Below are 71,887 nucleotides of genomic sequence, written 5' to 3'. Positions count from 1 at the left end.
GATTAAAAGGCAGTGTTCATTTTCTATGGGAAGCAAATCATTTTATCAACCTATTAGCAAGCTTGCTAATTAATAACAAACACAAAGTACAGTCCAGACTGCTGGTAATGTCATTGCTGTTGCTGGCTATCGGCGATCGGTTTTACTCGAAGAATACAGAGTATTGACTCGTTCTTTCCTCTGTGTGTTCAAGAGCAACTTTAACAGAAGACGTGAGGCATCAGGGGGAAACGCATTTAATAGGTCAACCTTTGTTGTGTTGGTTCTTTGAGCTTGGCTTGTCTGTCAGGTTTAAAGTGAAATTCAACCCCAAGGTGTCATCGGTTCAGCAAGGCCTAGTGTCTTTGACTTGCATTGAATACCTCTTTCAGTTCTTTCACAAAGGTTGTGAAGCCATTTGACGTCTACAGGACAGGTTGGAGATCACTGAAGTAGATCGGTAATTGAAACCGCGTACATTGATTGTGTGGTTTAATGCTATTTTTTGTATTTTTCTAACTTCCAGAACTATCACCTCTGGAATTCAATCACAGTCTTCCCCACCTGTTTTCATTTTCTCTTCATCGTGCACACACACACACACACGCACACACACACACACACACACACACACACACACACACACACACACACACACACACACGCACACTCACACTCACACTAAGACAGTGGCGTTGTTGTTCGAGGCTGCAGGTGTGTTTGCAACTTGGAGTTCCTTCAAGCAAATTACAGACTCTTCGCTGACATCTCTATTGACACTGAATTCCGCCCCTCGTCAAACACTCCCTCCGATTCTTTGTGATGTTGTTTTTCTTTTTTGACCTCACGTTCAGGTCAGGAGCTGCTAAGACTCAGCGATTACAACTCAGCGCTGCAGAAGCCTGAGAAGGAAATGAGTATGGTAAAGCAGGCAGCCGCACTGTGACCGACCACAACATCCTCCTGCTTCTGTTCTCATTAACAGCACTCTTTCCTCTCCGGTCTCTTCCGACCTACGTCCATCCCAGTGGGGTATCGCCTCGCCCCCTCGTCCAATATCAGAGGCCCCACATCAAAGAGAGTTACGGCCGGCCTGGAAGTGACATCACCACTCTGCAAATCGTAGTTTGAGGAGCTTGGTTCACCGTGGACTCACTTAATTCCCTGCTGGGCCCCGGGTCTGAACAGTGGTTGTGGCCGAGTGAGTAGGTACTGGCTACTGTCCAGGACTGACATTTCTGTGAGTCCTGTGTGTAAGTGTATGTGTAGTGTCTCATTATAGCACCTTATATAGAGAAAAAAGGGAGGGTAAACCAGCGGGAGAGCATCCAGTGAACAATAATGGTGGAAGTTGTTTTTTCCTCTAATGTGACCACTGAATCGGACACCATCCTCTCCAGTCAGCGCCAGCCTTTGCCATCCATCTCTATAGTTACTGCAAGCAATGCAACGCAGGGAAAACAACACCGTAAAATGAAATTGCTGTTGCGTTTCTCAGTCATTATTGGATTCTATAGTTGGGTGGGTGGGAGTAATTGATGGCAGATGTTTCTCTCTTTGAGAGACTGAAAGAAATGTTTTGTGTGCTTGTGTGTCACAGTAGGCTTACAGTAGACAGCAGGAGGTTAGCGTTTTCCTGGTTAAGGTTAGTCAGTCATCTTAAGGAGTCCACACACCCTTTCCAATAGCAGCTGTCTCTTATCATTTGCTGTTTGTGAACGCTGGGAGATAATATTTCCTTTGTACTGCTTTTCCTTTTTTCCTTTTTGTTATGTTCCTCCGTGATCATCACCGTGTGTGAGTCAATGTAGGAGTCTACATTTCCTGAAAGACAATATTTCCCAACATATAAAACACTGCAGAGCAGACTGTAGAGACATATTATCAAATTGAATTTAATAATTCAGTTTAAAGTTTAGAGAAATATTCAGATTCTGCATCTATAGTTATATATATATTATTCATGTAGATTACCTCAACTATATCCGCAGTTGAAAGCTTTGATCGAATCTTCACAGTGAACATCTCACGACTCATTGTACAACTTGGCATTAAGTTTTTTGCTGAACTGACTTTTATCTCACCCCTCCCCTATCACTCGCCCTGCACATGTCTCAGATTTGTCCTCTCTGACACACTTTTCCATTCTCTTATCTCGATATCAAGGTTCCTTCACTGTTGGTAAAAATAACCCTTCTGTCAAGATCATTGTGTCTTTTTACGCCATAGTAAACAGTGCTGCACTGTTGTCCCACTTGCTCATGCCATTTGGTGAACATTTTCCATTGCTTCTTCCTGGTCTTTTTTATGCCTTTGTAATCTAAACAGTACACGTTGTTGTCTAAAGTCTGTAAAAGGAGACTGTGCCCACATGTGTGTGTATATTGTGTGAGAAAACAGGTGGATCCACGGGCCAGGGGGAGATACGCTGTCTGCACTTGGACAGGCTCTTCCTCCTGGCTGATTACTGCACAGTCATAAGCACCACAAACAGACAGACAGGCGCACATCCACCAAACACACACACACACACACACTGACGACCCACTGCTGACCCTACACACCCAAGAAAAGGCCTGTCTTGCATAAACACAAAGATTGCTCTTTGTTTTCCTTTTCCCCCCTCTGTTCACTGTCGCTTACCAACATAGCTGCGCTTTATTCCGTCTGTATGTCTGTCAGTGGTGCTATTTAAAGAGGCTTTATTTGGAAGTGGGTGTAAGTAGCCTAAAGTAACAGCGAACACACTAAAAATACAGAATTGAAAATGACCTAAATATAAAACAAAAGAGGGAACCGGGGGTAGAAGAGGATGTGAAGGGATAGAAAATAATGTCTGAACATTTAGTTTGTTTATGTGCACAGCTGTCATCTGGTTTTATATGTACATAAACACTGACACAAATAGACACACACAGCATACTAAATGTAGAATACATGTTGCATACAAGTTAGTTAGTTAGCAGTTGGTTGTTTATTAAAAAGCTAGCAGTCTTTCAGATGTTCTACACTGGGATGGCTGACCAGTGACCAGTATTGCTGTGGTAATAGCAAGGATCTTTCTTCACTGTTGTTCAACATTCCCACTGTTCATCAGAACTCAATGTCAAGAAATACATACTTCAAAACGATGACTTGTAGATCATTTGCATGTGACTACACAGCATCTGTCAAATGATTCTGTTGCCATCGGTTTTTGTTTGTAGAGGAATGAGACGATTCCAGTGTCTCTTTCTTGCATTTAGCTGATTCATCTGCATTGGCGTCTTAGTGTTGTTCTCGTTACTGCCACTTGGTATTTATAAGAGTGAGGGGCCGGCTTTCTTTTTTCTCTACTCTGCCTTTCTGAGTGTTTCCTGCAGATGTGTCCACAGCACTGAGGACTCGCTGGACTATGTCTGTGGGGGAAAAGTCATAATTGCTTGTTGCTGGTTAATCAGTTGCTATAGCTCTAACACTAGAGGGCTTGGTTTGTTGCAATTTGTGGACTTTACTAGTTTTACCAGTGTCCTCTACATATACCACTTTGTTTTTACTTTTCCCCTCAGGATCATGAGATCACAATGTGACCCTGCTGTGATGAGATGCTGAACTGAAAGACATGTGGTCAGTACATTCTCACCACATGACACACCCGTTACTGTATCACACATGCATGGGACGTCCTTGCTTCTGAGAACATGCTGTGATGTTGAAGACGGTGCCGGAGACAGATAGGAGCTAAATCAAAGCACTTTTGATTTTGCAGGGAAACTAATCTCACAAAAGTGATTTCTCAGTGTGGTCCTTCGTCAGCCCTCGAACCAGAAGTGGGACCCTGAGTCACTGTGAAGTTAGAAAACAACAGAACAAGCACGCGCTCGCACACTTGCACTGTAATAGTACATGCAGACAATGAAGTCGTCACAGTTTACTGATCGAATGTGTCACAGTCTGACGATTTATTCCCTAGAAAAATAACAGATGGGATGAGGCAACACACAAACCGCTTCCTTGTTTTATTTGAACCCTTGTGGTTGAATTAGCATCTTCACGTCCTTCACTCAACCCACTGAAAATGCGGTTCTCTCTTTAAAACGGTTCCCAGCACCGCTTTGACACCTCATTGTGCGGCACCCCCCCCCCCCCCACCCAAGACACCTTTTTCTTGCTTTTTCCACCTCCTTCTGTTGTGTCCGTGTGGGTGCTTGGTCTGTGTCACACTGCTGTACCACCACATTCCTCCCTGACCAGTTCCTGTGCCGTCTCAAAACAGTACGGACAAGGGAGAGGGAAAGGCCGAGGCTGGCAGCAGTGACAAACGGAGAGACGTCAAGAGAGGGTGGCCCAGTGAGATCACTGCATGCTGTGATGCCATGGAAATGCTGGTGGCCTCAACGCATAATAATTTTGAGCTAAAAACGTATAAACAGAAGGTGGCTGATGTTTATAGATTGTTTGAGCTAATAGTAGAGTACAAGTTAAGAGGATACGGGCTCACTAACTCCCCGTGCAGCAGTGGGTCCTCAGTCTGTCCTCCATAAACACAAAGAAGCTGAAATAACAGCTTTGAAGTGAGGAAGTGGGATTGTTGTGAGGATAAAAGGGGAGAGGGTGCTGGTTTTCAACCAGCTATTTGTCTGCTCCAAGAAATCTTTGTGTGTTTTACAGCAGAACTCTTGACCTTCAAACGAGTAAATGGAACAGAACTAAGCCCTGCTTGGGCATTTGAAGACAGGCACAATATACACAGACACACACACAATGCTACAATGGGGAGCCATTGGCATGGTGGCAGCACTTTCCCATTATCCCCTTGCGTATCGGCACAAGCGGTGGGAAGCTGCTATTTCAGGTTTTTTGGCAGTATTTTTATAAAGTAGTCAGAAACGGACTTCCTGAATGTTTTATGGCATTCTCAGTCTCCAAAGCAAAGGGCTGCTCTTGTCTAAAGGTTTAAGAGCTGAGCTTCCCGTTAAGGAGAGTTTGCTTTATGAGCTTTTTCTTTGTTTCTATGGAATGCGTGTAAAATCCTGTGAGAGCCTTCCTATATTCTAAAGTATGCTCCTACCTCAGCCGACGCACTGCTGGAATGCCAAGCATTACTAAGCAACATTACTATGTAACATTGTTATGCTGGGAGACGGCCGGGCACCAAGGCTTTTAAGCCTGGATATATAATGCAGTAATGGTAAATGTGTTGTGCATTTGCACTCTGAGATAAGATCATTTCAGAGACTCGCCTATGGAAAAAGTGAGCTCTTATGAAAGCTATTAAGCATTGTCAGTCTGAAATTGATGTGTTTCATGACTTAATTGTATTGTTTCATTTTGATATTCATCATCATTTATTCAAATATTCATTATTTAACAGTGTATAAGTGGGGATATACACTGTCAACAAGCTTGCATTTCACTGACCAAACTTTCTGTAATTCATGTCATCTACTTTAAATTGACTTGCTACAATTAAAATGAGTAGACTGGTGGTTACGCTGCCCAATTTACAGTCAAGGTTAGATTTAAGGACAAAGTTAAATGAATGCAGTTAACCGCTATATGAAAGTTGTTGTTAGTTATGAAGGAAAGCATGGTTTAAACTCGTACAATTGTTACAACTGGCAACGCAAACTTATGGTTTGATGATCAGACAGGTTCTAAACAAGCCAAAAGTTTAGCCAGATTGAGGATGGATGTTAACAACACACAGTTTGGGAGATGATTTTACGGTTGGCCTTAGTGCCGTAGTGGCTGCTCGGCCAAGTTCACACAGTGCCTACGCGCCGCACACCATGTGATGACAAAGTGTAAGACACAAGGGCTTTCTTGTAGTTGCTGATGCGGTAAGTATAACTTCTGCTTTAGTTTTGTCTTCCAAATAACTGACCAACTAACGATGCCGTAATCTGAGTTCTCTGTAATTCAATTGGTGAATACACCGTTATAACAAAGGATTGGGGTGAGCGACAAAAATGAAATAGAAGTTATGAATAAACAGTAGTTTTTCTTTAATTTTGGCCACTGTTTAGAGCCAACAGTGGATCATGATGACAACATGTTTCTGATTTCAAACAGCCCTCATACGATTTAGGATTTCTCCTCCTTGACATACATACAGCGCACACATGCACTCTGACAAACAGTGTTTTAGTTCAAATGCAGGTTGTGACTGGAAAACACAGCAAGGTGATAAATGAGGTGTGGAGGGAACAGGATGGGGAAGGTGGCTTAGTGTAGCCTGGGGCCCCCTTCTTGTAAAGGTAAGACCTTGAATGAAACATCATTTACACAAGACGGATTGACTCACAGAGACAACACTGTTACACGCAGCAGTTTTGCTGTCCTCTCTCCCTCTCTCTCTGTGTGTCTATGGCCCAGTACATGCGGGCCTTCGGCGCCAGCTGTAGTAACCTGAGTAAACGTATGACGAGGCAGCAGCACCTCGGGTAACTTCAAAGCTCCGTTTCCAACGAATGTCGAACATTTCTCTCCTGGAATGTTTCCCTGCCACAGAAACGCTTTCAGCAGCCTTCAGTCGGAGGCCGAGTTTAATCAAGTGTGTTTGACATGAAAGAGAATGAGCAGCGAATCCTTTGATCGCTGTTAACACACCTCCGTGAGCTCTGGCTCTCCAGGGAGAAAAGGACCAGGTGAAGAGCCTGTTGCGGTCATGTAGGGCTTTATTGACGTTTGATCTCGCACTGACGCAGCTGGTCATTATAGAGGAAGAACAATGTGGCACAAACAAGATGTTTGCATGCTTTTACCGTGACAAGAGCAGAGCTCTCATGAATGTCTTGAATGAGAATGGAATACTTTTGAGGTTTACAGCATTCCTCTAAATACTTAGCAGAACAATCCTCGGATCATTGAAATAGTTTCCATAACAAGTGTTTGTCTCAGGCCTGGAAAATGCATGTCAGGTATGTTAGACATCTGCCACAAGCACATCACTGAAACGAACATGGGGCACCTGATAAACCTGAACCGGGGCTCCTGGTGGCGCTGACAAACAGCTGGTGACTCACTGTCCTTGCATCAGATCAGGAGAAGGATGTGATGCAACGCAGTGACAGTTGAGAAAGTAACATGTGGCACAATTCAGGAAGATATTACATTGGTAGGATACAGTCAGAGACAGACAAGCTATAGTTTGGCAGAGATACATATTATTTATTCAAAAGTTACAGAGAAAAGTTACTTTTGACACCCTGGATAATCCTGGATTTCCCCTTCCATCTGTTTTTGCCTTTCACCCACTTCTAAGTGGCACGATGAGGAGATGACCAATAAATGCCAGACTGAAGCTTGAAAGGTTGATCTTATTATGTGTAGAATAACCAGTAAAGGCTGCTGGTCTTAGGAGAATTGTTTCCTAAATTCCCATTTGAACATTTTGTTATAATTACATTGTCAATGTTCCTCAAGCAAAGTGAAGCAAATTGAGAAGACTTCATTGTTGTCATCTAACATTGGCCCATAATAAAAGATATGAACTGCTAAATTATCTTGTAAAAAGCCTAATCTACATCTGACACTTGTTGATTATAAAATGGAAGTGATTGGATGATTTTTGAAAATTAATTTGAGAAAGAAAGTCGTACATTTATATATACATGCGTTTGTACCTTGTGTTACCAAACCAGACATTTTGTAATGCAGTTCCTCATATTTTGTAATGAGCCAGGAGAGTTTCATACCCATCCAAGCTCTTGAAGTGCTCCAACAACCTGACAAACCTGTCACCTGACACAGTCTCTGCTGAAAGAATGAGCCACACTGTAACTGTGAAACTATGCTGAGTATTAAGAAACTGTAAATTCCCAGGAACATAATCTGGAACATGTGTATGTGATACCTTTAGTCAAAGTTGTGAATGGGGTATATTCATATAGAACACTGGTCTGGGCTCTAATGATTGACAGCTATAAAACAATCCTCACTCCATACACTGTCAGTTTACAGTTTAGGGTTGGGTTACGCTGAGCAGGACGACCCAGTGATTCAGCTAGGATGAATGGATTCAGACACAACTACGGGAAGCACTGCTGGCCCTGTCTGTATTGCCACCAGTATTCCTGGGTTGAACAACTTCGTCATGTTACAAGAACAATAGTTATAATTACCATCAAAACTGAAACAGCAGAAATGGCAGTTGGCAGCCATACAAAGGCCTTTGTGAAGATAAACAATGTTACGGTGGTGATATCAGATCTCAGCAGTCAGAAAAGGAAAGCGTAACCGAAGCTGAGTGCAGCTCAGTGACAGAGATCGATACTGGTCTCTTGCCAGTCCTCAGTTGCTCATGCCATTCCTGTAACTTATTCCTGAGGAAGTCCTCCGCAAATATTTACAGTTGACCTGCTGCCAACCTGGAAATATACAGAGGTTCATAGAAAATACAGGTTAAGGATGGATCTGGAAAGGAAAGGAGTAGAGCAGGGGTGTCAAACTCATTTTCACTCTGGGCCACATCAGCATCATGGTCGCCCTCAAAGGGCCGGTTGTAAATGTAAGACTGTATAACTAACTTCTCCCTAACATATTGGTAAATAACTCTCTCTGCATTTGATTATTGTTTATTCAAGTGTACAAATATTGTAGCTTTTGTAAATATATTCTGCTGTGATTGCAGTCTGCCTTTTAATTCTTGGACAGTTTGATGTTTTTCTTGGAGGCTAAATTTAGCTCCGTGTTTGGTGTCAAAATGCCGACGTGAATTGTATCCTTCATCACCGACACGCCTCATAACACAGAAGACCCGTTGTTCTCCTTGAAGCACAAACATGTGTTCGCTTTCCCATCTTTCATTACATTTTCTTCCCTCTGCATCAATTTTTCTCTTCGTGGCCATTTTGGGATTATTTGTCGATCTTTTTCAATCGTTGGAAAACCTCTTTTCGGGCTGTTGCCTCTCCTGTCCACCTGTTGTGATAGTTGTAATGTCAGTACACAGACAACATGCTATCTCATAATTTCAACTTTCTATTTCATAATTTCGACCATGGGGATACTTTTATTTTCAAGTCAAACTTTGAATAATTTTTCTAAATTATTATTATTTTTTTCTTTCTTTTTTTTTTTTTTTTGCTGGCGGATTCGCGGCCCACATAAAATGACGTGGCGGGCCGGAATCGGCCCGCGGGCCTTGAGTTTGACACATGTGGAGTAGAGGGACAAAGAGCAAATAAAAGAGGAAGATAGAGAGGTAATGAAAGTGAAAAAGTGGTTCCCCTTTCGAATTGCTCTCGAACATATCTGTCCATGTGGTTTCATCATCATCTTTCTTGCGCCCCAAAAAATGAAGGTTATGGTTATTGTTGTTTACCAAAATTACATATTTTCTAACTTTCCTAGTCTTGCCATGCACATACTTTTATGTCGAGGTCTTGACACGTCCTTTGTAAAACGTTTGTCTTCGACGATGCTCAAAGTCCACCCGTTATGAACTAAACCCAATAACCACCAGCATATCTCAAACCCTGACCTGTGTAACACTGTCCCGTGGCAGCGGTCTTCATGCTTGCTGGACTTTGCAGCGTTCTGATGTCATGTTGTATAAATTCAGTTACAAGCTGGGGAAACCATAACCTACCCCACTTTCCGTTAATAGATAATAGAACCAGTATCGGGATCTCAGGTTTGTGTTCAGGGAGTATGTGTGGCCCTGGCTGTGAAACCTCCTTTGAAGAAAGAAATCACTGTCATCCCTTTGTCTTACTCATCTCTGGTCTGTCTGAGAGGCAGACAGTCATAATAAGATCAGCATCTCAGTAGTCACCGTCTCTCTAATGCTCTCTGGTTTTGGCACGCACACACACACGCACACACACGCACACACACACACACACACACACACACACACACACACACAAACATGCAACAATACACTCTTTTCCTTTTATCCAGCTCTCCTCTGGTGCTTGTGTAACGGGAGCTGGTTGTCCAGCCTTTCTCAAAGAATGGAGAATGTCACAACGATAGATCTCCATTCCCCAGACTCTCCTGACCTTCACACAATGCTGCTTTTGAAAAGACGAAATGCCTCTGCACACGAGCCAGGCAGTTACTTGCGAGTGTGTGTGCGAAGTATGAGACGGGGAATCCCTGAGATAAATCGTGTTTTTTACAGGCCTAGTAATTAAATGGTGCATTTTGCCAACATAAGCGTGCTCTTTAGGCTCTGCAGACTCTTTTTTTTTTGGACAGTGCGGTTTCTATTACTCTTTCACAAGCCAGCATAAAATGGATATATGGAACAGAAGTGCGTCGATTTGGAGGAAAAAGGGAGAGAAAAAGCATTTGTAAGACAAGTCTGTCTGCCTGGGTTCCCCTGACAGTGTGATGTCTCCCATGATGAAAAGCCTGGTTTGTTTTTCTATCATGGACCACACTCACATCCTGCAGGGTGGGAATATGGCGGCGGTCTCAGCTGCGCCTCACGGATTATGTGAAATATGTTGAGGATGTGTGGGAGACAGACATATTCTGTTTGACGTGAGCGATACTGGAAATAAAACCAAACCAAGCAGCCAGACAGTCTGATGACTTCGCTGACAAACAGGAGCAGACCCCTGTGATGAAGCAGCACAGATAATATCAGCGCTGGTTTGTCACTCCAGACATGAGAGGAAATGTTGTGGCTTTGACATTTTAGACATTGGGACAACAGTTTGGTTCAAACACCAATATTAATGGTTATACTTGTCACAGTGTCAATGCTATTAAAGCCCCCCCCCCTCTTACATGATTGATCATTATGAACACTTGCAGCAACTCTATATAGACGTGCAGCTCTCCAACCAAGTTTTGACAATAGTCTACAGCCGTGCGGGGCTGTGAGGTGCAGCTGTGGTGCTAAATACAAACGTCCCCATGCTAACATGCTTCCAATGAAAATGCAATCATGCTGATGTTTAGCAGGTACCTTCGTCACCATCACAGCATTCCTTTAAGCTAAATATTTATGTCACAAGCACAAGGCAACAACCTCCGGGTATGAAAAGCGAAGCCAATGCGAAGTGCCTTAAACTGGTTCTGATTGTGTTGAAGTCTATGAGACTTCTCACTTCATGTTTTACCTCTTGTACCATTTTGTACACATTCATAATATGAAAAGTTTAGGGCGTGATTGACAGGTCGCTTCTGCGGCATTGTCCGGTCTGGGAGTTCTCCGTGGTTTTGTCTTCAACTTTAACCCTTTAACAGTGTGTTTTTATTTCATGAAAGTTAATTGTAACATTTGGTCGCCTGAAAATGTCTTCTTCAGCGTTCACTTGTACTTAGCTTGACCCTCTCATGTCACTTTTAGTTGCCAAGATGGCGATGACCAAAATGGAGAACTCAAGGCTTCAGAATCGTAGTTCACAAACCAATCGGGGACGCCACGTGGCTACGTTCACTTCTTATATACAGTGTGGTCAGGACGCTAACATGCTCACAATGACAATGCTAACATGTTCCCCACATTTGCTAAGTAGCACTGAAGTACCACTGAGGGTGGGAATCTCAGGTATTTAGCAATAATCCATGGTATTTGAGAAATGTAACGTTTTACCTGATGATGATGCCAGAGGAAAAATCAAGTGATGACCAAAGTTATTACAACATAAATATCTGTAGGCTGCCAAATTCCAATAGTTGGTGAAATATTCCACTCAAAACCACAAATGTCAACCACATAGCGGTGCAAGAGGAAAAGTCAAGGGATCTTCAAAGTCATTAGGAGTCACCTTTTGAGGACCCTAAACCTCATGGTCAATTCATGTAAAATCGTTTTAAAGACAGAAAGCGTCAGTTACACTGCTGATTTATTGTGTCTTAATCAATCTGCTGCTGTAGTGTATCTTGAGAAACAATATTCTGACCACTGACAGAGTCTAGAGGAAATTAAAATGGTCCTGTCTTCTGAAGGTGTGTGTCGAAGGTGTGTTGACATCGGTGGTCTGTCTGAACATGTATGTGAGCACAACCTATCAACCTGTCATGACATCAGAATGAGTGATTACGCCTCTATGACTGGCTTCCCCTGTCTTCTGCAGTACTTTTCCAAAGTTGCTGGACCAGAGGAGTAGTTTTCCGAAGTAACACGAGAGGCAACAACAGATTGAACAATAAAACTTTTTAGAACTACATCCACTTTTACTCTTCGCCTCCTGTGTTTCCTTTTCCCTGTAGTTTTGTTTCTCGAGCCTGTGACACCAGTAATACCACACAAACGCACACGTCACAGATTACAGCCATCAACACATGCATGATTTATGGCACCCATGTATCTGAGCCACTGTGTGAAACACTCTCTGTACAACAGTGCTCACCGACTGGAGCAGCTGCGGCTCAAGTTTATTGCTCAGACAATCTTGGCTTTTTACATTACATTCAGAATTTTTACCCCACTGCATCTAAAAGATACACAACATGCAGTGCAGTTTAGCAACCAACACCGTGTATAAATAATGCACACAGTAGTTGTTGTAAGAGTAAAAAGGTGACAGTGGGGTAACCAAACATAGTATACAGTATACTGAGTGAGCATAGCCAGCGTTCCCCCCGTCCTTATCGGGGGGAATGCCTCTGTATATAGCTGCCGACACCCCCCCCCCCAAGTGACCAGGATCCACAGACCATCATGACCTCATCATCCAGGAGGCTCGTGCATTCACATGGTCAGGGGACGGCGGGCAGCAGGGGTGTTAATCTACATGATGTCATTAAACTGCACACATACACACACTCTTATCACAGACCAGACTTGACCCCAACATTAACATGAACCCCGTGAACTGTGTTCAAAGTGTGTACAGTATATGCACTCTGGAGGGAAAGGGTGAAAAGGAACTTTTTCATCTGACCAAGGATTCGGCATGCAATGACAATTTTTAATCAGCACTCATCAGAATAAAACCTTTGCTTGGGGTTACATTGTTTACCAGTAGTTAAACGAGGGTGTGTTGATGTGTGTGTGTGTGTGTGTGTGTGTGTGTTATTAATACCCCAGAGGCGGTCAGTTCGGAGGATTTGAGAGGCTTCTTTGGTTTCAGTGTTTCTGAGCTCACAGACAAATCTCCATACATGGCAGGTTTCTGCTCCACTCCAATGTGCTAACGACTTTGGCTCCACGCTGAAAATGTCAACCCATCGGACCCCATGCTGCAGGGCATTAGTGCAAACTGTACGATCTGCTGCCTGAGCAAGCACACATCCGCGTCCACACGGAGGGCGGCAGAGTCTCAGACTATAGGAGCTGGATGCAAACTGGGCAACTTGTGACTGGAGGGTCACAGGTTTGTTTTGAAAGTGATTCAGATCCCCTGAGGGCCGGGGACAATCTGTGCTGGATGGATGACAGCCACTGCTCTGTCTCGAGCAGTGACACAGCATGTCTGTCTGTCAGTCATCCTCTGACCTTGTGCCTGTCCATCCGTCCGTCTGCTTTCATACTATCTGTCATTGCAGGCTGTCTGTCTAGCCATCTATTTGCAGTCAGACAGTCTCTCCCATTTGGATTTGACAGTTGATGTGTTATTCTGTAAGTGATGTCATTCAGGTGCAGTGTGCCAGGGCAGAAAGCCCAGGTCTCAGCATCAGCTTTTGGGTTACAGAATCCCCCCCCCCCCGACCTTTCTTTTGGCATTGGACACCTTCCAGTTTTGTTTTTTCTGGGGATGCATGCATGTGCATGCAAAACAACAAACATGCAATATGAGCATGATTACCTGTATGCACGTTAGATGGCATGGTGTAAGGATGCAGATGTTGAGTGCAGTGCTGTAGGTCAGGCAGTACAGCGTGAACTGTGGCACTGTTGTGGTCAAATTGTGAGGTGTTTTAAATAGGCAAGCCCTGCGATTGGACTGTGGTGACTGATGGGCCACACTTTCCTTTCCTCGCTCTCTGCCTGTCTGTGCTTTTGCATCGTGATGATGGATGCCCAGCCCTCTGTAAATATAGCTCTGCCCCAGCTAGTTAGCATGGTTGGCATGATCCAGGCCGGTGGTCACAAGCTAAATATATATCCAAAATAAATACTTACAGATTCATTTCTCAAATGTTGTTTAGACAGGCTGTAGGATATATCTCACGTAGAAAAAGCGTTCAAAAACAATTTTGTAATGACACAAAGGCCATGTTCGAAACATTGCAGAATAAAAAAAGCCTAGAAACCACAAGAGTGAAACATTCCAGTGGAGGAAAACACTGTGGTTCTGCAACTGTCTACAGAAGCTTTGCCCAGTGCTGTGGTGGCGAGTCACTGCTGTGGTAACAAGTCATTGCTATGGTTTCCATCCAAACTCTGATTCTGTGTTCAAATGCACTGATACTGTGGAATGGATGCTGTGGGTGGAGAAATGGAGACAACCAGCCAGCCAGCGGTGACCTCAGTAAGTGACGCAAGTGGAGAGGCTGTGATGTTAGTGTGGGCACTCAAGAGTTCATTCAGGTGTGATTGTTCTAAACAGTGGTGCACAACAACACCTTCTTCATGCAGTCAAGACACACAGAGGAACAATGGCACTTCCCACAGGTGATCTGTCAATACAGATGCTTTGTCGGATCAAACAGGCGTGAATGTACGCATTCGCAAGCCTGTGACACTGTGCCAACCTAAAATCTGTGAGCTGTTGTCAAAGAATAGGCCACAGAGGTATTCAAAAGGTTTAATTCATTTTTGATTCGGCAGAACAAGACAAAAGAGTCTTTGAGAAGAGTTCAGAAGAAGCTTATCGGAGTGCTTCCACCGTGACCAAGCTGGTAGGATGGAATCTGGCTCTGTGAGAGCTTCCATTCTGTCCACAACAATAGAAGGCCTTCTCCGCCTGCTCTCACCATGCTGACTCGCAGCGCTACACCCAAACATGTCTCCGGTTTCCCCCCCCCCCCGCTGCTGGTTTGACCTATATCCTAAATCATCACCTATGAAGCCAAATGCATGAGAAACTATGGACATGCCAACATTTGAATAAACTCTCATAAAGTTATCCTCAGCATTGACGGGAAAATTGACATTTTAAAAGTAATGCTTTTTAAGAATGCTACATTGTTTACATCCGTGTTTAAGTCTCCTTGTTCCCTTCCTTTCTTCGCACACCGATACTCTTCTTTATGCGTTACCGCTGCCAACTGTCAATCAACGGAATAGCATGAAACAGGCGTCAGGAATGTGTTTGATGCTGGCCCTTCCTCGCAAGTGCGTCCATGTAAGCGCGCATGATACAAGCAAAACGTTGACCTGCTCATAAAAGCATTGCTCCATAGCACTACTAGTGGTCAAACTCTCCACAGGGTACCTTCAATTAAATATTCGTAATATTCGACAACTGTCACCAAACGTTTTGGTGTGATGCTGATGGTTCATAATGGGAAACAAATACGGAGGAGCTCTACACATATTAGATACAAAATTGGTCTAGTTTTCATGATGACAATGAATAGTCACGGCGCAAAACAACCACAAAAAAAGATGCCTGGATTTATAGTTGTATTGACGACCATTGATTTAGAAAAATGTAAACTCAACAAAGACTGTGTCAGGAACTTAACTTGGATGATGCTGGCCGGATCCATTTTATTCAAGTGCCTTCTATTCAAATGCCTTCTATTCAAATTACTTTTAAAAAGTACTCAGCCATCATTAATGTCATTGTCTAAACCTGTGTTTCTCCTTCTGGAAGAAGGGCCTTTTGATTATCGCTGTATTGTGTTGTGCACTGATTACATATCAACCTGCATAACATTTCCCCCCAAAAAATACTTTTTTGACTGATGTTTATCTTTCCTTGGTTGGCACTGCATGTCCTGTCAATGTCATATTACAACAAAGCTAAGCCTTAGCAGTGCCGCTTAGTGCTGAAGGGAAGGTATGACACAGAGTTCATTAATCTGTCATCACACTGTATCTCCACCCTTTCACCCAACAAAAAATTTGACACACGGCTGACTTCAAACCCTGATAACAGATGTTCTGCGTTCTCACTTGTGGTTTCTGGGGAGAATCACAGTCAGCTGTCTCAAATGGGAGATTACGGATGACTTCTTCAGAATAAAAACATGAGCAAATGTTGTGTTTGTTTTCCTAAACACTTTTCTATGCTGCCTGAAACATTAATCTGCCTCAGGGATGGAAAACACATGACACCTATCCGATACTTACCACAAACAATCCGGGGGCAAAGATGTGAACGACAAATGATCCAGTCAACAAAACTATTAAATTGAGTTTCATGTATTGTTTGTCTGCCCCTCTTGCTGCTTCTCTTGTTAATGCCATGGTTACTCTGACCGCCAGGATGAAAGCGGTTATTAGATCTAATCTAAGGGGCTCACTCCGATAATTTAAGTGCAGTAGTCACTTAAAGTTGGAATGTGTCAGTGTGTCAGTCTGGTGTCAGAGCTTTCTTCGTGTCCAGCTCTTTTTGGGGGGGTTTTACCACACACAAGGTTCAGTCTCACTGCTGTCTACCCAAGATTTCCCCAGAGAGATCATTATTCCTGTTAATATCGTAAAACTGTGGGATCATAAATTAGTTCCCGACTTCTTCTGTGCTGCCCCGTTTATGTTTGGAACTGAGATATTTCACAAAATGGAATTCATGAAGAAGTGCTACTTGTCAACTTTGACCCAGTACATCAAAGAATATCAAACTTGATACACTGTACAAAGTACACGCGTGACGTCAACCTCTTCGCCGGTGTCACCTTATATCCATGCTTGCAACCACCTCTCTGCTAACTGTTTGGCACCTTGGTGTTGACCTGTGCAGCACACTTTCACGCATACTGTTGTGCTGCAGGATATTGAGTCCTTTGAAGCATTCTATGGAGATTCTTGAGTGAGAGAAGGGAAACATACATATTACAGTCTCCTCTGACTGATACTTTACTGTTATTGGTTTCTGCTCTAATAGTTGCATTATTAAATGGCTACGGTCTGTGAAGCCGGGGCCACCCTTGTATGACTCATTACTTTTACCTCATGCTCGAGGAATCCAGTGACCCACACACCAGCCGATAATGGACCTGACCTCTGACGGAGAGCAAAGGCTGATTCCCAGGAGATTCCCTCACGTTAATATTTGCCAGATCTCTCTGCAGTTGGCTGAGGCCCATGTGGGCTAACATCGCTGTCCGACTCAATATGATGAGTTTTTAAGAAACGGTGTAGCGAATAGCTGACATGGCATGGTGTCAATAAGAGTTTCGACATGTCATCAGCTCTGACTGATTCAGGACGAAGGCAGCAGACAGCTTGTTCCTGTCAATAACTCACCTCTCTCTCGCTCACCAGCCGTTTACACATTCATGCACGCTCAGTCTCTCCCTTCTCATTCCTTCCATTCCTCATTGATCGGCCATCCAGGTCATGGGAGGAAGAGGAGGAGGAGGAGGACGGGTAAAGTGATCAGGCTATGACATCATTTTTTTGGCGACCTCATCCTCAGCGAGTGTGCTCATGTGTATGGTGTGTGCATGTGCGAGAGTGTGCCCCAGTCTGGGAGACAATGGTAGACTCATAGGCCTACTATAAGTAACAATTTCCTTCCTAGACATGAGGGGTCCTGGGACACCAAAGGAACGAGACTAGTCTAGACTAATGGATTCCACTATGAATGAAACCATCTCCTTGCAGAGCCCTTTTTAGTCTGTTATAATTTAGCCGTTGAAGCTCATATAACACAAGGCAGTGTAAGGCAAAAGCTCCTCTGTGTAATTTAGCACTTGGCCAAAATAAATAATTTGAAATAAAAATAGAAAACCATGAATGTCCAGCTTACATTATATGTGGATGGCATTCTGAAAAGCATCCAAATCACTCTGATTGTAACTTTAAAACCCTTTATTGATACATGGATAACCAACAAAGGTGGAAAGAACACCAGAATATTGTACTCAAGTAAAAGTATTGTTTCTGCGAGGCGAGCTGATATGATACTAATGTTAAATAAAGAGTAGGCTGGAAAAAAGACTGCATTAAATGTCAACTTACAAACAAGTGGAACAACATCAGCAACAACACACCAACAGACGGGCACTGTGCACTCAACTGATTATCAATTATAAATATGCATCTACTTTCCTCTGCGTAACCTCACGCGAATGAACCAGAAAGGATACAAAACTCACACCATGTTGTTGAAAACTGAACTGAAACATATTTTAGAATTAACAGAATAAAACGTCATCAAAGCACACAACATGGACACGTAAACAATATAATCTCTGCAGCGGCCACTAACACACATATTACAGCAAAGGAGAAACTGAACAGTGTTTACACACTGCCTAGCGCGCACACACACACACGCACACACACAACTACTTTACCAGACAACAAAGTGGTTGCTGACGAGCAGCAGAGTGTTGTTGTACTCACCTGTCCTCCACAATCTGATCTAGGTTCAACATCCTCAAAGCTTCATAGAACCAGTCCCCTCGGCCTCTGCTCCAGTAAAACCAGTCAAAGCTTCATAGAACCAGTACACTCGGCCTCTTTGCCCCAGTATAACCAGTCAAAGGAGAACCCTCAAATTCAAAACGTTTTGAGCTGAGTGAGTCTCTACGGTCACATCAAGGATGAATGGTGTCAAACAGCAGAGAGTCCTCTCACGTAGCACTCAAGGTATAGAGGCCGGAGGCTCCAACAAGAACATGTTAGCATTTAGCATGTTGGCCAGACCCAGAGTGCAGCCGCTGTACAGGTCACGAACATCTTCGGTGTGTCACTTGATTTATTAAATCAGTCATTGATTAAGATGAATCCCTATGCAGAGGCACACAAATGCTAATTATACCCATACTCCATATGTGATCCTTAATTTGATTGTGTTTGAAGTGGCCCCGGCCTGTGAACTTGGCGAGACTACGCCGAAACATTTATAAGGTATCATTTCACCATATCATGTCACCTCTCTGGACATGGAGCTCTGCTCCTGCTGCTGCAGAAACACCTGCAGCTTCTTCTCTGCTGCAGCTGCTGATTTATCTCATTTCTTCTTTTTAATTCTCACACATTTCATCGGGAATTTCCGTGTGACTTTTGTTTTTACTCTGTAGCAGATGCGACTTGAAATGTAGCGAAGCACAAAACTAATGATGAATAGTAGCCTAAGAGTAAAAATTACCAATAAAAAAAAGAAGAAAGAAAAGAAAACGTACTCCACTACTTGCACTCCCTCCCCTTTTTTCTTCAATTTAGAACAAACGCTCTCGTTACCTCACAGGTGAGTCATGTTAAGCTACGTCTGGCTGATGATATCACTACCGGAGTTTGGGCAATCACAGGAGATGACAAGTGAATTCTGCAGTCAGACAGGTGTACACCCCACCTACTGGAGAGAGGATGTGTGTATGACACACACGCAACACGGAGTATTATGCTCTGTGGTTGCCTGGCAACAAGGTGAATGCCAGAAGGCACGGTTTCAGGTGTTCACCGGCGTCTACCGTGAACCCTCCTTTCTCTTATCTTCGCTCCTCTTGCTTCACTCACCGGCTGTCACAGTCAGCACACGCACACACACGCCGCCCGTAAACCCCACCCACTTCCTTCCTGGAAAAAAATGCCTTATATGGGCATTGATCTGAGCGCGCAGGTAAAGTGATCATAAAGAGGAGTGAGTTTTGTTTGCTCTCTCTTGTTAAACTACTATTTCTCGAAGTGTCTTCTCCTCACATGTCGTCTGTCATGATCAACAAAGTGTGCCTGGGTGACATGGCTGAATGCATGTTGCTGCTAGACATCAAATACGGAGTGGAAACACTCATAGCACATGTGCAATCTTTGTATGGGATGAACATGTAGGCTCCTTCAGGATATAAGTTAATATCCATTAGGTATGTAGCATATGGTTACTAACCTAGGGGCGGGGACCCTCTTCTGAAGAGTTACTTGATTATATAATTATTTCTGACCTCTCCTCACTTTTTTTCACTTTTTTTGTGAAATACTGGATTAGTTTGACCTTTTCTGGTAGCTTACAATTATTCCAATTAAACAGTTTGAGATGCTGAGAGGGGGACATTGCTCTCAAGTGGAACTCACAACAAACCAGGACAGGTACGCGTGTTTCAAATCAGGTGGGTTTTTAAAACGTTGGTGACCTTTCTCAGCTTAAACTGGCCTCTCTATGTTCACAGTAAAGGTTTCCAGCCAGCCAGAGGTTGCTCATATCAATGTCAGACATTCACCTCATGATCTGGTTTCCTCCCTTTTTATTGATACATCACACATACTGATGGTCATGGACAGACGGACTGACACACACACAGCATTCCTTTATTTCTCTCTGAGTCTGCGATACAGTCGCCATTAGTTAGAATCCCACTTCTATAAACTATTGATATCTAATCTCTGGCCGTACAAGCAGAGGGCACACGCTGGAAAATGTCAGGAAGCACATTGCACATTTTATTCCAAACAACTTACTTATCATCACTTAAAACTCTGCTTGTTATCTAGCTGCCTGGCCCATGCCACCCACTCTTTTCTACATTCCTGATACCAGAAAGACAATGTAGAGAGGACTTTTCCGTTGGCCAATCAGTCCCCCCGGTGGGTCCACATCAAACGCGGCATCCCACTCACTCCTGGGTGCGGCATGGATGACAGGACTCCTACAGCGTGTGTCCTCACTTTGTGGGTGGTAGAAAAGTGGTCACAGAACCATAACAATAATAGATGCACTGGAAAGAGTCCTAATGGTGTAATGGTGTCTGTTCAATGTGTATGTATGACTGGAATTCACCATCGTCACGCATGATGGGGAGGATGTGTCTGGAAAATGTTGATTCATTGTAATGATTAGTGGCTACATTATTATAGCTATTTAATATTTGTGTATTGTGTTATAGCACCTGTAAGTTATAGCAATCACCATTTTCCTGAAGGTGTGTCTTTGTAGACAGAGACTGCCTTCACAATAAACACGATAAAGCCACAATGTGCTATGAGCTGTTTCAAGGTTTGATGGATTATCTTTAAAACATTGCAGAACAGATCCTTTTACATTCGATTTGAGTGGGTTCTGGTTTTCACTCAGAAAAGATGGACTTAAAGCTGCATCTTGGAACAGGCCCAAGGTGTGTGGAAGTGTGTGTGTGTGTGTGTGTGTGTGTGTCTGGAAGTGATTTAGTATTAGGTGTGCCGGTGTGTTTATAGATTAGACTGTGTTCCTAAGGTGTGTCTGTCTCTAATTGGTATCCAGGTTGTGACAAAACAGGATCAAGGCAATAAACTTGATAGCCAAACATTGCATTCCATTGACCAGGAGGAAGTTGTAAAGAGGTGGATTGAGTACAAGTTTATTTTCGGTACACTATCAACTCACATCTTGAATTTAAGATTATTTTTTTAACCTGTGTGCTATCGCTAGTGTTTTGTTGTCACACGCTGTTGCTGTGCCACGATTACCTTTTTACTGATAAACATGGGGGCCGCCTTTCTTCTCACTTATATAACTTGCCCTAATAACGCATGGTTCAGTAACACGTTGGCTGTTGTGGGAACTAAGTCAGTCTCTTTCTAATCAGTAGGACATCACAGCATCTCTCTTCTGATTCAGTTGGCATTACTAACAACACACAGCTGTGGATAGGTCTCCAAGACCCACATACAGACGCCACACAATTTGCCAGGTGCTGTGAGTGTTATATCCCCTCCAGATGTGTGCCTGTGGGCCTTTGAGTTACTTCTGTCAGATGAAACAGGGTTTTGTTCAGTCAGACACAACCATACACACTCAAGCCCCTCTCAGCTACTGGTCAGAGCTCTCATTAATTTTCCTGCCATCCACATCAAAGAAAGGGGAGACCAATTGTGTCCCTCTGGACTAACACATTGGGCCCTGGTTTCTGTTAACGGGCTCAGGTTTTGATTAGGAAATCATTAAACTGTGTTTTAGAGTGACTGGTCCTTCTCACGAGAGGTTAGCAGATTGAGACAAACCTTCAGGATGGGGCTACCTGTGCTGCTCTGGTGGTCTGTGGCACCCTCCAGTGGTCACAGCTGTACAATGTGCTGATACAAATGCACAGCAGCATCAGAGAACACCTCTTTCATACTGAATATTAACGGTTTCTCTGTCTTGCAAAAGCAATGGCTGGTTAATAGCCATTTTAAATAACTTCCATGGCAATTCAGAATCCAACCAAAGATTGATAAATGATTATGATTAATCATTTGTGCTGTTGTAATAGTGACAGTGCCCTCTCAAGGCAAAGAAAAAAAAATGTCAGGGGTGCATAAATTGCTTCTTTTCAAAACTGGTCACAAAGCAGCAGCTGTCGAACATTTGATGCATTATAGTGGAAATATATAAATATATTAATGCGTTGTCTAAACTCATAAATGTTTTAAGATAGCCTCATTTATATGGTATACATGTGTACATTTGGTGTAGTGGTGCAGTGATGTGTGCCAGCACTATTGGCTGTGCACGGCCCACACCCTAAAACCTGTTACACTAACTCTTTATTATCCATTCTAGACAGATCTCTCACTGCTTTGTTTACCATTTGATTATGAAAACCACTGACTTTATAATATTTGTTAATGCATTACAATATTTTCCTTAAAATAATGCATTGCATTTTTCGATTCTGAAATGAATACAATGTTTAATGCAGTTACTGATTCAAATACCACAACATATGATGTTTTTGCAAGACTATATTTGCATGACAGTTTTACACTGTAGGCCTAATTACATGACCTGGTTCGTAAATAAATGCAGAGATAGGGAACCACAGAAATAATCTGTTGAAGATTGATGAAGATAGAATGTGAAGATAATAGAATATGAAGATAGATGAAGGCATTGGAGAGCAGAGCATTTCATACGTAACATGTTTTATTGGCATTGTTGTTGCAGACATCATGTGCACAAACTCACTCATCCAATATTAGAGTAACACAATAATAAAATAAACATGAGGTTCTTTTAAAACAGTGTTTTCACGTTTTTAGGAGATATTTGTTGTTAAAGTATGCACGTCAGTAAAACCTAATCATTTGTCGTGGCTGAGCAATACTGGTGAACGAACAGTATGATGTTTTTACCCTGTATCAAAAGTGACAAAAATAGAAATCGATCATTTTTAGATTTAAGAACACCTCATCAAAAACAAATCTCTTCCTCTCTTTTGTTTTCAAAACTATTAACTCAAGAATCAGATATCTTGCGCTATTAAATCAGTCCAGCACAGAACAAGCAGCAGCAAATAAACAACAACCAAAGAATTGCTTCAGTTGCAATGTGAAAACTCAAATAACATTACAGGCCAACATTAGACACCTCCTTTATACACTGTGTATTTAAAACCCAACAGGCTCCAGGAAGGCGGCCTCTGTCCTCTATTTCAGGACCTTTTCCCCCCTGTTGGGGGAAGGTTGGCGGGATGTTTGTGGTAATAGTCTGGTGGGGTGGGATTTGGGCTCGCATTCATCCCTGTAGGGACATAATACATGCTCTCCAGGTAGCTCTGGTCGAGCGGTGGATGGCTCTGAGGCTCTGGCTTGGACTGACCGGAGAGATTCCTGTAGCTGACCCCAGGCCCACCTGGGTGCATTGCTGCAGCGGTAGAGGCCTCAGGATATCGGGGTGGCTGAGGCTGGGCCTGGGGGTGGGCTTGGGGAGGAGGAGCTGCATAGGGCATGTACTGTGGAGCAGGAGCGTACATGTTTGGGTTGTGGACAGATGTGTAGGGGGTTGCTGCGGGAGGATACAGGCCTGAATGTGACATTGCTTGCTGCGGGATGAGCACCTCCACATATTGGCCTGTCTCTGGGTCAAACAACATTTTTCTCAGTGGCTGCACAGGCACCTCGATGTAAAAATACTTCCCTGTCTCAGGATCCAGGAGCACTCTGCGAGGTGTCTGTCCATAGCTGCTCTCTGAGTACAAACTGGAGCTGTCACCCCCATATTCAGAGCCATAGGACAGCCCCAGGCTTTGAGGGCCACACATGTACTGCGGATCCATTGGAGGTAGGCCAGGAGAAAGGCTGTGGCCCGGATCACTGTAAGCAGCCATGCCTGGAGGCTGTTGATGGGGGGATCTGTGGACAGGGGGTCGTCGAAGGTCAATATGCTGGGGTGGCTGCAGCGGGCGCTCAGCAGGGCAGGTCTGCATGAGTGAGGGGTGGGGAGGGCAGGGAGGAGGCTGGTGGAGAGGCTGGTACATGGCCGGTGGCTGGCTTGGACCAAGAGGACTTGATTTGGGAGAGCCGGGCTGGTAGCTCATCAGCTGAGCGTCAGATCTGCACTGGTAGAGACGGAGAGGAGGCTGAGCCACCGGGTAAGGCAACGCCTGGCCTGGAGAGTGTGGAGGGGCAGGAGGGGTGAGGTTATGGGGGCTGTGGTGATGGTGAGGAGGGGTGAGACCAGGGTGGGAAGGGCAGCCAGCTGTGCAGGAGCAGGGAGGAGGGCGGGACGAGGGTTGATAGCGATTTGACCTCCTGGAGGTCAGATCTGGGAGCATGAGGGGACTAAAGCTCTCTCTTTCATCGTAGCTCGGAGGGTCGTCTGAGGTATAAAACAGATGGTCATCTGTCCTTTGGGAGCGCTCGCTGGAGAGGGATCTGCGGCATCGCTGGGGTGTGTATCCTGGCACTTGTGTTGTGGAAACAGCTGCAGGTTGTTTTGTACTGTTTGAAGTTGCCGGCATAGCTTGTTCATGAGGGTATGCCGACCTGGTATACTGGGGTTGGCTGTCTAGATCCATAGCAGCTGGCTGGTTGGCTCCAGCTGATTCAGATCCAGGGACAGGGTTTGATTTGGGGTCAGAGACTGGACCCTGAGCTGAGGTGAAACCTGGCCCAGTGGATGATATTGGAGCTGTAGCTAAGGTTGTGGGTCTCTGTGTATATCTAGAACTCTGAAACGAGGCCCCTGGCCTTTGCTGCTGACCTCTGTTATTAGATGCCTCTGTCTCTGATGCTGTTGACTGGTTTGAGAGATTGGAGATGGTGGTTGATGTTGCTTTGCAAGATGGAGGTTTGAGGCTGGATACTGCAGACACAGCCAGTTTTCTTGTATAGTTTGACGTTGATGTGGACTCATTAGAGATCTTTCTATAGATTGTCGGTGACGACACAACAATTGTTTGAGGCCTCTCCTCACCTTGTGGTTTTACAGATGTTGCTGATGGTCTCTGCGCTTCACTTGGCATTGCTCCTAAATCTGCTGGTATGAATTTGCAGCTTGGTTTTGGAGGCACTGCTGGCTTTTGAGAAGTTTTAGCGATAGATTTAACCTCAATGGTTTGAGGCCTGCTGTTTCCTGTAACATTTGTGGGTGTCTCTTGTTTCTGTGTTTCTTTAGACAGCGACTTAACCTCAATTGCCTGTGGTTTGAATTTCCTTACTGCAGGGGACCTTGGGGGGAAAGTTGGATCTAGTCTTTTCACTGCTTCAAAATCTCCAAGTTCCTTGTGTCTGGCGGTAGGTGGTGTTTGCTCCTGCGTATTCCTTAGCGGAGAAGCACTTTTTTGCTTTGCTGTGTCTGTTACTGTAGGCGTACTGCTAACGCCCTCGTCTTCACTTGCCTTTGTGAGGGTGTCTGTGTTGTCAGATGCTGCTGAGGGGCCAGACGTGGTGGATGAGGAGGAGAATGTCCTCTCTCTATGAGACTCCAGCCGACCTCCATGTGAAGGACTCGGGGTCTGAAGGGGGATCTCCAGGCAGTTCACATGTTTACGTGGAACCCCTTTACCCCCAAGTCCATTCATATCACCCACCACTGCTCCAATGTCAGCTTGGTAGCCTTTCTCTTTCAATAGCATTGAAACTGAGTGGCCACCGCTAGCATGGTTACTGCCGGGGGTAGTGGGTCCAGGTGAGTGTGAAGCAGCTGGGGCTTGGATTAGGGTGGGAATCTCTTCCTGGGATGGAGATGCAGAAGTCTTGGTCTTACTGGATCCATCTCTTATTAACACTACAGCAGTGGACACCTCTCTTTCCTTACTGGGCAGTTTGTGGAGGCTGCCAAGCATGGGAGGCTTTCTCTCGGTCTTAAGCAGCACAGGTTTATCCTCATTGTCTGACACTTTATGTACATCCGTCGTAGTTTGTTGTGTTTCCGATGCCATGTTTACACCATGTTGACATGACTTTGCAATTGCTGCGTCTCCGGTTGTGTAACTCAGTGTGTTGTGTGATTCTCTGCTTACCTCTGTGACAAGCTTTTGAGCAGCCTGGGGTTTGTCACCTGGGTTCTCTGGGTCTTTCTTGCTGCGTGACGTTTTATTTTTGTCTTCTTTCCAGCAAACAGCCTTGTATTGTATTTGCATCGGCTGTGGATGAGACAGAGGACTTCCTTTGCTCTGAAGAGGTGGAGATAAGGTCAGCAGCTTTGAGTCTTTTACCTCCTCTTTCTGTTCTTCTCTCCTCTCCGCCCTGAATTCCTCCCTCCTTATCTCCTGCCTTACCTCCCTCTCCTCCCGTGCTGTGACCGCTTCCCTCCTTTCATCTTTGACTTCTTCCCTCCTATCCTCATTTAAAGTTTTCATCCTTTCTTCGTCCACATTTGATGGCATTACAGCACTAGTCGCCTTGAAGGACAGGTTATATGTATTTTTTACAAGCCGCCTCACATCTCTAACTTTGTGAATGGGGACCTTCACTTTATTATTCCCATTTCCTTCTTCTTCCTCTGTTTTCTCATCCACACTGGTATTTAGCCGTTCCTCCTTCAAATCTGGTGAAGAAGCCCAAGGTTTGCTCTGTGCCTCAGGTGTGAGACAGACATTTAGGGAGGCTCTCTTTTTCTCCACGGCTCTGAGCTTAATCTCCTGTGTTTGTGACATGTAAGCGCCCTTGGCATCTGGTTGCAGTTGTTTATGGTCCGCTGTGTTTTCACATTCCTGGTCTCCGTTTGTCACCCTGACTTGCATGCTGCTGGCTCCTGTGGCAGAAGCAGCTCCTGAGTTCCCGGCAGTGGCATTTGCTGAGTCACCACCCTCTCTTCCGTCCCATGTCTCACTGTCATCAGCTGGTTGTACTCCGGTTGTTGACTGTTTACTATCAAACGGCACTTTCAATTCTGATCTCATTTCGGAGCTTAATGAGGCTGCATTCGTGCTTTGAGAATCAGCCTCCTCACTCTCGGTCAGTGAAAAGTTAACACTTCGGCTGCTGCTGGATGAACTTGGCCTGTTACTGGATCTCGCTCCAAAGCTTTTTGGTGGTTTGGCTTCATCCCTTGTGCTTGGCTCTGCTCTCGCTGGGAGACCCTCAGATGAAAGACTGTGATCTGACTGAAAACTGGAACTAAGTTTGTGTGAGTCAGGTAGTGGGGACTCTTTGAGCGGTGCCGCTGCGCTTTCTGTTGGTCGTCTGTTTTCCTCAAAAGCGGGGCTCACTTCTTCTACTGCCTGCTCATCAGGTTGAGTGTCAACACTTTCCATCTTCTTGGACAACACACTCTTAATGAGACAAGTGGCCATCTTGGTTTTAGGGCATGTTTCATCCAGAGAAGCAGATTTCTGGAGTTTGGATATTCTTTCATTTTGTTGATTGCGCTCACGGCTGCGTTCAGAAGTGTAGCATTCTTGCATTGCTGCTGGTGTACTGTGTTGTCTCATGAACGTCTCACTGCAATGATTCTCTAGAGAGGGGCTTTCCACCATCACTGGTAACCCAGGACTACTATTTTCACTGCTCTCATCCTGCCTCCCTTCAGCATTACTCATTCTCTTCAGCTGGATCTGTCTCTTTGGCACTCCTCTTCTCACCCTCCTGGAGTCCTCTCTTTCCACGGCCACATCCACGCACTCAAAGCTGCCCATCTCATAGCGCCTTGATGGATCTTTGCCGTCTGAGTAGTATGCAAGTGGTTGCTGGAAGAAGAGTTCATCATTGTCCAGCCTGGGAGCAGAACCCCTGAAGTCAGCATAGGCCGGCCAGGCGGCACTAACCCCGGCTGGGCTCTCCTGTGTAGATGGTTGAGAAATGTTGGTAGATGAATGTTGGCTGGAGTTGTACATGTCAAGGTAATCTACCTCAGGGCTTGACAGGCTGCTGAAAGACAAGTCTGTGAACCATTTCACGTCATCGTCATCGTCTGCCTCATCAAGCTCACTTCCCATGCTGGAGCTGGAACTCCGGCAGGGCCTGTTTACGGCCACGCGTCCCAGAACACTCCTCTTGTTGTGTGGTGAAGGAGGTTGACGCCGTCTGCTAGGACCACCACCCCTGCTGTCTTGTTGGGAAGCAACTCTAAGCAGACTCTGTTGTTGCTGTAGCTGTCTGGTGGCAAGCAAGCTCTCTGAGTAGGAATGCACTCTTGGCAGTCCCTGGCGGGTCTCTCTGGTTGTGGGAGCTGTACTGCGCCTCGCAGGCCCTTTTCTATTCCTGGCATTGAATGACAGCTCAACCTGTTCCCCTCTGTAACTGGCGTCCCACTGCCCACCCTTCCCCTTTTCAGGAACCCGCTCCTCCCTCTTCTTTCTCTCTCTCTCAATCTCCCTATCCATTTTCCTCTGCCTACCTACCTCCCTTTCCTCCTCCAGCTCCATCTCCAATTGCCTGCCTTGCCTGACCCAATGGGCCTGGCTATTATTGTCCACATAGGCAACATTGGGGCTTTCCCTGTTTGTCATCACATTCTTTAAATTACCATTGGGTGAGGATGCTACAACCTGAGAGGGGCTACTGCTTCTGTTCTGCCACTGTCTGTATGGTTTCTCAGGGGCTATGATGTGGACAGGTGTAAACCTGGTGAGTGGCGGAGAGGGAGTCCGCCTTACATGGTGGGCCATGTCCTCTGTTAAACTCTCTCTGGTTTCTTGTCTAACTTTGGGAAACAGCTGTCGTCTTGCAAGCTCAGGTGTACAGGCAGATTTCAATGAGCTTCTGCTTTCAGAAGTTAGGGTGTACGTAGTGAATTGAGGTTGTGCGGTTTCCAGTCTCTGCACAGGTGAGGTGGTTGCAGCCCTGTGGACAGGTAAAATACCTGGACTCCTGTCTTTGGAGACCAGACGATTAGGAGAAGCAGACTTTATTTCAATGGGGAGATTATTATAAGTGTCTTCTTTCTCACCAAAGGTGGGGCCAAGGGTTTGTTTTTCCTCTCGGAAACTTGAGTTATCCTGAAGGTTTGCCTCCTTTGGTGTTGCTTCTCCTTTCTCTCTTCTTTGTTGTTTAAATGCGGGTGACACACTCTCTTTTGCCAAATGTGTTGGGTACTGTTTTTCTGTAATATCAACTGAAGAGGAATCCCCCTCAACCTCAGGTGTATTTCTTAGAGGAGGAGTAGGCCGGGTACAATCAGGGTTGTGCTCAGTAGAGAGGGTCACTTGTGAATGCTGATGATACCTCTGCTCAGGAGATGGGGCAACAGGTGATGGATCTCTACTTCTGTGCTGAGGCGAGGGACTTTGATACGTGTCAGATGAAGGGGTTTGATATCTTGGCTCAGGTGAGGGAGTGTGATGCTCTGGCTGAGGTGAAGGTGTTTGATACCTGGGTTGGTGCGACAGAGTTATTTCAGGCTGCAGGACAGAGCTTGTGAAGCCCGGTGTATGAGGTGAATCTCTTGGTGAACTGGTGGACTCTGCTACACTGCTCTGTATACTGTCTCTGCTTGGGGTAGGGCTCCTTGCTTCAGGGGACACAAGTGTCCTATCAGGCTCTGGGGTGGAGAGACGAGAGAGCTCGGGAAATGGGGGACTGTCCCTGTCCTCGGGCTGAACAACAGAGTAAGAAATCCCTGTTATGTGTGGGGACGAAGTGAGGCTTCTTGATGAGGCACCGTCAAAGTGAGGATCTAGGAAAGGAGATGCAGCTGTTGTTTCCACTTCAGAAGATGACTCTCTCCTACTGACCTCAGGGGAGGAAGCTGTAATCCTAATTTCAGGTGAGGGAGCAGTATATCTGTGCTCTGTGGGAGAGCAGCTGCTCGTAACTTCAGGTGATGGAGATAAGCTATAATTTACCACAGGTGAAAAAACCTGGGTCCTGCTCTCAGGAGGTGTTAAAATGTGTCTAATTTTATGCCAGGGGTCGGGAGACGGAGTTCTTGTCCCAGTCTTAGCTGGAGAAGCAGCACAGAGCAGGCCAGGTGAGGGAGCTTTGTGTGTCAACTCAGGTGAGACACTACTCTGCACAAGTTCAGGAGATGTTGTTGAAATAACAGGTGTGGGAGGTGTATGTCGTGGGGCAGGTGTAGATACAGCACTGACTCCTGTATCCTGGCTCTCAGGAGTCGTCGTAGCGTCTCCTTCCGCAGTTGAATAATCTGAAATCAGCTCAGGGGTGTGGATAGAATCTTCGTTCTCAGGTGTTGAGCCTCTGCTGAGGAGATCAGGCAGGGAGACCCTCCCTCTCAGCTCAGAAAAAGGAGATGATGCTTGCGTATCCGGGGAGTAGGGCCTATTGTTCAGCTCAGGAGAGGCCAGTGTTTCTCTCGACTGGGATGATAACTCTGTAATACTGGATGAAGGTAAAGGAGATAAAAGTGTGACTCCAGAATCAAACGCTGACTCTGTAAAATCCAGAAAAAAATCTTTGGATATGGTCTCAGGTGAGGGACTGCTTTTTTGATTAGAGCAGCTGCTCCTTGGCTCGGGGGAGCCTTGTTCGTCCCTGAACTCAGGTAATAACTGGGTGTTCACCGATTCACAGGAAGATGAGCTGACACAGTTCCTAGGCTCAGGGGAGGGACTTGGAGATAGAGACTGAAGTATATCTTTGAAAGTGGGAGTGGTTATTCTTGGATCCGTTTCTGAGTGAGCTTGTCTAGGACTAGGTGATGATGGCGAACACCTTTTTTCAACTGAGGAAGAAGACAAGGATGACGCTCTTCCCTCTGTACTGAGGGTAAAGGGGCTATTATGTCCAGGAGAGGGGGTGCTTTCACCAGTATTGAGGACTGATGACGATGGGCTCGCTGTACTAAACTGAGGTACTGGTGATTTCCTTTCTGGTTCTAAATTTGGGCTTCTGTCCTCAGAAACGTCTGAAAGCGCTGAGGTCAGTCCCTCACCCACCAGCTGCCTCCTCTTTGAAGACTCGTTCTGCAACAGGGGGCTGTAAACCCTTTCTCTTGAATCTTCAAAGCCCTCCTCTCCTTCACTGGAGCCCGGTGCAGTGTGGTAAGAGCCCGAGGAGTTGTTCAGATCATCCACCAGAGGTGATGCAGCAGATATGCCGTCCACCTCCCTCTGAGGAGGGACAAAGGCTCCTACAGCAGGGCTGCTTGAGAGGGAGGGTGACTCACAGTCGTCTCCAAAAATGTCACACAGGCAGGTGGTCTCGGAAATGGCACTGCGCTGACTGGGGACGTTGATGATGTCGAAGAGTTCAACGTGGTTGGGGGTGCCGTCACGATGGCACAGGGAATAGGTGTGGTGGGGTACACTGCGCAGGAAGGAGTAGCTGTCCCCCTGGAGAGTCCAGCTGTCCATCGCTCGTCCACAAGCTCCAAATTCTCACTGTGGCCAGTCCAGTCTGCTCCTCTGGTCTGCTTTGGGCTCTGTTCCTGGACTGGAAGCAAGATATGGTCACCTGAAGGGTGTGCAGCTCATTCATTTAAATCACCAACACTGATGAATACTATTATGATGTAAAAGCTTATTCAAAGAAAATATAGAGGCTATTAACTCTGCATTGTTCTTGTTTTGTTAGCTTGCCAACAACAAATATAGCTTTCAACCCTCAACTGTCCAGAGTATAACCGCCATATATGGAGATATTGCCAACCTCAAAAGGGGTTCAGAACAGAAATGTAACTGTGGGTATGTCCTAAAAAGCAATAGCAAGCAACTTGAAATTAAAACAATACAAACATACAAAAGATTTCATCATGATTTGCAACTTATTTTGAATGAGATTTATTCGTCTTCGATTGAAACTGACAATGGTTAGATTAGCTCCGCCAAATACATGGCCTTTATCTTAACTTTCCACTTTGCCTTGGTGCACGATGACAAGAGAGAGAGAGAGAACCTGCTCCCCATGCAGCAGAGAAAAACAGAATGATTGGTACTGTACCTTCGACCAATGATGAGGCTTTACCGAGGGCATGGAGTTCCTCTGTGTTGCAATATCTGCCCCACATCCACCAAACTGTCTCTCAAAATCCACAGCACATTGCTCGTTTGCAAGACCCGATCCAGGACTGAGAAGCTCTGTACAGCCCAGACTGGCAGAGCCACACTGGCTAGACAACTTCAGAATGTAAATGCACTGCCATGTATCAGACTTGAATAGAAAAAGCAAAGAGAGGCATCTCACTCAGACCCATTGCATCCTCCAATCTCCAATCCTCCATCTCTATTTCGGCCACTCCCCTCTGAGCTGGCCTCAGAGAAATTGCTTACAGAGTAACCTGGATCTTTTTTTCTCTCTCCGGGCTGAGGTTTGGTTGGACATTGGCTTTCCTGTGTGAGCTGGACTAAGGGGGGGGGGGGGGGGGGGGGGGCGGCACTGGGGGGTGGGGGGTTTATAGTTAGAAGCAGGTGCTGATCCGGCCAGGATAGATGAGTGTGCCTGGAATCTGACACTTACAGCTAGATCAGTCACAGGCTCGTCTATATATAGACCCATACTATCAGGGCCAGATAGCCATAGCTTCAGCTTCTCGCCTGGGAACGCTGGTGGGGAAAGAAAGGGGAAATACAAAGCTTGAAGTACAGCCCACACATTGTCCACTTAACCTCACATGTGAGGTTACTTAACATTGAGGGTGTGGGGAATGTATGTATGATTGGGTTTGTATGTGTGTGTGAATGCTACTTTAAAGTGTAACTGGGGTACAACAGGTCAAAGTTGAACATAGACCACCCAACTTTGGCAGCTCACATGCTGAACTCCTGTGCATGGTAGCTGACAACATTCTTTAAAGTGCTTTCACATGTTTTAAGTCACATTTTTCCTTTTTCATGTCTGGATATTTTAAGATCACTACCGCCATTGGACATTTTTTTGCTTCAAATTCACTTTTAAGCTTTCTTGTCATTCAACAACATATGCTAACACGTTTGATTAAAAGCAATCATGCTATTTCACTGTGCTTATTATTGTTGCTACAATAGCAGGAGCCTCTAAGCCACGTTGTGGCTGTCTGGGCATGTTTGATGGTAAACCCTCTGTCCCAAACCTAATACCTCATGAGATTACCATTCATTCTCAGTCATTAAGTCTCTCAGGGAAAGCCAATGGAAAATCTTTGATTGCAGCCCGACTAAATAGCTAGTGCTATGACTGAGGGTATATGTGTTGAATCAAGCAGTTGATGCAACACTAAAAAGTCAACTATCTATTAAATGTATGGCATTATACATATGCAATTTGTCCCTTTTACTGTCTGAAGTGTCACACATGGCCACAAGTGCACATATTATTAGTGTGGCTGGCCAAAATAGGAACTCAGTCCATAACCTTGGCGGAGTTGTCTCTTTCACAGAGCGATACTATTATTTTTTTTACATCATTAATGCTGTATAAACTCATTCATTTACAAACCACTTTCAGCGATATCATGTAAATGATTTAATATTTCATTAGAGGCTCTAATGACATGGCAAACATAAATCATCATCCCTTTAAACTCTAGGCACTAAGGAGAGGTGGATGACTATATCCAGTAAGCACTATCGCATTATGTTATAAATAAACACTGATATTACTTGAAAAACGCAGAGTGAAAGTGTAAAACATGATCATTCAGAACTGTAAAGTTTCAAAAGGTTGGAGAGGCCAACATGCATGTGTGCTGGGTAAGAGATAGTGGGAACTAAAGTGCAACGATGTGCTGATATATTTGAACCGCTGTGGTTAATGGCAGCGCAGTAGGCTGGTGGAGGACTCAGAGGGAAAGAATGATGAGCACCTCAGCAATGAGAAGCTTTCGTGTAGATCACTGATTCGTCACACCAGCCTGCACAAGTCCAAAGACCTCACCCACCATCAGCAATGCAACACACCATAAAGTTGTGCATGAAGAATACACTGCGGGGGCCATCTATAAGCAGACAAAAGTATAACAGCACTTTCATAAGAAGACAAATAAACATGCTTCATACTTTTTCTGCTTGTGTTCTATTTGTGGGATATGATGCTAAGCAAGGGTTCAGTCTCATGATGGCTATTTAAATGCCAGTATTTTATGACAAAGAATATAAACATAAGATCACATGTCAAATCTACCTTTTTTTTAAACTGACCTAGTTCCTCTTTTAGCCAGGCTCTATACAAGCCACATTTATAATACTCAGTGGTGAATGTAACTATGTACATTTAGTATTCATTTTGCTTCTTGTCTTAAATTACGTTGCACTGAATAACTTTGAGGTTTAAACAAAAGTTGAACAAAATTGAATACTTTTTCTGGGAGTACTTTTCTCAATGCATGCTTTTTTACTTGTAATTAAGTACTTTTACAGTGCGGTATTGGTACTTTTATTTAAGTAAAGGATCTGAGTACTTCGCAATATTTTAATTTCAGTGTTGGACAACTTTGAGGTATTGTACTCCACATGAATATTTCTATTTATGCTACTTTATACTTTAACTCCACTCCCTCAAATATTGTATTTGTTTACTTCACTGTATAGATATGCATGCTATACTAACATTAATTATTTTGCGGTTCAAGACTTTACATACATAACACATGATTGATGAAACTACCCGAGTAAGTAGTTAAAATGAGCTCTACATTGACCAGCTGTAACATTAAAATGTTGTTTACATGCTGATACATATAGTATCCTTACTGTGCCAACCTTTAAATGATAAGTTGTGACAGCTCCAAGACGCCCGTGTGCAAAAGGGAGAACGTTAAAATCATATTGTACGCGGACAGCTGGTGTTTGATGTCGCAGAGAGAATAACTTTTATTGTGAAATGTCCAGTCTAGGCTGAATGCGACACAGGAAGATCCGCATTACGACTGCTGGTGAAGTGTTGCCATAACAGGCAAGTGGCTAACGCTAATGTTTGCTAACTAATTAGCAGGATAGGTGAGTGGTGCTTATTTCAACGTATCTTATAATTCGGTTAAAGGCGATAGATGTTTCAGGTGTTGGGATGATGCAAACCAATGAAGACAAGCGGGTTGTCATTCTCTCCTGAAATAATTTGGGCCTTGTCAGTCAGCAGCTGGCTAACATCAACTAACAGCTAGCCTAGTAGCTGCTAGCAATGGCGAGCTTTTGCAGCTAGCCAGACACTGACACCGTTTGTTTATGTTAGCTGTGCGGCTCCTTCATGTTATAACTTACGGCATCGAATCAAAACACATAGTTAGTAGTTTGTGGCATTTAGTATTTATCGTTGTTAGTGAGTAATACAAATTAGAAAGGTGGCATTTTCAATATTAAAAGAGAAACACAGCTCGCGTTTATGTTGGTTAGCTCTATTACGGTTACTGCTAGGTGGACATTTTCTGTATTCGGCTTATAATGGGTGAGTTACAGTAAAGCTATACCTACCAATGACTTTGTGCTTTTTATAACAAGAAAGAAATACTACCCGAAGTCAGACCAGATGCTCTAACAAAATCACTGACATGTTCTTTCGTTGTCAGACAATTCATTTGTACTTGTCTGGTTGATAGCTAGTGGTGACTTACGTTAGTAAACACCAGGCCGCAGAGTGCCTGCGTTTAACGGTTTAAAGGCCTTGCTGGTTGCTAGCAAACTTTTAATCAGGGCAGTACTTCAGGGTCGGTTTGCGTCTTTATTCTCTGGATAAAAAGATGAATGTCTACCAGCTGTCAAATGTGTTTTTAAAACGTGGTAGCACAGCGTAGACCGCTGTGTGACTATCATGGGATTGTCAGCATGATCAGATTTGTCAAATACTGCAGACAACTGGTTAAAGACAACATTAAAGAAATGGCATCAGATCCTACAGCTTTTTTTTACAGGTCCACAATCTAAATTTGTAGGAGTTTATTTTGTGTTGTATCCTCTGCAGCAAACTACAGAGAGCTGCAAACTAACGAGAGAAAACGAAAACCTACATTATTCCAGCCTGATCTATGCATTAGCTGGCCAACATATCACTAGTGCGTGTCTGTTGGCCGAAGATATATTTGAGATAGTTTACCATGCCATGACATTGCACTGACAAGTTCATTTTTTTAACATTAAAGGTCACACCTAGGACATATCTTGGTCACAAATCTTAACAAAATAATTGTAATGAAAAAAGGATTTATTGTGCTTTGTATGAAGGTAAAATGATAAAGAAATAAAATAAAAAGTTTAAATTAGAATTGATCAAATTATCTATATTTGTACTTTTTCTAAAATAAAAATGGCTTTGACTTGTAGTTTTTTCTCTCTCTCATCCAGGTGTTGTGTGTGTGCGTGTTCCAGCCTGAACCATGGAACAGTGTGCTTGTGTTGAGCGGGAGCTGGAGAAAGTGCTTCATCGCTTCGTAATGTACGGCCACCAGTCTGAGGAGAGGCTAGACGAGCTCCTGCGCAGCGTCTGCGAGATACGAGGGCAGCTGGTCGCTTTTGGTAAGACAAACTGTTTGCACACAAGGTGACCGAACACTCTGAAGATATTTTCTCAGCGTTTTTTTAATTTCTTTGTATTTAAATTAAAAGGGTGCTTTGTTTTTTACGCTTCATCCGAGCTGTATCGTAATGAATCGCTCACATAATATTGTAGAAATGCAGAGTGAAGACTTTTTTTTTCTTTTTCTCTCTTGCAGGAGTACAAGATGCAGACTTATCGGTCCTATCTCAGACTATGGCACAGTGTTGTAAGAATATCAAAGAAACAGTGCAGATGCTAGCCTCCCGACATAAGGACATCCATGGCAGTGTGTCCAAAGTGGGCAAAGCCATTGACAGGGTAAGGACTCGCGAAACAACTTTATTTAACATTTAACAATGGGCGGACATGAACTTAACCATTTGACGTGCTTCTCTGCAGAATTTCGATGCAGAGATCAGTGCTGTGGTGGCAGAGACGGTGTGGGACACCCCGGAGAGACAGAAATATCTGAGTGAGACAATTGTGGAGCACCTGTACAGACAAGGGATGCTCAGTGTAGCAGAGGATCTTTGTCAGGTCAGTAACCGTGAAGCCATCAATATGTTTTTGGTGTAATTTGACGGCTTTAAGATGATTCCTATTTGAAATGTATCGGTGCAAATTGAGGCAACATTATGGGCCTTCAAATCTGGTATAACCCTTGTTTTTTTTAAGTCGGGATAATTAATGTAAGAATTCTTGATAATTGAAAATACACTTGTCTGTTTTCCAGGAGTCTGGTGTAGTTATAGATATGAGTATGAAGCAGCCTTTCCTGGAGCTGAACAGAATCCTTGAAGCTCTGAGGATGCAGGACCTCAGGCCGGCACTGGAGTACGTTTTATTTTTCCCCACAATCTGTGTCTAGATGGTCATCATCATTGTAAAGAGAATAAAATGACTCAGACTATTTTCACACATGGATGAAGATAGATGTTATAGCTGCTTTACGTTAAAACGCACGACAAGAAGTACAAAAACCTTTATCAATACAATGTATCATGGGGAAGAATGACATAAACGAGATAGTTGTTTGGTACTTCTCCCATCTGGATGTCTCCTAAAACTTATTCTTTATTGACATTAAGATGAAGTGTACTTTGATCATGCCAAATACATCCCTTTTGAACACCTAGTGATGATTAAATGAACACTGTCGACATAGTTGACTGTACTTATTCTCGTCTTCTTAGGTGGGCTGTGACGAATCGGCAGCGCCTTTTGGACCTGAACAGCAGTCTAGAGTTCAAGTTGCACCGCTTGTACTTCATCAGCCTGCTCGGTGGGGGAATCAACAACCAAATGGAGGCCTTGCAGTACGCCCGGCACTTCCAGCCCTTTGCCTCTCAGCACCAGAGAGGTAGAAGGCACACAGTGTGAAACCTGTCGACACAAACGCACAAAGATGCTGAACTTGAGTTGTGTTTCACTGTTTTTCTTAACCTTGAAATAATTAAGAGACTCTTAATTGCAACCAATAAAGAACGAATGTGTTCTTAAGGCCAATACACGATTATTTTGAGGCTTACCTCACAAACTCTCATGTAATATTTGATTTAGTCGTTCTCCACACTTTGCACTTTTGTCCATGCAGATATTCAGATCCTGATGGGCAGCCTGGTGTACCTGCGTCACGGCATCGATAACTCTCCGTACCGCAGTCTGCTGGAGACAAATCAGTGGGCCGAGATCTGTAACATCTTCACCAGGGATGCCTGCGCTTTACTGGGTCTCTCTGTAGAGTCTCCACTCAGTGTTAGGTGACAAACCCACCAACGACACACACGAGTCATCTCTCACTCACTTTACAATCTTTACATGTATAAAGGTCAGGATGAAGTATAAACTGTGCCATCACCATGTAGCTTGTGTGCTTAAATGATTTCATCAAAAGTTGGACTTAATCAATGCTGCCACGTCTATTTCTCTGCAGTTTTGCATCAGGCTGTATGGCTTTGCCAGTGCTGATGAACATCAAGCAGGTGATCGAGCAGAGACAGTGCAGCGGAGTCTGGACGCACAAAGACGAGCTGCCTGTAAGTCGCTGCTGGTTTCCCAGAGGCATCTTCAACTCCTTTTTCACCGTTCAACTGACTCCCATCATGTCTCTTCCTGTAGATTGAAATCGACCTCGGGAAGAAGTGCTGGTACCACTCTGTGTTCGCCTGCCCGATCCTCAGGCAGCAGACCTCGGAGAGCAATCCTCCCATGAAGCTCATCTGTGGCCACGTCATCTCCAGAGATGCCCTCAACAAACTGACTAACGCTGGGAAGTAAGTCAGCAATACAGCCCGGTTCATTCATTGATGTGTGCATGGGAGGATAAGGTTGTGTGAGTAGCTTAGGTTGAAAAAAACAACAACCTTGTGTTGTATGATCTTGGATCTTCTTACACTCCCCCCGTCTCGTCCTCAGGTTGAAATGTCCGTACTGCCCCATGGAGCAGAATCCGTCACATGCCAAGCAGATCTACTTTTGATACCGCACATTTCCTCACAAGTAAGGATGAAGTTCCCTGGAGCTCTTTTGTGTTTCCAGGACCGTTTGCTCTGGCCCTTTTTCCTCTGTCCCTGGCCTCCTGGCCTTTTTATTGTAAGCATTAAGGTTTTGTCCCAGTGCTCCTCTGGACAGCCTTGGCCTTCCCGTCACCCACCTCGGACCCTCCAACTTTGCGTAGTGTACAGAGTCCAGCGGGGATGGTCCAACTACAGCCTGTAGTAAAGAGAGGAGTCTGTCAGTAATGAGGAGCATCCTCACAAAGAAGCACCTCCTGGAAAAGGTTCATTCATTGAAACTCATTTGCAAATGCCTGCAGAGTTATAGGCTTATCTTTCTTAAGTATGTAATACTTTATAGTGGTTTTTTTCCGGCTTTATAAAACTGTTTGAGTTGGATGACTGCTTCTCTTTTTTTTTTTTCTCTTCTTCTTTGTGACAGAAGCAGTTGAATGATTATGGATGAGTGAGTGTGGGTAAATGGTTTAGATAGGCAGTTTTCAGAATGGTAATAAAGTGCTATGATACATGGGGGAAAGAAAAAAAGCTGTCGCAGGTCTATTATTTGCTGGTGGAGGGAACTGTGGAGGTTGCTTTTGAACCGAACTCTTGATTGTGACCCATTACTTCTCCATAATGTAATAAAGGCCTCACGTAGCTTGAAAGTCTCTGTTGGCTGATGTAACCGTTTGAGCAGCAAAACAATTCACCCATCAATGCAGGAACAGCTTTTCATTTTATTTTATTTTTTTCCCGTGACTGACTGCACCAGCAAGACCTTTCCTCATTGTAGAAGCTATTTATCTTGTCCTATGTATGTATTTAACAAACGGTGACAAAAAGGAAACAAAAAAAATATATACTACTGTGAAATGTGCTTTGTTTCTATTTTTCATTGCAACCGCCACAACGGCTCATGTAAAAAAAAAAAAAAAGGTGAATTAAACTGAACAGCAAACATGCATAATCGACACTACTGCGCGACTCTCCGAAGCACCGACTCGACAGTTCACATCGCGGTTGTGCCGTCGCCTCACTCTGCCCCGCATTGTGTGTCCTAAGCTTGCAAGCCATGTGATTTGGAGCTGTAACGTGGTGTGATGGTAGCCGTACGGTCCGACTTGCACTGACTGCAGGCTTGTGATTCAGCTTTACTCGTCGTGGGTGGGGAAGTCCTCTGATCATTGTGGCTGTTGTTTAATATATACTTAGAACATAGCTTTTATTTGAGATGGAGTCAAAATAGAAACAATAAAATCCATACATTTCCTCAGGGCTCATCGTAACAGTTCATACCACATAATGCAGTTAGCATTAAAGTTGTACATTTATATATATATATATATGAGTCTTGAACAAAGATGACGCATATATCACTGCTGAGGCTCATGGTTTGGGTGTTTATTAGAGTTTGTATATATTATTCAGCTGGTGTTGTGTAACCATACACAGGGAGGGGGGGGACGTGTCATGGTCTGAGGCATTTGGGTGTACCATGTATGTTTTAGATGATCAATAATAAAAGTGCAAGTTCCCCGTGTCCTCTGGGAAATGGTGATGTCACCTCACACTCCAGTGAGGCAAATGTGTTCAGCAAGCACCGCACCAGCATAGCTCACACTGATGACGCAACATTACACTTGATTTTAAGTCAGAGTTCAAGATTTCTTTTTTTTTTTATCTTCGTTTCATTAGGAAATGTTTTGTGTGGACTTTTGCTGAATTTCCTGTTTTCCTTTCTTTGGTTTGACAATCATTCGTTGCTTCAGATAGACCGCTAGCGCTCCGTATGCTTCTGTCGTATTACTTTTTGTTGGATGTTTGCATTTCCTGCTTGTGTGTGTTATGCAACTTTTATTGTAAATATTTACCCTCTAACATGTTTCATATACTTGCATCTGAAATTAAAATAAAAATTGATACTCCAAGTCAGTTTTGGAGGCGTGTAATGGCGTTTGACGGTGGCCTGCTCCCACCATAACTCACTGACTCATGGATTTAAAGCTGCTCGGCCTTCCTTTCCTCACCACTTGGTGGCGCTGTTGTTGCATTATCCAAACTCGGACTAAATAGCTTCGAAGTCTATTAGATCTCAAGCTAAAGGGTTTTAAATTTGAATGAGTTTCACAACAAGGAACCATTTATTTTCCTACATGAATTAATGTTGAATAATTGTGTGAATTCATCAGATAAGCTGCGCTGATGGCAGTCAGTACTGCAGTCCTCCTACAGACTGATAACGTGTGAGGTAAGAGTCCGTTCTCATCCCACTACAGTGAACCACGGCTGGGCTGTGCAGTTATATTAAGCCCGTTTATATAATGTTTTAAATGCCAAGGTAAGGGCCCTGTGAGTCAGACACAGCTCATAGCTGATCAGATTTTGACCCTGTATAGAAAATAGACCTGCGCTGTGGACTTGCATGTGCTATCCCACACTATGTAATGGATATACTTTCACTCATGCATAGCCATAAACAATGCATTTATAATTTAAAAAAAAGTCAAGTGTCAAGCTTTCATCTCTGCCAAGATATCCTTGGGTAGTTTGCACATTTGATGGTTTACATGGAAGTGCTTATTTTCCTGAGCAAACAGGGATCCTCCTATGTTTCCATCTCAGCTGACCTTCCACCTCCCTGCTGTCTGTGCTGCAGGAGATGGTATGTGAGGGCTGGCTGGGGGGGCAGCCTTAGGGAGAGGCTGAGATAAGGATTCAAGGCTCAACCTCTAACAGCCACATTAGTCCCAGCCCCCGTCCTTTGGTTTTATTGGCACGCTCTGTGGAGATTCTTAAGCCCCTTCAGAGCAGACAGGCGTCGGCGCTCTCGGGTGAATGCCATCAGTTACACCGGGAACATTTTGTCGAGCGTGAAAAGTTGATTTCAGGCGAAGGTAGACGGAGAAGCATTTCACAGCCTTGATTTGCATAAGAAAACGACATCCGGGGGGGGCAAGCACCAACCAAACAGCTTTCACACCACTTCATAAATGTTTATTATGAATCCAAAACATTATATATATATATATATGTTTTTAATATATGAACATTCAAACGCCAGCTATATATATATATATATATATATATACATATATATATATATACATATATATATATACATATATACATATATATATATATATATACATATACATATACATATATATATATATACATATACACTGTACAGTTAATTCTGGCGTTTGTTCATATATTAAAAACAAACGATACAAGAGAACAACTTCACCCATGCCATGCATTGAGTTGTAATTGGCTGGATATGTGCACCAATAAGCACCAGTTATGTTCAGGATCCCTGTCTGTTGATCGCTTTCATTGCAATAAACAGAAGTGGAAATATGCCCATTAAGACAACAGTGTGCTTGAAGTACCACGACTAAAGGCCAATCAAATCAAAATGACATTATGCACGAAGTATATACCGTAGATCTCACCTGACAGCAGCTGGAAACAATGAGAAAGAACCAGTTGTTATAAGTATGGTACAGTTTTCTTGATGGCAAAGACACAGCATTAGTACCGTGGCACCAGTTCGCTTTAATCCTTGATACTTAACCCAGAGATGCACAGAACCTTCTGCACAGACTGAACAGGTGCTGAGATGTCACTGGGCCACACTAAAACCCCTTCAATCCTTTGGTTACTGTCAAGAAGACTATACAGCAGTCCAATCCAAAAAGTAACTACCAAAATATAACACAAAATAGTAACAATCAAGATATCAATTTGCTCATTTACAAGTTCCTAATTGGTAAGCGTGACAGTTTAGGTGTTTGGCTGCATTTTTACATAGTTGCCAAGGACAGATGAGGCACAGACGGTCCCTCTGAGCAGCTCCCCTCAGCATTAGTGTGTTCTGTAGGATCTTATTGGTCCGGTCTTTGCAGGATCGGGGCATTTAACAATCAACAAGGGAATTGCAAACGGTTGGGAATCTATGGATGCCCATGTTCTCCAGGAGAAGAAGAAAAGTAGATGAAAAATGATGCATGACGAAAATAAAAACACTTCTCAAAGTGTATCTGATCATGTTCACGCAGCAGATCAAAAGCCTGACTAAGGACTGTTATTATTATTTTGTGTAAGAAAGTATTCTGATTTCTTTAATCATTTATTCACAATTTCTTAATTGATATCTTTCATGAATCTGACTTGGGCAATGGAGTCATTTTGACGATCATCATTTTAACGTGCTACGTCGAGTTTTCTTCCTTCTCCGGTTGACATGGGCTTCAGTAGAAACCACAGTTCACAGTGAAAACACTTTGCATTGCAAATACCAGTAAGTCGGTCACATTCAAATTTCAGATGATTCAATTCTGTTTATCCACGGCAAACCAGAAGAAGGTCTGTCGTCTTGTTTCTCACTCCTCAGCTCTGGCACTTCTGTTTCCAATGTCCCATTTCTGCTCCCTCCTCCTCCTCCCTCTCCTCCTCCTCCTCCTCCTCCTCCTCCTCCTCCTCCTCCTCCCTCTCCTCCTCCTTGCTCTCTGCCCGCCCTCAGCTGGTGCAGTTCCCTCTCCAGCGCTTCATTGCGGTGGTACATCTCTAAGTAGCTGGCCTGCAGCTCCTTCTGGTAGCGGATGACCTTGTCCTTCTCCGTCTGCCACGTCTGCCTCTCTTCCTCGAAAGCCATGTCCTGGGCCTCGCTCTGGCGTCGCTCCAGCAGGAGCTCTGCGCGCAGACGCTCCTCTGTTGGGCCCCCGCAGCCTCCTGTAAGCAAGCGGTTCACATGGCTTCAACTACAGTCCAGCAGAGCCGCAGGGGATGTATAATGAAATACACTGGCGGCAGAGAACTCATGACCTGGTTCGTCAAATAACCTGATTTGGGGTCCAAGGATATAAGCATCATAACTCAAAATAACCCACTGACAGCCGTGTGGATAAGAAACACAGTTTGGATGCCTCACTTGCTGTGATATTAAACAGACAGTGTGTAGCATGTAATTATCTTTCATTTTTTCCCATGTATGTCAGCTTGGCATGTGCAGGCTTAAGTAGGTTTGATAAAGTATACTGTATCAAATAGTCCTTGTGGCGCCTCAGCATGACTAAAGCAACGTGTATTGTTTTTAACCATTGAAGCACACAGATAAAACATCCCAGTGATGATATGTGCACTCAAGTAAGAGACCGACGCATGAATCTACCTGTTGCCCCAGCTGGAGGACTCTCTTCAGCTCCTTTTCCATCCTCGTGTGCAGTCTGAGAGGGGCATCTGCGGCGCTGTGTCCCCTGCACGGCGAGCTTTAAAGCATCTATCTGGCCCTCCCTGTTGCGCAGATCTGTACGGGTCTCCCTGAGCTGCGTCTTCAGCTGGAAGAGCTCACTCAGCTTCTGGGTCACCTCCGCCTGGGAGTCCCTCAGCTGCTGCTTCAACAAGGAGATCTCCCCTGATTTCTGGCAAACCTGAGGGAAACAAGGGACAGGGGTGCAGGAGAAACATACATTTTTACGGACTGGTTGTGATCATTTTAATGGGACAAACAAGAAAAAGGAATTCAGTTCTCTCCAGTGTAGCCTGTAATTACTACTTTTTAAGTGCTTCTCTCTGCCATTAAGTGTCCTCTCAGGGTCATACCTTCCACTGCGTCTCCTCCAGAGTGGGACTGGTCTGCTTCGCCATGGCTCCGTCCTCCTGGCTCCTTTCCCTATTCAGGCCGTCGAGCTCCTCTTGCAGTCGGCTCTTCTCCTGCTGGGCCTTGAACAGCTGCAGCTGCAGGCTGCGCTGGGAATGCTGGGCATGCTGGGAAACCTGACGCAGCTTGGCGGCATACAGGCGTTTCAGCTCCTCCACCTCCTTCTCCCACAGACGCTGTTTCCCTTCGAACACCTGCATGCGGCGGGCAGATGGCGCGTGGGTCAAACTTCAAAAGGGAGCCAGATGGACGTATAGATTGATGGTGAAGAACAGACCAGTAAGATATGGTTCACCTGAGCGATGGCGCCCTCACTCTCATCCAGGTTTCTCCTCATCTGTTTCAGCTCATGTTCTTTCTCCACCAGGCGCTCCTCCAGATCCCGGACCTGGAAAAGACAACATGAAGGACTTACCAGTGTGTAAATCATTCTGACCAGCTCATCCTCATCCTCATCCTCATCCCTCCCATCCATCCATCTACCCATCTGTGCAGTGCTCACCACTTCCTCAACAGACAGGGAGAGTGTCCATTCATAAGGAGGTGGAGCCTCCCCTCCATATGGAGCCAGACGGCTCAGGGTTGCCATGCTCCGGCACGCCATATCTCCTATGGCCACGCCCCCTGGCCCTACAGCCTTCTGGGCCAGAGAGGTACGGTCCAGGGAGCCGATGGTGTTGATCTGGCCCATAGATGCACTGGGGTACAAATGGAAACCCATAAGGCCATTGAAATCTCTTCCATTATCAGCACCCACACAGTCATTAAGTCAAAAAACTATTATTTCAGCACTTCTTTTAAATATAAAGTAAAGCCAAGACAATAACAGTGCGGCAGACCTGATGTGAGACAGGTGTGGGCGGAAGGGAGGCCGGTACGGCGGCAGGCTGCTCATGGAGTTATGGCCTGAGTCTGACAGGTTATCATCCTCCTGGCTCGTCCCACGCACCGAGGAGAGGGCCTACAGTCAGGATTATACAGTTATTCATCACTGTAAGATTAATAGGTTGAGAAAAGATTCATTTTAGCCCAAAATAATGGCTGAATGAAATGACACATGGCGTGAAGTTCTTTGTTTTGCTTCTGTGATCAATACACAAAGACTGGATCCTGGATCCAAAACCTGAGCTACTTTTTCCCCTGGCCAGCAGCTCAACTTTCCAAACGAGTTCAATTGAAATCTATGAGAAGGTGTGTGAGGTATTCTAGGAAGTAAACAACCAGATGAATGGACTAAGCACCTCCTGGGCATGGACATTGATTCATGGTAACTGGAGGGAGACTTTAAGTTACGACCGTGTGTTAAGATACCTTGTTACCGCTGGATGTCGGTCCTCCATGACGGGACGGCGAGGAAGAGGAGGAAGAGGTGGAGACGGCTTTGGGCACATGGGCGTAGGCTCTGTGCAGCCCGTTGGAAAGACTATGGTCCACATCCTCCGACTTGGAGGCTGGATAGAGGTTTTGCATGGAGCTGAAATTTTTGGGGGTGACAGGCTTGAAGGCAGACCTTAAACGAGCCTGGAGAAGAAGAACAAGGAGACTTTTAGAGGATGCAAAGAAAAGTAGCAGAGTGGAGGCTGAAGGGGAGAGAGAGAGACTTTACCCACAGCGAAGGAGGCTGGGCTTCGGAACAATAAATCACAATCTTTCTATGAAATCGATGTTGTCCCACCCTTTGTGTTCTTACTATTGATCAATTCAAGCAAAAAGAAAGGTGAGATTTGATTGCTGCAATAAAGTCTGCAACACAGAAAGTGGCAGAATCTCAATCTATGCTGGTTCACTGGAGGAGATTTAGGGATGATTTATGCTGATAGCAGGCTAGAGGGATGTCCTGCCACGCTGCCAGAGATGTATAAATGTGATACTAATCAATTTAACACAGCTCCAGCAGCCGGTCACTGGCTGTATATCATTTATAGAAAGAACACAATGGGAAGACATTCAGCTGCATCTGCGCCTGAAACCGTGAATGAGCTTTAGGATACTTTAAAGTACCTTTAATATGTAATACTTTCAATATTGCCCCGATTCATTAAGTTATTTATTTTAGTCTTATAGTAATAGAGTTTAATAATCACAAAGATTTGACCCTATGCAGTGTTTTATACAACAATATTCACCTTTTCATACTTTCCCCCACTTGGCAGTGAGTTCTTTGTCAGATCTACTTCGGTGCCGTCTTTATGGTAGACCTTGGCGTATAAGCCGTCCTCCTCACGGCCACCGGCAGAGCTGAGGCCAGAGATAACGTCCTTCTTACCGTCGCTCGCTTTCGGCTCTTTTCTGTTTGGAAGCATAGTAGGTCAACCGGGCTCAAGTCCCGTCATGTTTTATAGAACCTTCCAGTCCAGACTACTTCGCCTTCCAAAGGTGCAGCTTGTGAAATGCTCTATGAAAAGCATCTGCTTCTTTACGGCAGCACTCACCTGGTGATGTTGAGGTAGTTGAGGAGCTCCCTTTGGGTGAAGCCTTTCTTCAGGAGGCCGTTGGTCTGTTTGGGTCTCACCTGGGGCACTGCACGGCTGCCTTTCGTCGGAGACACATCTGGCCTCTCCACCAGGCTGCCGACACTTCCCATGCCGCAACGGGACGAGACGGGCAACGGGTTACGGAAGCTCTTGTTGGGGCCGCGGGTCAAAGGAAGAGTTTGGACAGAGGTTGCCATTGGTTACAGGGCTCTATGGGGGGGTAAGGTGCTCTGTAAAAAACGAGAAAAATGAAGGCTTAGTATAGACCTGTTTGTATTAAATAATGAGCCGATGACCACGATGACCATGCTCTTGACGGCAACATATCATTATAGGCTCTCTGGAAGATGTTCCCTGCTTCTTGGCAAACATTTTGAATGCCTTCTACATGTTCATTCAGGACTTTATAGGGCTGCGAAGAACAATTGCTGATTGATCTGGTGAGTATTTCCTCAATTACAGCAAGAGTTGGTAATGTTCTTCAAAAACATTTTTGTTATATCTGTTAAAAAAACATCCCAACCAGTAAATCAAATGCTCTGCCAAAAACTGATAAAAAGCTGATATCTGTGGCAGGACTGTCATAAGTAATCCAATCTACCCGCGCACACTCTTTTGGAATTCTTTCTTTTCTTTTTTAAACGAACCCAAAACCATGAATCGATTATCAAATATCAATTAATTGAGTAAATATTGCAGGTCTAGGGCTTTAAACACAATCACTTCAAACTACAACAAGACTCAGACTCTACAGCCATTCTCGTGGCTCTGTGGTTAACATGCTGGTTTTTAGCAGATGCAGCGTTGTTTACCATCGTTCATGTGCTATTTTAGCGTGTTAGTATGAATTTACAGAGCAGCATTTCCTAATTGAGACTAAACAGTAAAAGTCAAAGTAATTATGATTCATCCTCTGTGCCAATCCATTTAATGGTTAACAAGACATTTCACTCTCACAAAATGTCAACCTCATGGTGGCGCTGAATGGAAAGTCAGGGGATCACCAAAGTTATACTTTAACCTCCGGGGAGCTTATATCTTTGTTCAAAACATTGTTGAGCTGTCTTAGTCTGGACCAAAGTGGTGGAACGACCGACATTTAAATCAATAAAGCAAATAGAGCAGGTCTACACCGTGCTCTGTAATAACTGAAATAAAGTCCACCTCTTGCCCCTTTACTGCCCTGAGTGGACGTTGATCTCTGGAATGAAGAGCACAAGCTGACAGGGCGTCTCATCAGCTGTGTTTCTCCGTACAGACAGCTGTCTCAGAGCACAGCTAGAACAACACAGCTTCCTACAACAGCATAGCACTTCACTACAGAACAAACACACAAAAACCCTCCACGAAAGACCCGATTATAGCAGAGCAGTGAATGTTATATTACGTCTTTACAAAGACGACAAATCCCAAACCAATTTGAAAATGTCCATTTCATAATGCAGTTGTTACAGCATCCGCTTCCCTCTCGGAGGCTCATGTTATCCTTTCCTTGAACACAACAGGATCACATGAATCTGGGAGGGTTCAGTTGTTATTTTTTGTATGTCAAATCTAAATCCGGCTTCGGAAATCTGATCCAATTAGGTTACAGCAGCAGGGCTCATTTCCTTAAAAAACAAAGTGAAAAACATTCAACACAAGTGCTTTGGTAACAATAGACATGATGGACAATGAATCAAATGCTGCTGCAGCAGCTTATTTTGTTTGCAAATGTCCTGTCTCTCATGAAAACCATGTGTATCCAAATGTACCGATCCCACAGTGTGCCTTCATAAGTCCACATGGCCTGAATACATTTCCCACAGATATGATGGCTGCCTGTGCGAGATCAAGTTTCCTGTCAGTCACCGTCACGGCAGGCAACAGTTTGAAGAGAAAAGAAATGACTCAGACAAACAAGTTTCTCTTGACTTTGACAAATCAGTTGCCAAGTTACCCCAACACCTACCTAAGCGGAACTATTGTTTTGTCGATTTGAGTTTGAGCCTTTTCACAGCTCGAAGCAGAAAATCTTCTTTCAACATCGTCTGTCACATCACCCACACATCCCCTCCCTTTCTTCTTTTCAGACAACCTCATTAAGGCTCACGATTGATTTCACCCTTCTGACCCTCTCTCTCCTCGTGCATAAACACCCCCAGTTAGAATGAATTGTGTTTGGTGACGCCTTACAGCTCATTGGTGTCCAGACTGGGGGGGGGGGGGGGGGGGGGGGGGGGGGGGGGGGTTTCGCCAATTGCGCTGACTCATTTTCACCTGGCGGAGATCTGCACTCCAGTTATTTCAGGAAAATAAACCACGGAGTCTTAAACAATGCTTTAGATCAGGTTATCCATCACAAAGAACATGTTATTAATATGTGGTAATGCATTTTCCTCCTTCGTGCATTCAAAGACATCTGATATTAGAGACATGGCTGCCATAACAACACTCCGGAAAGGTATGCTGTCACAAGATCCAACCTGAAATATCACCAGTAAGCAAACATGAATGCAGTTTTTTTTCTTGCATTAGAAAGAGTGTTTGGCAGGTTGACTCCGCAGATTAAAAAAAGTGTCCTTAAACACACCAACAAGATGAGCTAAACCTGTTCTGGCTGGCTGCTGCAATACTATAGGGCAATAGCAGAACTTTAGAGAAAGAAATGGTCACTGGGATAGATTGTTTACACATGTCAAGCTAGTTTCAGGTCGGTTTTTTTATCCAGTTGTGAAATGAATTGAACCAAGTGGGTGGATGGTGGCTGCTCTAGTCTAGAGTGCTTTGCAGGTGTTTGGCTGCTTGGGGGATCAAACCTGGGCTCATCCTCATGAATGACTCGGCCATCCTTCCGCCTGACTCGGTTCTCAGTTCGTACACACTCATGATACTCAAGCAACCTTGAAGTCATTTCTCTCTAACTTGCTGTCACACAGACACATACTACGTAGGAGCACGGACACCCGCAGTGACACTCCAGGATCTCCTCTTGCTTCTAATACAATCCACATTCATCAAGTGTTTTGCACTGCTGGCCTCGATAGTTAGAACAATTATGAAAATGGTTAAAATGTGCAGAGAGAACTGTGCAACGGCAGCTCCGGCCCACTCCACTCAGGGCTCTCAGCCAGGCCGAGATCAAAGCAGCCCAAGCTGCTCATGTTTATATTCATGAGGTACGATTTCTACCGATGTAAAACTTTGCACTAAAGCATCCGGCTCTTTAACAAGCCAATATAATACAGGCTGAACTCAGGCTAAGGAAATATGATGATGAATATTATGAAATATAATGTGACTACTTGGTAGCGCTGTGGTGCCGTTCGACCGGGAAGTCTGTGTCTCGGGTCAGAGTAAGACATGACGGGTATGAGTCGGTGCAGGTCATGCTGAGTGTGTGTGGGTGTGTGTGTCTGGCACTAGGAATAAATCACGAGTGTGACAAACCTAATGGCCACGGGCCAAGGTCTGACACGGTATTTTTAGGAACGCTATTTTACTCCGTTTGTGTCTCGTATCTGCCACAGACATGAGAGGCCAATCGATGCTTGATGGGAAGCCGGGGCTGAAGTGAGGGTGGGGGAGGCAAAGCAATTCCTTCTGGGTAGACAGGAGGGTGAAAATCATTTTATGCCGCAACCACAAATCTCGCAGGACTGAAGAAATCTTGCATCCAGTTGTTTTTCTTAATTGCCTTCTAGTTTATGGGCCCGAGTAAACCAGGAGACAGGGCAAGATTTACAGCCCAGCCCTTCGACTAACCATGGGGCCCTGAAAGGCAACACACACACACACACACACACACACACACACACACACACACACACACACACACGCACGCACACACACATCAAAGCATGAGCTTCCAACCAACCTTGAACAGTTATGGTCCAATTGAACAGTGCTCTGTTCTTGATTTATGTGTCTTTCAAGGCAGCGATGAGGTTTTTTTCAAAAGCTGCTCACTTTGATCGAGCTCAATAAAAGTGTGACATCAGCGTATCAAAGTGTTGCGAAGGCAACAGGTGAGGCTCTCCATCCCTCTGATGCTGCACACGCTCACCTGCATCCGCTGCCGCTCGTTTCTGGTGGCCTCCTTCAATGCTGGAGCTCTAAAGTAAAACGAGTGGATGAATGGAACACATTTACTGACTTCATATCGAGTCAGCACACCTCGTCAGCGGGCTGAATGCATCAGTATAATTACTTTGTGGGGCTGCACAGTTTGTCTTGACACAGGGAAAGGGCGATACTGAATATAGTATGAAAGCACATTAATTGGTACAGTCCTTGTGTTCTAAAGCAGTGCATACTAAAGAGAAAAGATGTGAACATGCTGCTGAGAGGTGTGCGTCTCTAAAGCCTCTCAGCAAGCATTCACAGTTCTGGCTCGAGTTTTCTCAGGGTGATATCCGAACTCATCTGGAAAACCATCCAAGTGCCACTTTACTATAACAAACAAAGAAAAGGACACATTCAGGAGGAGGGGTTTCAAGGACGCGCTATCCGAAAATATTGTAAGCAGGTGTCCTGCGTGGAAAAAAAGAAAGCTTTCAATGAAACGCTTGAGCGTGAAGAGGGGACATTTCAAGCCCTCAGAGACACACAAAGGTCAGCGCTGGGACTGAGACAGAGGAGAGAGAGAGGGAGCCAAATTCCAAAGATGCTTAACAGAGCACAAGCTCGGGCTCGTCATTTGTTGATGCACAAAAAAAAAACCGCTCACTCCCACGGACCCGCTCACTAGCACTTGTGTGTGTGAGCGGGTCACTCAACAAAGCATTTGCGTGGCTCCCCAGCTCCGGACCCTCTGCCCTCTTCCCTCGACGCGCTCTCTTCCCCCCCCCCCCCCCCCCGATCCATGATCAAAGTTCTTTTACGTTTGTGGGGTAACTTTGCAGGTTACATCTAAAACTCCCACACTGTTCCATTATATAAGCTCTATCCAAGCTGCGCTCGCTAGTTTTCACAGCTGTTAGTTGTGTAAAACAATGGAGTGCGATTACCAAATCAGCCACTGGCCTTATTTCATCTCACTGCAGCATTATATTGAACTCCTCCTCTGCCTTGACCGGATACAGTACAGTACATTTCAACATTTTGGACAAAAAGCAAGGATCTCATCAATTACCCAAAATAATAATGGATACTATGGGATGACCCGTTTCTACCACAGCATTTAAAGTAATGCAAATATCAAGTGTGACTGATATCTGACATCGCGGCGTTTCGGCTGTCTAGATCCGTCAGCAGGGTGAACTGTGCCAGAGGACGAGCGCTCCCCTCTCTGACTGGATGTTACACGCCAGCGTGTAATGAGTGAGTGTGAGAGTGTCTCTGGCTATGGGGCATGACAGCAGAGGAGTGCTCAGCAGCGGCCTCTAATTGTTAGCAGGTTGTTCATTATGGATGGCAGACAGCCCTCGTTCTTCTCCACGCACCCCGAGGCCTTTCAGGGGAGCCACGACGCTGAAACGCCGGGTCGTGAAATGTTCCTTCCTTTTTTCTGCATCTGAAGGCAGTTTGGATGTTACACCTGTAAAATCTGACAAGCTACATGCAGACATGGAAATGTAGTCAAACGGCCGAAGCTCTCTGACTCTCTTCTCTCTCTCAAGAACTTTGCGTAAAAAAGGTTGACTTTCACTTCACGGCGCTTGAGACGATGAGCAGTCTCTCTGTGGGAAACACGGGACATAATTCACTGGCGGTTAGACGTGGCGGTGCGAGAGCTGAAGGCCCAGTGTTCGGGCTCACACTCTCTCCATTGATGAGCAACACTTGAGTCTTTACGGAGGTTAACGGGTCATATTTGGTCATGGAAGTATAGATACAGGGCGCTATTGAGCCCACAGACAGTTCAGAGCAGACACAGACGTTTTATTCAGCGAGTTCTGACAGGGGGAGGAGTGCGACGTTCAAGGGAACACCGGAGCAGCTTGTGTACCATACTATACCATTGTATACAACCTGAGCTCATGGTTATGAATGGCATACGAGCCCAACTATTTGGCCAGCACTGTGTGATGCACTAATATGCTTTTTTTTGAAGCAATATTTTACTTTTACTGATATAATAAGAGTCTCAGTACAAGTGTAGTCGCTTAACAGCTTTACGTACACACGTATATCATCTTAAGTTTAACACAGTGTCCACACAACAACACTCTTTCACTGTAGTGCGAAAAAACAGATGAAAAATATGCTGCGGGTCGTAGTTTCCAGTGAATCAATTCAGTCTATTAACAGTATGTTGGACCAATTGAAATCCCTCCTCATCAAATGCTGCCATGCCTGTCATCCGTCTCATTTTCTTTTCTTAATATCTATATCAAACATTTTCATCTGATTTGAGCTGGTTCCTTCTCCAGCAGAGAAGATGCTGTCAAACTCTCATTAATCATTTCCACAGCGGCATCCCTTATTACTGACCCAGAAGAGAAAACCTTGAAAACCCAAAACTCTCATCATAATGACTGGCTGGACTTTGGCTGGACTTTAACCTAGACTCAATGCACGAAATCAGCAAACAACACTTCCTCTGAGGCGGACCAGCTGAGGCGGGTCTCCTCACGCTGCATCTATCCCATCGATGGCGGTCCGTACAGTGCGCCTTGGCCTTAACTGCCTCTGCTGACTTTCCGGTATTGTATTTCTGCACAGAATTCAATGACTGGCTCTGACTATAGTACCAATGTTGGGTTATCTGGGGGGACTGGTTGAACTGGTGTTTCATGGAACCTTATTGATCTGGATCTGACTGATGAAAAAGCAGGCTGCTTCAGCGCGAGAAGATGGCACCCGAGGGAGTGTATTCACAGGGCCGCCTCTTACATCCAAATGTATTGTTGTTATTATTTATGGGAACATTTACGCAACAACAACCGCTTCCCTCCCAACAGTACAAAGAGCCTGTTTTGTTAAAAATGATTGATTGCATAATCCCTAACTGTGTTTAGATGAATGCCTGTGTTGGTTACAAGGTTAAACCATATGGGTGTGTGAGAGAGAGACTAGTACTCGCGGCAAATGGATAAGTAGCTGATCTCAGTGTTGTTTTAAGTGACATTCACTTGCCATTCACTCATCCCACACACACACACACACACACACACACACACACACACACACACACACACACACACACACACACACACACACACACACACACACACACACACACACACACACACACACACACACACACACTACTAATCTACCAATTACCCAGAGTGGTAAAAACAACATCCTAACCGAATAGAATCTGCACTAGAATCTGATAAAGGTAAATATAATTTAAAACAAACTGTGGTCCTTCACTAAAATCAAATTTCAAATTTTATATGTCCATCGGTTCTACCATCACATGAAATAGTGAGTCCTGCATGAGTAATCTGGGGGTTGAACTGAATTATCTCCAGGCAATTTGATTGTTTCTGGAGGAATTATCTCAGAAACAATCAAATTGCCCATTAGCTAAATTCTGCCCACCTTAGTTATTGTTGCTGCGCCGGTCAATCTTTCTCATTTTGCATGGCAAATATACAATTATACAATTATAGTGGTGGCAGGTTCACCCAAGCAGGTCTATCTGCCTTTGAAGCGGTCGCAGTTCGGTTCGGCTCAGAATCTCTCGTAGTGTGTTGTAGTTAAGTGTGTCTGCGAGACTGCAGACAGACCCCTCTTGGTTTGCTGCTACCCCTCAAAAGTCTTGAGTGAAACAACAGGTCCTTGATGTCGGCCAGACAAAAGCAGCCTCTCATTTCTAGAATACTCTCGATAATGTATCAACATCTGCTGACTTGTGTCTGAGTGGCATTCCCTGAAGGTATGGACGATGATCCATCTTTACCAACTAACATGTCTACTTGTTTTGAGAGTACGACAGTGCCGAGATGAATATTCCTCCAGATTTTTTTCCATATCATCTACTCGCCCGATTCCACCGGCAATATATCACGCCGGATAAAACGAGTGCAAAAACAGCACCATACAGAAATATTTCCTCAATAACTTCATCGGGATTCGTGAGAAAGCAAACAACAGAGTGGCACGGTCATGTATTTGACCTCATCCTGAAACCAGTTTGAGTCTCTCTGTTGGTTTCTGTTCAACTTGTTAACAAGCAGAGCCTGTACAATGTTTGCCAACCGCTGCTATCAGCAGAGCGCGTTCGACACAGAGCACAAGTTCAGAGGGAAGAATGTGAAGGGAGAGAACGATATGAGGAAACAAACTCACATTCCCTACATTTTTCTCCAGGTAATTATTAATGTGCCTTCACAGAACCTATACAGCTGATATGGGTGATAGGACAGGGGCCTGTTTCTCTGCTGTGTTGTGGGTTACTTAAAAAAATAAAATGTCTGTTACCCAAAGCGCCTTAATTCCCATGAGAGCTAAGTTGGTAACATCAGACATTGAATGACTGATAATTCTACCACGTAATCAGAGCGGGGGAGTCATACTGTGTTAAATTGAGCTGATAAAGACAAAAGCTCCAGAGCCAGCTTCTTATTAAATTCATTAGAGCGAGGAGGATAGTGGGAGACGTGAGGCTCTTTTCTATTTTCTCTCTGTGGCTCCTTTGTTTCCTGGAGCAGTTCATGTAGGAGTCACCACCGTTCTGTGATTACAGAGATAGAAATCGAGTGGTTCCCACATCGACCCACACCTGAACCAATTCCACTTAGCAGCTGCGGTGAGAGTGCGTGCATCCATCCAAACACCCCCAGTGGTAGAACACACACGCAGCGCAAACACAAAGAGGGAAACGTGTGGACTGCAGCTGAGAAATTGATTGGGATTCAGAGGAATACACAGATATGGATTGACTCACAGTATGACTGCTTTAAATGTTAATTCTTTCCTATTTAAGCCGCATCGATAAAAAGTTTTACAGATCACATCCCAGCACACTTTTTCTTTGATCTCATCTGCACTGTAGCACCAGAGGAAGAGCGGAGCAGCCTGCGTGTCAGGTAGTAAACACTGATGCTGACGCATGCTGATGCCAAGTCAGAGGATCAGCACTTTTTGCTCCTGTGGAGTTTCTCTGTAAATAAAGTGAGTGTTTGTTGTGTGTTCGTGCTGAGAAGCAGCACAGTGGGCACGACGGAAAATCAGCTTGTTCAGCCGGCACAGGTCAGAGCTTTACTGTTAACAATGACAGCAAAGCAACAAGAAACAAGAGTTACACGTCGTCATGAGGAGAATGTCACCTTGTGCCGCTTTGCCTCCAGCTACACAAGTCAGTAGGAACATCTTGTTACCCGGCGTGGGTACAACATTGAGCCACGAATAGTCCTCAGGGGGAATTCCGGGAACACAAATAGACCATCAGACCGACAATCGCCAAAAAAACCCAACAAGAACTTAATGAAAAGAGTTTTATTTTCAGGAAATCATGCTGCACAGCTCAGTGGAGCAGATAATCATATATACTGTTCTTTGAACACCATGTGGCTCCATTTTTGGGACATTCAATAATTAACAGTTAATTCGCATATTGCTTCTGTGTAGCTGGAAGTGAATGGGGAGAATGAGGCTCAGCGTGACGTAATTCGCCCAGGAGAAAAGATCTAGTTAAAAAGTTAGTCAATTCCAATTCAACGTCGTGGGATGAGTAATCAACAATCAGGCTGCTTTCCTCTTCTCTCTGCAGCTCAAGATGTTCTTTTGACAATGCAGCCTTAAATCACAGTGAGTTCAGAGCGCGTTGAGCCGGCTGCCATGTAAATAAGTCAAACTTTCGCAGCAGTAAGCTCAGGAATGTATAAACTACACACACACACACACACACACACACACAGGTGAGCCGAGTTTTTGCTTTGATCTGAAGCCGAGTATGACACAGTAGACTGTAGAGTTCAGGTACTTTCAGTATCATAAGACCTTTTCTAAGTCAATAAAAATCCCAAATAACAGAGATGAAAAAGTCACTTATTTACCTGTCTGTTTGTCCACCTGCAGCTTCACTTCTCTGCTCCTGATCCCATGCTCACTCTATTTCTCTCTCTTTCTGTCTCATGCCCGCGCTGCTGATTATCACACCATGATTATGACTTCCTGTTTCTCACTCTGTGATGCTGGTTGGGAGGTGTGCGGATGGGAGGGAGCTGCCCGGTCGTAACAGCTGACCTGCAGGCCACGACAAGATGACTTTGCACTGATCTAAATGGAAGACTAAGTTGATCTTAAGCTGTCCGTGAGGATGGTTTCATTACAGAGAGCAGCATGGAGATATATTTGTTTCATATCGGAAACAGGGAGACATTTTTAGGTCGACCTCTGCAGCAGCCAATTTCGACTCCCCTGAGAGAACCTGGTACTTTCCTGCCCACTCTACCCTATCCCTTTTCCTCCTCTTCCCCTCCTCACCTGCTCATCTCTTTGTGCTCTTTCAGCCCTCTCAGGGGCCGGTGTGGTTGGACTTGTTCTCCCAGTTTCACAAACAAAAGCCCCGCATGTGAACCAGCTTTGAGAAGAAGAAAGAAGAAGAAACCATTTTTATTGTCATATACATTTACACGTACACGAAATTTGACTACTGCATTTGACCCATCCCTGTATATAGGGAGCAGATTGAGGCGGTCAATCCAGAGCCTGCATTGACATACGAGAGCCAGCTTCACTGGACAAATACCAATAATACAATCTGCCTTGTTTGCTCACGGATAATAAGACAATAATGAGGGATCAGACTTAGCTCGAAAGGCAGACAGCAGGAACACAGAGAAAGAGGGACGAGGGTTGGAAAAAATGAGAGAGTGCAGATGAGGAAGGAATGGAAAATGAGAAGATGTGGGGGTTGTCTCAGCGTGGACCGTCTGGACAATAGTCTGAGTGTAAGTCCCCCTTCTTGAGGCTGGGTTACTGGATGGGTTCTGCAACGTATCAAGTTACATAACTCAAACTGGAGCCGCTTGCATCTGAGGGCTGGAGAAAAGAGAGGACATTGTTCTCTGCTCCTTAGCCGGGAGAGAGTGACTCCTTTCTTCGCCATGCGATGTAGGCCGCCGAGCTGAGGGGAGTGAAGGAGGTATCTGGACTTCTTAAAGCTGGCACCGATAGGTGGGCACACAGGAATCCCAGCTAATAAAGCACCTTGCCAACCAGATATGCACAATGTAGCGATTGGCACGCTATTAGAGGCATTCCAGAGCAAGAATGCAATGTTTTGTGGGGCCCCGCCGAGTGCAATTTGAAGAAAATCAGCTGAAAAATGAAAGGAGGGGATAACCCCATCAAAGCTAGGCAGATCAGTCCAACACTTGAGCAGGTGCCGCTACGGTACCCCTGTCATTACCTTTGGGCCCCGCAGGCATATCCAGTCTGAGATTCCACAGATTTTCAGTTGCAAGTGGGGATGGAAAAATGGCAGCAGCAGGAGGAAGGACAGGGCAAAGATAGAACAGGAATGCGGAGGTGCATGGATGGAAATGTGAGGCAGAAAACAACAGAGAGGGACGAGTCAGGGCCTGTTTACAGATACTGTACCTGTCTGACCAGTCAACTAGACGAGACAACAACCCAAGCTAGACTCATTTCCTCTGCCTAAGCTCTTCTGGACAATAACATTACAGGAAGCAGCTATGGGAGGCATGCTGGATGTCTGGCTCTTAGAAATTAATCAAGAAATGACATTATCTTGAGCTCGGTGTGTCAGTTCTTTTAGAAAAAACACGATATGACATTTTGAAAATCTGCCAGTAAGGATTTAGAAGAAGATAGCGGGAGTATATAATTGTGCATGGACAGATTTCACATGAAGTTAAAGGAGTAGTTTGACATTTTGGAAAATGTGCTTTTTAGTTTGCCTGTAAGAGTTAGATGAAAACACTTATGACAGTAAATCCGAAGCATATTGTAATGTTCCACTTACAGAGTCGGAGACAGGGTCCTTTCAATAGGTTTATTCATCACAACCGTCACTCTTATTTCCGAGTCTCTAGCGAACATTAGTCATCGAACTACTACAGTGTGTTACACAACAACAACAACAACTCTCCTTCCGGTTCCGGTCTCACTCCACAATCACTAGCTCCCGACACAGAACTGGCAAACCCACTTTACAGGGTCGCTACAATATGTTTAGCTTAGCTTGGGTTAGCTTAGCGAAAGGACTGGAAACATCAGGAAACAGCTAAACTCTAGTCTGTGGGTAAAAACAATCCACTTAACAGCAACTCTGAAGCTAATTAGTTAACATGCTTATTTAATTCGTACCAAGTCCGAAGTTAAAAACAACAAGACAGATGTTGTTATCTTCGAACACAGCCTGATATCTGTTTCCACCGGTTTCCAGTCTTTGCTAAGCTAAGTTAAGCTAAGCTAACCAACTGCTGGCTGTATATTCATATGTAACGCACAAATACAAGTGGTATATTGACCTTCTCATCCAGCTCTCAGCAAGAAAATGAAGAAGTGTATTTTCCAAAATGTCAAACAAATTCCTTAAAAAAACAAGACACGGTACAAGGACAGTGCCAGCGAGTCCACTTTACTGCCAGTGTGACCCGAGTGAGACACGCGCAGGTCACGGCAACTAAATGTAACCTTTAAGTCCACCGTATTGATTTCCTGTAAAAGAACAGGATGTGACAGCAAACTGAAATGCTGTTAGAGAGAACAGAGCTGCGACCGCCTCGACGACTGCTACTTGTACTCGCTGATATAAATAAACAACAATGCCCACTTGCAGAGGAGGGCTTCGACTCGTGGCCTTGTGTTCTGCAATGCTACAACTCTTCAGACTAAATCAAAGAGACAAGGGCCAAGTACTCCGCGTGCACACAACTCATCACAACACACAAATACAGCGCGGCTATTACTGCTGCTGATATCTATAGAAGGCAGGTGAGTGCACGAGCTCCTCTCTGGGAGGTAAGCCGGATCAATAAAAACACGAGGAAACGTTGAGGCTGGGCTGACTCGCAGGGAAAAGAGGCTACATCGTTAACAAGACAATAGTCCCAGAGTTAGCGGCTATTTCCGTCTGAGTTGGTGACATTTAGAAAACAAAGGTCACAGCATGGGGTCCGTCCACCCTCCTACACTCGCAGACCTCTCCCCTCTGAAGGTCAGGGGGTCCCGCTTGTCCCATGAGGATAAAACTATTGTTCAGCAGTCAGGTGACAGGTCAACCAACCAGGCAGTCAGTAATAACCCAGGAAGTACTGGACACACAGTACATGTATGTGATTAAACGTGAAATATCTCTCAGGTTTATCTGGCAGCAGAAGAGATTTTGATGGAGGCCACTTTGCTAGCTCCTCTTTGTGCCAAATGCAGCAATGCAAAGTCACGCTGAACTTATTCATCATAAGTCTGTGATGTTCCGGGTTTCCCACGAGTGTTGTGAAAAGTATTCAAAAGTTACTTGTTTTCTGGCAGACCGTGTGGCTTCATCTATAACCTTCTTCTGAAAATGAATAGAGAAATCACAGGAATGGCCACACGACCACAGTGGTCATCTCATTCACGTAGCAGACAGCAGGCATGATGTTTGCGGAAAGTGAATGGAGGCTGTGTATTTAAAGTGTCTGGAGAAATATGTGATCTCTTTGGAGGAGACAATGAAAGTAGAGAAGATGTATCTACATCAGACATCCCAGTTTGTTGCCAAAGTAAAACTCCCACGTTGGCTTAGACGCCTGCACGCTTCCAGGTGTTATCTTCGGATCGTATGTAGACTTGGTTTTCCTGCCTTAACATGCCTTACCTTCTGCTTCTTAAGACAGGGAGAACTATAGGACTTGACATTGACAACTACATGTGACCCACGGGTGTTAAAAGTACTCCACAAAATGTATGCTTAGGTGCTTGTAGATGTCATTTTATTTGGACCCTTAGGGAACAAGGGGACAAGCTGTAAACACCAACACTGACATATCACCATATTATTGCAAACAGTTCAATAGTGACTGCCTGAGAAAACCAAAACCTGAAAGAAGCTGAAAAGCTCCGCAGAGCTGAAGAGAACTGCAGAGCTCGGTGATGACTCTTTGTCATTACAAGCAACTTCATTCACATTACACATATATGAACTGAGCAATCCTCCAGCTTTAATGTGTCTCAAGGAGAAGCAGTTTAATTGAATTTATTAATTATAATCTCGTTTACAATCTGTCAAGAGGAGAAGTCAGGAATGGCAACATACTTTGAAAGATCAATCTCAAGCTATCAGGAAACACCTGTCACTTGGGGATAATGATTGACTTGGGTGTGTTCTCTGTATTGGCACTTGGAAAATAATTTACACCTGTGAGCCCTACGACTTGACCCCACCGAAATTTGTGTAAAATAATTCAATGTTTTACTGAGGACTCACACACGACTGAGGATAACCACATGTTTGACCGGTTAGTTCATGTGGTTAAACGACTGATTATGTCGTGCAGCATTACATAGGAGATACATTTTCAGGCAGTCACTTCGATGGACACTTTCTTTTTGATTTTTCTAACAAGCAATGTCATGCAAACTATTACCATTTACTGTGTTAGCTTTGAGCTGAACCGCCTTACTGTTGGTGCTGCACACAGTAAATCTTAACCCAGTCAGGCTTTAATTGCAGCGACAGACGGCCCAGAGAGAGGATCAGGCAGAGGGATGACCGAGGTGTGAAAGCTCTACGAGGAAGACCACGATACTTTCTCTTCAGCGTGATCAGGCATGGCCTATGTTTCTATAAAGAGTCCATGAGCTGAGTGCACACAGGAGGGAGAGAATAGGACGATAGGACGAGCCCCCGATTAGCAGCAAACAGAGAGGAAATGAGGAGAAAGTGGAGGATAATCTGAGGAAACTGAGATGAAGAGTAGACACAGACCGATGTAGAAGAAGAAGGGCTGATTAGTGTTTGATTAGCTGGCTGGCCTCAGGGGGAAATCTCTACCAACACTGTGCCATTATGACTGAGCTCTCCTCGCTCCACCATCTGCTAGACTGTAGTATGCATGACTGACCTGCTATGCACTTACACGCTACACGGAGGGGAAAAGCCTTACAGTGTATTGTGCTGGAGTTCACAGTGGTGATGTTGGATTTATTGTATTTGGTTGCATTTGTATTCAAGATTTACAGCACGACTAACATCGTACTGTGGGAATACGGAGGCGTGGACTTTGTTCAAACTTCCTGAACAAGAAGCAAATGGTCAGCAGACATCTGACCGATCAGCAGAATTAGTGTTTCATCAGCTGCCAGTGTTTTGAGGAGACACACACACACACACACTCAGGGGAGTGTCAACCCCCTGGGAGCTAAAACAGCTGAACGAAGACATCACATCAGCTGTCTGGCTGATTCTGCAGAGAGAAGAGCAGCCAGGAGACAGACTGCGCCAATAGATTGTCCTCAGAAATCTCCCAATGAGCTTTCAGCTAACAGATTTTGTGATATTGACAAAATCCAGCATCATGATACTTTTGATCAAATATTTCCATGGTGATAATGTGGCAATAATCAGTGTCACATATTTGAAAGGATTTAAAATTGTATTCTCTTAATGTCTTAATGATGATCACAAGATTTTTAAGTGACAAAAATGCAACCAAGTCGTCATCTTGCAGTCAATCCTGTCCTCACACAATTCCAGCCAACACTGCACTATTTTTTGGTTTCTTTTCCAGTTGACGATAAAGGCGAGCTGCTTGCAAAATCTCATCAGTCAGTCACCTCTGCGTCATAAAGAAGTGGGCCTGATGAGATGCAGAAATGCAGTTTTGTGCGGCGACTGGAACCCTAAACAGTACTTAAGCTGTCAGTGATCCATCATACACTTCACACCAGCATTATATCACCCCGCTATCACAAGTTTGCCTTCTATAGTCCATTCCTAAATTACAGGAATGGTTACCACGCAGTGTCCAACAACAGCTCGCACATCTATTGTCAGACCTGCTCCTTCACTTGCGTCAGCACGCACACCCACAACCACCACAACCACCACACTCAAAGGACTCTTCCTGCATCGCTCCATGAGTCCTCAGGTCAGAGGTCACCTGTGGCCTCTGGTCTCCACGACAACAGCCTGGCAGTCCCCCAGACTGAGCTGGTGTCTACCCCTCCACCCACACACACACACACACACACACACACACACACACACACACACACACACACACACACACACACACACAGAAACAGAAACAGCTTTTGTCCCCAAACTCCTGTGCATTAAAAGAGACCCTGGAGTGTGAGCTTCCACCGAAACATTTACAGCCACGCAGGCCAAACACGATTCAATACACTGCAGTGGAGACCACCATAGCTGCAAAGTGACAGGGAATAATAGGCAGGAAAAAAATAGATTGTTCATCAGTCAGTATCCATCTTGTCTCTCTCTCTCTCTCTCACACACTGTCAGTTGCCAGGTCAACAGTGAAAACAAATTGTAAGGATTAACCCTGATTAAGAGACTACAACTCTAATCCAGTTGAGTTATTACTTTACAGACTTTAACACATTAAAGCATTTCTAGTCGATAGAAAGTTTTGAACATGCCATCATCATGGACCACAACGAGCATGCCCCTAATACTGACACCGATCCTCGGGCTGCAGAGCTGCATGGTGTGCACGGAGGGAGCGGATCACGAAAAGATTAGAAAGATTGGCGCTCACCATATTGTGCACGCAGGACATCTCTTGGACCAGCGCTGGTACTCTGCTGCAGTTTGATCTCTCGCTGTGTTATATAATGAAGCAAACAGCGTTTACGTGGCTCCGCAGGATATTCTGCTGAACTTGGTGCGGAACCCAGCAGACAGTGATCAGCCTGCTGGCATGAAGAGCGAGGAAGCGCAGAGTCGGACTGTCTCTTTTCCCTCTCGGAGGTTTGAACAGAGTGCGAGGAGACACGAGAGGCAGGGAAACATGTGCCTGTCCCCCGGTGACTGGGCTGAAACACTTCGAGTTGTGAAGGGGGACAGCGCCACCTGTCCGCGTACGTTTTGATAGTTTGTTTTCGTTTCATCGAAAAATCGAAAACATAGAAATATCATGGGTTTTTTCCGTTTTTGTTCCAAAAATGAGAATACCAGAGAACCAAACTCAAATAACGAGCCGATTTTGTTTTTTTGCAAATCCCTATTTTGTTTTTTTTCTTTTGAAGAGACGCAAAGCAAGACAGTAGTACGGAAGTAAGGAGTGGTCAAAATAAAAGCCAAGGCAATAGAATGAGCACATGCAAGACAGGTGTTCGTCCATGATGCAAGCGCATACCAGGGTAACGTTAGGACCAGTGGCGGCTGCTCAATAGAGGGCCATGGGTCCTGGCCCCACCTTGAGCCACACAAAAAAAAATAAAAATTTGTAATAATAATAAATTATACAAACTGTCAATATTTGTGTTTTTGAACTGTATGTACGCAGTCATATGTGTAAAATATGATATCTGCGCAAAATATATGCTTTTCCTGCTTGTCCTCTCCGCCTGTCCAGCATGGGCAGTTAGGGAGTGAGGGATGAGGAGGTAAGGAAACATGAGAACACCAGGGCACACATGGAGAACTCTGTCATGAATATTCGGGAAAGTGAACATCTTTTCTTCGACATAGTTGTCCTCGGTCTCATCTGCTTAACTTGGTCATGGAGGCATCAACATGTAATAGAGATGGTAAAGTTAACCTCTACACACTGCCTTTGATTTCATAGTCTTTGAATTGGAACATTTCTTTTACTTTTCTTAAATATACCAGTCACATTAGCACAAACATGGCACTATCAAATAATAACAATATAATAACAGGGTTAGGGCTATATTATTATTACAATCAACAACGTGGGATTCACATTCCTCAATTCATATTTATCTTTGATCACGTATCACATGATTTCCCCCAACTGGGGTTCCATACTGTTCAATCAACCAGCACTACGACAGCGTTAATAAACGCTGCAATTTCATTGGCTGTCACTAGGCGACCGGTGAACTCGTGGGAATATTCTTTGAAAATGAACTCAACTGTCTTTCAAATGTGGTGTTTTAACAGTGGCGGCTGGTCAATAGAGGGCCATGGGGCATGAGCCACACAAAAAAAAATAAAAAATTATAATAATCATAAATTGTACAAATTGTAAATATTTGTGTTTTTGAACTATGGAATGTACCCAGTAATATGTGTAAAATATGATATCTGCGCAAAACGCGCAGCTTGGGGGGACTAATCGTTTTGGCCCAAAAGAGACGGGTCTATGAAGCAGTTTAGCCAATTGCTGATTCAAGATATAAATGAGTGACATACAGTTTAGCCAATCAGCGCCCTCAAATAGATTCAGCTTGGGGCCAGAACGACCAGGCCCCCCTCGCTGCGCGTTCTCGTCAGGAGAAGTCTCTACAGGCGCCCGCGCCAGCGCGAGCACTCCTCCTCCAAGACCCGTTTGAGAGGAGAACTTTGAGGAGATTCTGCAGCCAAAGAGCTGATATCAGATCAGCCTGACCTCACAATCAGATAGCAGACTACATGCGAAGCTTCACTAGCTGAACACCAGACAGGTTTGGCTAGCTGGATGACGTCATGCTAATCATTTATTTAGCTTTTTAAAACAACGGGGACGGATCCAGCACGGACAGTTACGGGAGTGAGGGATGAGGAGGTAAGGAAACATGAGAACACCAGGGTAGGGAGTGAGGGATGAGGAGGTAAGGAAACATGAGAACACCAGGACACATGGAGAACTCTGTCAAGCTACATATTATGCAAAGTGAACATCTTTTCTTCTACATAGCTGTCCTCAGTCTCATCTGCTTAACTTGGTCATGGAGGCATCAACATGTAATAGAGATGTTAAATTAACAGTGAAAACTCATCATAGCTTAATTTAACATCAGTATTCATAATTACACTTCATGTTTACTTCTCCTGATCTTTACCTCCTATAACAAGGTCCATAGGGACATCTCAATAAATAAACATGTTATATTATATTATATAAGTGTTATTTACTGATTCTTTTCGTGTTGGAATACATGTTAAATATTTAACTGCCAAGTAGTAATGCGTGTTTGATACTTAAATTTGTTTTTGCATTAAATCATACTGGGATGTTTGCTGAAATTGATAAGATGGCCCTATAGAACATTTTCCACCAGCCGCCACTGTGTTTAGACTATAACTACATTTGAGCTTCGCAGGCAGTACATGTCAATGTTAGCTAAGTTAACTGAAAGGTAATTTTAACCCCAACGGATTTCTCTGAAACATTTACAAGAAGGACTTACAAGACACAGGACTTTTAAGGATTTCTAAGGATGTCCAAGGACTTCTGAGGACTTCTACGGATTTCTAAGGATGTCCAAGGACTCCTTGCAAGTTTTCTCTGGTAAGTACTTGTGATGCAAAATAGACACCATATATATTGGGTCATGTTATTTTTTTTTAGCAAGAATCGATTGTGTTTAGCAAACCTAAGAGTATTAACCTGGATCTTTGGTCCTTTTCATGCCAGTTAAGGGTAACATTAGCTAAGCCTCTACATTAGCCAGCTCACATCTACAGTTAATTCAGTGAGCTGAGACATTTTTACAAAAAATACATTACAAACCAAACATTGCAAGAATCATAGTAATTTTAGTTAAACTTCAGCAAATAATATTGATGTATATATATACATAACTATATATATAAACAATCCTCAAGCATCAGTATATGTCAGGTTACCCTAACGCTAACCCTAATGAAGGTAATGCTACATATTAAATATTAAACATTATCTGAAGATTTAATTAGTTATAATAAACCAATTAATTTGACCAACTATGTTAATATCTAGCTTACTTTAATTTTAATTAACATGGAAAACGGTAAAGAAATCAATAATTTGACCCACAATGAATATTAATAAAAAAATTATTTGAATTGATTTAAAAATGATTTTTAGAGAGTCCATGATCAGAAATACATCCACAGCAACACTAGTTGTTATTCATAATAACTTGTAATAATGTCATACAAACATCTTTCAGCTGTTTACTGTGGATGTGTATTCGACATTCTAAAAACACTGTAGGTGTAAATATTGAGTTTTTAGATGCTAAGCTAATGAGGAAGGACGTTGCATGCAAAAAACCATGATGCTTTTTATGAAAAAGGATGACCGCACTGTTATAGAAAATACCGTTTCAACGGAGTTGCGTGTTTACTTCCGGTCAGCTGATTAATTTGCAACACGAGATAAACTGGGACACATTATATATATATATATATATATATATATATATATATATATATATATATATATATTAGCTACTCACACATTAATATGTGACAGTGTTACACTCACAGGTGCATTTTTCTGCAATATGTGATATATGCAATGCATGTTTTTTTTTGCTATATTGCTACTTGCTTTTACTCAAGTAAATGATCTGAATGCGTTCTCCACATATACGTAATTTTTAATTGATTAATAAAACGAAATAAAACTAAATTGTCAGACTTTTAGTCAACATTGCTTGATATAATGAAAGTGAATTTATGTGTGGTGCATATATCTCACACACACACGCACAAAACGCTGTAACAGTCTCAGTGTCTTGGTTACGAAGGGATAATCCACAATAATGCGTAATAATTGCATAAACACTTTCCAGCTGTTTACTGTCAAATATTTATCCATATTTTCTAAAGCAGTTAAAGTTTGAATGCTATGTTTTAAACTCCTAAGCTAATGAGGAAATGCATTAAATATGATGAGCTCATAAAATATGATGAATGCACTGTTATAAATTAGGCTACACGACATACACAGAATAGTTGCCTGCCTGCTTTTCTTCACTTCAGCCCATTCCTCTCTTCACCTCTCTCCTTTCGACCTCCCTCCAGAGTAACTTTGCTGTAACTCAATCATGACTGAAGTGGCACTCCGCATGCGAGCCGACGACTCCACGGAGCTCCCGTACCCAGATATGGCCCCGGAGGTATTGGTCTGGTTCAAACAGACCACAAGACCCCGTAACTGGTGTCTGAAAGTGGCCTGTAGCCCATATCCTTTCTTACTGCTGGAAGTTTTACCTTTGTCTGACACCTGGCATTCCCAAATATGTGTAAGAATAATACAAACGTTGAGTATGCTTGAGTAGATATACCAATATGTATATTTCAGAGTAAAGGCTATACTGTCGCTATTATTACATTGCTACATCGTTTAAACTAGCCATCATTAGTCCCATTAGGTCTTTCTAGTATGTAATCATCCTCTGTTGTTGATACGTTTTATGAATGAATGAACATGTATGAGTTGTGACCTTTAACATCGTCCTTCACGTGGTTGGATTTTGTGTCCACACTGGTGATCCTCTTGAACTGCCTGATTCTGGGCATGGACGAGCCCGGTCGCATCAGGAGCTACTCAGTAGAGGTTAGAGTGACACCTGCACTCTTTTAAGTTTAAATACAATTAAAAAGTCTCCATCCTTTCTCTCAGTGAAAACACACGCCACATACTTTAGTCTGGTAATGGTGATTTTTTTTCTTTTATTATGTATTGCCAGTTTGTGGATACCTTTGTCATATTTTTTATCGTGGAAATGCTCATCAAGATGTTGGCCCTGGGAGGCTTTGGCCATGACTGGAGTTACCTCAGCAGCCGCTGGAACAACTTGTACCTATTCGTCAACTTAGCAGAGTGAGTATCCCACAATGCCTTTCGCTAATGCCGGAAATTCACAGATAAACAACATCAGTCACCTTAGGAGAACACCACATTTCCATTCTCCGTTCCTCTTAAAGATATAAATAAGTGACATACGAGTTAGCCAATCAGCGCCCTCAAATAGATTCAGCGTGGGGCCAAAATGATTTGGCCCCCCTAGCGGCGCGTTTTCGCCAGGGCTAGTCTCGAGAAGTGCCATTGTAACGACATGACAATGGCGAGTGCGAGCACTAGCGCTACTCTTCCAAGACTCAACCCTAACTCGGTAAAATCTCTCATCCAAGACCCGTTTGAGAGGAGAACTTTGGCGGAGAAACTACAGGTAAAAGAACTGGGCCCAGATCAACCTGACGTCAGAATAACACAGCAGACTGGCATGAAAGGGAAGCAGCACACGCGACACTTCTCCAGAGACTGGTACACCAAGAAAGTTTGGCGAGCTGGATGCAGTCGTGCTAATGCCGTATTTTGCTTTCCATGCTTGCTTTTTAAAACAACGGGGGCAACTCAGCTGGACGACGGACACAGGATTGCAGTGAGGAAACACAATGAGGAGGTGGATAAAAACAGGCACATTCTATCCAAAATAATTGATTGTGTGAAGTTTTGTGGGGCTTTTGAGTTAGCCTTGCGTGGGCACGACGAGACCGACTCCTCGGACAACCCTGGCATTTTCAGGGGATCGGTGGATTGTGTCGACGGTGTGCTGGAGGAGCACCTTAAGACAGCTAGCGTGCTTGTGCTACGCTACATCGACGCCAACAGTAATGTCCAAGAGCGGTTTTTCGAGTACATTACCATCCAGAACGCAACCGCTGACACCATCTCGCTTATGGAGAGGCTAAGCGCCATCCTCCCAAATGGACAAAATGCCAAACTAATCGCCCAAGCTTACGACGGGGCTGCTGTAATGAGGGGAGCCACCGGCGGAGTGCAGCATAAGATATTGGATGTCTACGAAAATGCTCACTACGTCCACTGCTTCGCGCATCAGCTCAACCTCATCATGCAGAAGGCAACATCACACATCCCCAGGATCCGCACCTTCTTTTCTGACCTTGGTGGATTTTGTGCCTTCTTCTCCAGGTCACCCAAGCGAGCCACCGTGCTTGACCAAGTGCGCATAGACTTCCTAGAGCCTCTACAACACGGTGGAACTTCCACAGTCGCGCTGTCAATACTGTGTACGAGCACAGGGATGACCTCCTGAAATGTTTCCAGACCATCAGGGACTCTGGGAACTTTGATCCCCTAGCTGTCCGTGAGGCGGTGGGCTTTGTGACGATGCTTGAAGACGAGACTTTCTGTTTTTTCCTGGCATTGTTCCACAAGATCATGCCAAATGTGGACATGCTATTCAACCAGCTGCAGAAGAGGAACATCGACCCTGTCTTCATTAAGTCACTTGTCCAAAGGTTCACAGACGGCATTCTAACGATCAGGTAAATAACTATATCTACTACTGGCTAATAAAGCTGTTGTTGTTAGAAAGCCTAAATGTGCCTAGTCATCAAAGTGAATGATTATCATAGAGAACATCACATTTGTTTAAATAGGAAAAAGAAGATTTGTATAACAATGCAGGTAGTTATTAAACACAATTTCTAATAACAGGCTTATTCAGGTGTCCACCAAGTCAATTTCTAGAAGAGGCCTAGTTGTTATTGCTGATGGCAAGTTAGCAACTTAAACTTTATTTTTTGGAACAGAGCCTCCATTTCCTCTCTGTGTGGGGACAGTGCAGCTGACCAGCAGCACCAGCCCAAAAAGCGACGGAGGATGCTGGGACCAGGAGAACAACAGAGGTGGGCTACAGAGGTAAGTTGTGATGTAGTTGTCAATATATATACACTCACACACAGACGTATACTAGATGTGTGTATGCTAATCACAGGAAGTAGTCAAATAGTCAGTAACATAGTCGTCTGTCTCCTTGAAAAGGGGAGGACAAGCTGGTAACTGACCGTCTGATACATTTGGATGATGTAGTTATAATTTCCCATCATCTAAAGTTCTTTGTAAGATTTTACACACATTGAATTTTTGAATTTTCAAAAGTCATATACTTGACTTGGAAAGAGTATGCGATACCATTCTGATGCAAGCCAAGGAGCGGTTGTCCTTCACCCAGCGCCTCATCAGCACAACACTGTTGCATGGAGAGTTGTTCCCACAGCACAGTGTGAAGTTCCCTGATTCAGCGCTTGAAACCACAGTGGAGGCTTACCCCATGTTGAACCAGGCCAAGCTCAAAACAGAGCTGTCCCATGTCTATGAGAACAGTGAGTTCAAGGCTTGCAGTGGTGCAGTGCCTATGTACCAGTTTTTCATGGAGAACAGCCTTCAGAGCACCTTCACAGAGACTGTCGGTCTTCTCAGGATCCTCATCACCACACCAATGACAACAGCTGAATCCAAGAGGTGCTTCTCTACTTTGAAGAGGATCAAGACCTTCCTGAGAAACACCATGACACAGGATCGCCTCAATGCTCTGGCTATGCTCACCATGGAGAAGAAACTTGTCAGGGACATGCCTGACTTCAATAAGAAGGTTATTGAGAGGTTTGCCACTCAGAAGGACAGAAGAGCAAAATTCCTCTACAAATAATCTGTCAGAAAAACATGCAGGTTTCCTCACCACACTGATTGGGTGTTTCCCCAACAAACAAGGTTCATAGGGGCATCTCAATAAATAAACATTAGATTATATATATCTATATATATATCTATATATATATATATATATATATATATATATATATATATATATATATATATATATATATATGTTTTATATTATATTTATATTCTATGATATATATATAATACTGAATTGCCTGTGAGGGTGACAAAAATAAGATGTCTTAACGTGTTTGTTTAAGTGTTATTTCCTGCTTTATTTTCATGTTGGAATAAATGTTAAATATCTAAGTAATGCGTGTTTGATACCTTTTTTTTTTGCATTAAATCATACTGGGATGTTTGCTGAAATTGATTGGATGTGGCACAGCCCTACCAAGAAAATGTTCCACCAGCCGCCACTGGTCGGGCGTAACACTAACCTTATCCTTAACGATAGAAGAAAACACAAAGACATTTGACAATAATAATGGTAATCAGAGAAAGAGGGAAGCAGGTTGGCTTTGTCACAGCCCGGCTGTGCCTCCGGG

At 44.2% G+C, this 71,887-nt stretch overlaps 3 protein-coding genes across 5 annotated transcripts; 1 reads left to right on the top strand and 2 right to left on the bottom strand.

The window, feature by feature from the left end:
* Positions 1 to 22,783: 22,783 nt before the first annotated feature.
* Positions 22,784 to 32,164, bottom strand: LOC306777839 (uncharacterized protein). Of its 2 annotated transcripts, none has more exons than XM_079269141.1 (2): positions 31,943 to 32,164; positions 22,784 to 31,456 (listed from the first exon to the last, which is right to left on the bottom strand). In XM_079269141.1, the coding sequence occupies exon 2, from the start codon at positions 31,354 to 31,356 to the stop codon at positions 23,311 to 23,313; it is 8,046 nt and encodes a 2,681-aa protein (XP_079125267.1). In that variant the 5' UTR covers positions 31,357 to 31,456; positions 31,943 to 32,164; the 3' UTR covers positions 22,784 to 23,310. The 2 variants fall into 2 exon arrangements, with proteins under 2 accessions (XP_079125267.1, XP_079125266.1); XM_079269140.1 differs by having other exon boundaries at positions 22,784 to 31,435.
* A 2,687-nt stretch (positions 32,165 to 34,851) lies between these two features.
* rmnd5b (required for meiotic nuclear division 5 homolog B) lies at positions 34,852 to 40,947 on the top strand. Its single transcript, XM_079268439.1, has 10 exons — positions 34,852 to 34,914; positions 36,253 to 36,423; positions 36,621 to 36,763; positions 36,845 to 36,982; positions 37,179 to 37,279; positions 37,639 to 37,805; positions 38,040 to 38,205; positions 38,379 to 38,481; positions 38,564 to 38,718; positions 38,861 to 40,947. The coding sequence occupies exons 2-10, from the start codon at positions 36,285 to 36,287 to the stop codon at positions 38,922 to 38,924; spliced, it is 1,176 nt and encodes a 391-aa protein (XP_079124565.1). The 5' UTR covers positions 34,852 to 34,914; positions 36,253 to 36,284; the 3' UTR covers positions 38,925 to 40,947.
* A 1,183-nt stretch (positions 40,948 to 42,130) lies between these two features.
* On the bottom strand, positions 42,131 to 63,828 carry n4bp3 (NEDD4 binding protein 3). Of its 2 annotated transcripts, none has more exons than XM_079268068.1 (10): positions 63,687 to 63,828; positions 47,035 to 47,306; positions 46,729 to 46,891; positions 45,914 to 46,123; positions 45,442 to 45,563; positions 45,105 to 45,300; positions 44,898 to 44,990; positions 44,545 to 44,796; positions 44,114 to 44,372; positions 42,131 to 43,674 (listed from the first exon to the last, which is right to left on the bottom strand). In XM_079268068.1, exons 2-10 carry the CDS (start codon positions 47,271 to 47,273, stop codon positions 43,259 to 43,261), a joined length of 1,950 nt encoding a protein of 649 aa, XP_079124194.1. In that variant the 5' UTR covers positions 47,274 to 47,306; positions 63,687 to 63,828; the 3' UTR covers positions 42,131 to 43,258. The 2 variants fall into 2 exon arrangements, with proteins under 2 accessions (XP_079124194.1, XP_079124193.1); XM_079268067.1 differs by lacking the exon at positions 63,687 to 63,828 and adding an exon at positions 57,439 to 57,576.
* Positions 63,829 to 71,887: the final 8,059 nt, after the last annotated feature.

The sequence above is a fragment of the Melanostigma gelatinosum genome (assembly GCF_949748355.1).
Source record: "Melanostigma gelatinosum genome assembly, chromosome: 5".
Lineage (NCBI taxonomy): Eukaryota > Metazoa > Chordata > Actinopteri > Perciformes > Zoarcidae > Melanostigma > Melanostigma gelatinosum.
Note: the sequence above shows the minus strand (reverse complement) of the source record. Positions and strands in the feature narration are given on the sequence as shown.

What these genes read in the sequence shown, in the direction of transcription:
- n4bp3 (XM_079268068.1), bottom strand. Translation starts at nt 47,273, where the DNA reads ATGGCAACCTCTGTCCAAACTCTTCCTTTGACCCGCGGCCCCAACAAG. An exon ending in AACTACCTCAACATCACCAG is followed by an intron (nt 46,892 to 47,034) that starts GTGAGTGCTGCC and finishes GCTTCCAAACAG; the next exon opens with AAAAGAGCCGAAAGCGAGCG. An exon ending in GTGAGGGCGCCATCGCTCAG is followed by an intron (nt 44,797 to 44,897) that starts GTGAACCATATC and finishes CGCCGCATGCAG; the next exon opens with GTGTTCGAAGGGAAACAGCG.
- rmnd5b (XM_079268439.1), top strand. Translation starts at nt 36,285, where the DNA reads ATGGAACAGTGTGCTTGTGTTGAGCGGGAGCTGGAGAAAGTGCTTCAT. An exon ending in TGGGCAAAGCCATTGACAGG is followed by an intron (nt 36,764 to 36,844) that starts GTAAGGACTCGC and finishes GCTTCTCTGCAG; the next exon opens with AATTTCGATGCAGAGATCAG. An exon ending in CGCACAAAGACGAGCTGCCT is followed by an intron (nt 38,482 to 38,563) that starts GTAAGTCGCTGC and finishes CTCTTCCTGTAG; the next exon opens with ATTGAAATCGACCTCGGGAA.
- LOC306777839 (XM_079269141.1), bottom strand. Translation starts at nt 31,356, where the DNA reads ATGGACAGCTGGACTCTCCAGGGGGACAGCTACTCCTTCCTGCGCAGT.